Source organism: Oryctolagus cuniculus, chromosome 9, assembly GCF_964237555.1.
Source record: "Oryctolagus cuniculus chromosome 9, mOryCun1.1, whole genome shotgun sequence".
NCBI classification, from domain to species: Eukaryota; Metazoa; Chordata; class Mammalia; order Lagomorpha; family Leporidae; genus Oryctolagus; species Oryctolagus cuniculus.
The window spans coordinates 122,779,007-122,851,095 of NC_091440.1; the positions used below are offsets into that span (position 1 = coordinate 122,779,007).

The 72,089-nt window shown below is 41.1% G+C and overlaps 1 protein-coding gene across 4 annotated transcripts; it reads right to left on the reverse strand.

The window, feature by feature from the left end:
- Positions 1 to 617: 617 nt before the first annotated feature.
- On the reverse strand, positions 618 to 48,567 carry LMNTD1 (lamin tail domain containing 1). Of its 4 annotated transcripts, XM_008259504.4 has the most exons (10): positions 48,308 to 48,565; positions 48,119 to 48,231; positions 44,861 to 45,093; positions 41,233 to 41,428; positions 23,324 to 23,510; positions 22,039 to 22,158; positions 18,304 to 18,521; positions 17,602 to 17,774; positions 7,693 to 7,755; positions 618 to 2,137 (listed from the first exon to the last, which is right to left on the reverse strand). In XM_008259504.4, exons 2-9 carry the CDS (start codon positions 48,199 to 48,201, stop codon positions 7,712 to 7,714), a joined length of 1,254 nt encoding a protein of 417 aa, XP_008257726.2. In that variant the 5' UTR covers positions 48,202 to 48,231; positions 48,308 to 48,565; the 3' UTR covers positions 618 to 2,137; positions 7,693 to 7,711. The 4 variants fall into 4 exon arrangements, with proteins under 4 accessions (XP_008257726.2, XP_051706310.2, XP_051706307.2 ...); XM_051850350.2 differs by lacking the exons at positions 618 to 2,137; positions 7,693 to 7,755 and adding an exon at positions 9,402 to 9,541 and having other exon boundaries at positions 48,308 to 48,566; XM_051850347.2 differs by lacking the exons at positions 618 to 2,137; positions 7,693 to 7,755 and adding an exon at positions 9,882 to 10,234 and having other exon boundaries at positions 48,308 to 48,567.
- Positions 48,568 to 72,089: the final 23,522 nt, after the last annotated feature.

A 72,089-nucleotide genomic window follows, 5' to 3' on the forward strand; every position in this document is an offset into this window, starting at 1 on the left:
CAACTTTTATTCAATAAATGTAAATTGCCAAAGTATAACTTTTGAATTACAGTGGCTTTTCCCCATAACCTCTCTCTCACTCTCAACCATCCCATCCCCCACTCCCTCTCTCATCCCTTCTTCATCAAGATTCATTTTCAATTATTTTTATATACAGAAGATCATTTAGTACATACTAAGTAAAGATTTCAACAGACTGCACCTACAAAGACACACAAAGTAGAGAGTACTGTTTGAAGACTGGTTTTACCATTAATTCGCATTGTACAACACATTAAAGACAGAGATTCTACATGGGGAATAGGTGTACAGTGACTCCCGTTGTTGATTAAGCAATTGGCACTCTTATTTATGATGTCAGTCATCACCCGAGGCTCCTGTCATGAGCTGCCAAGGCTATGGAAGCCTCTTGAGTTCACCAACTCCAATCTTATTTAGACAAGGCCATAGTCAAAGTGGAAGTTCTCTCCTCCCTTCAGAGAAAGGTACTGCCTTCTTTGATGGCCTGTTCTTTCAGCTGGGATCTCATTCACAGAGATCTTTCATTTAGGTCTCTTTTTTTTTTTTTTTTTTTTTTTTTTTTTTTTGCCACAGTGTCTTGGCTTTCCATGCCTGCGAAACTCTCATGGGATTTTTTAGGCAGATCTGAATGCCTTAAGGGCTGACTCTGAGGCCAGAGTGCTATTTAGGGCATTTGCCATTCTATGAGTCTGCTGCAGCATCTCCAATTTCTAGAGTATCTTCATTATCCCAGAGACTTTGTACCCATTAAACAGTAACTTCCCATTCTCTTCTCCTCCCTGAACCTCTGGAATCCTTATGAATTTCCTCTCCATCCTTATGAATTTTCCTATTGATATAAAAGGAATCATTCAGCTTTTTTCATTTTGTGGTTAGCTTATTTTATTCAGAATGTTTTCAAGATTTATCCATGCTACAGCATGGATATTATTATTATTCTTCATTATGCCTGAACAATATTCCATTGTATAATGGGCCAAATTTTAAAAACTCAGTCATCTATTGATGGACACTGGGTTGTTCCCACCTTCTGGCTATTGTAAGTAATATTCTACTGACCACTGGTGTACAAAAAGATATGCTCAAATCCCTTGGCAAATTTTGGAAAAATAAGGTATGATTAGCTCTTGATCTTTGAATGTAATATACCAACAAAATTGAATGGGTTTCCATTTTTTGTTACCACCAATGAATTTTGGCTTATTTTACTCTTCTTTATTTTTTAAAAGTTGATATTCGGTGGAAAATTCTCACTTCCCTCTTCCTTACATCCCCAGAGAGTATATACCTCATCTCCCTGTACTACATAAATACACACAAATCAAATTAAACTGGGCATCAAGATGTGGGCAGGATATTTTCTGATGCTTTGAAGCAATCATACCTTCTAACTACAAACAAGATCCACATGAATAATGGCGTATTTCATTATTTTTCAACTTCTATACCATTGGTAGGTATAGAACAAGACATCTATAGAATAAAGAGGGATAATGGTTAGGGGAAAAGGTAGTCTTATCATATTATTTAAATAAAACATTTTTGTTTCTTTGACATTTCCTACCCATGGGATTTTTTACATAATGTCACTTGGTGAAGGCAAAGACTATTTTGGCTAAATTTCAGGTAAGTGTAAGCTAGTTTAAAAATTCCCAGTGACTTACTCCATAGAAATTTGGTCCATTTTTATAGTAAAGAGGACGCTGAGTTAATTTACATGTCAAGAAGAATGGTTCCAAGTATAGAGAACAGGACAGATCACAAGATTCATAATTCCCAACAGATGAGCCTTTGGGAATGAATTTGTGGAAATGGCACAAGTTGTAGTCCTAATAGTTGGGCAGGGTATAAAAGATTGAAATCACCCCAGGGCACTTCATGTGAACAAAATAAAGACTATGCTGGTTTTGTTTTTGACCACTGTTGTTGTTCTTAACTGCTTAGAAAACAAACACTTTGACTTTTCCACAACTTAAGAAACAACTACAATGAAATCCCGAGGACCTGTTTTCTTTTAGAAAGCATCTTCTTGAGTGCCACTGTCTTCCCATGGTGTTCAAGGTGGACTGTGATATGCTGAGCATCCTTGCTTTCTCTAGACATGGATATTATTGTCCTGAACAAAAAAGTCAAATGGTAATGCAGAGTGAAGTGTAATTCAGAGTGGAAATATGCTGCAAGTATTATAGAAATATGAATTAGCATTGTCTAGAGTCATTCCCGTCAAGCTTAAATTAAGATCTAGAAGCAGCAGGTCTTGAGTATACCCATGGAAGGAGGGAATTAATTCTTTCTGTGATACCTCAACTTTTGCCAAGGTGAATGGATTATTCTTTTTTTTTTTTATCTCCTGCTAACTCAACTTGGTAACATGTATACTTGTTTAGGTTACAATTCTAATGCGGATTTATGATGTTTCTTTGACTTCTAAGCAGCTTTGCTATTTCATTAGCTGGCATGGGTACTGTTTATTATCTTAAATATGAAGACAAAACTAGTTCTGAGGTAACTGATTTACTCATCTACTTCTAATTTTATTATTTTTTTGAAAGGCAGAGAGACAAAAGAGAGAGGGAGGATGGACGGGGAGGGAGGGAGGGAGGGGGGGAGGGAGGGAGAGAGAAAATTATCCACCCACTAGTTCCCTCTCCAAATTCTGACAACAGCCTGGGCTTTACCAGGCTAAAGTCAGGAACTAGGAGCTCAGTCCAAGTCTCCCATGTGGTAGGCAGGGACTCAACTACTTAAGCGATCACTTAATTTATCCCAGGCTGCACATTAGCAGGAAGTCGCAATATGAAGTGGAGCAATGACTTGAACTCAGGCACTCTGATATGGGATGCAGGCATTCCAAGAAGTATCTTAATAGCTGTACTAAATGACTTCCCCGTTTATAAATGTCCACATCCTTCATTTCCTTCTTGGGGTACTTGTTTACTGCCTAATCATCTATTTCTTCAAATAGCTAAGAGATGCCCCAGACTTCGAAAAAACCAAGTAGCACCCTTAGACTGTGATAGATGAAAAAGAAAGCTTTAGTTCCTGTGAGCCACTGGCTTGAATCTCTGGTCAAATGCTGAGCAGATGGTCTCCCGCCCAAGGTGTTGTGCTCTCGACCTCTTTTATGCAAGGAGAACTGCGGACAACAGCTGCTCAGGCCTTTAGTGTTTTTTAAACTATGGGAAGTCTTTTCCCATGTAGTGGGGAGCCCAGTGAAACTGGGACAATGAGAACACACTTTGAAAGAAGGAGGTTGTGGCAAACAAATATTTGTGAAACTTCAACCAACTGGAGGATTCTGGAAATTGGTAGACTACAAGTGCAGGGATTGGAGGAACACACCACAAAGCAGAGACAGAAAACACTGACACTGGAAATGGAACCAGAACGGCTATAGGGAAGTTTCCCTTTTGAGAATAGTTCAGAGTGTTAGTCCCTCTTTCTGGGCTGCTAAATTCTGACTCCTCTCTAACAAAAACTAACACCAGGAGAAATTGCCGTGGAACATTCTCATCGAGGTGACAAGAAAGGGCCCTTGGAGGCCGAGAAGAATATCCTGTTGCTGGACCACCCAGTTTGGACCATCCAGAGCAGGAAGAGACAGGCAGACACAGCCCAGTTCGTGGGAGGACTCCACTGCCGGTGCTCTAAGAGGGGGGTCCGAGACTAGACACAGAAGTGCCTCTCCCTTATAAAACTTTCTGTAGACTTTGAACTTAATATCCTGTGTTTGTGATTTTGGTGCTTTCTAGGGATCCTAATGCAACTGCTTATGTGACAAGACCCAATTCTGGGGGCTGGCCTTTAGGTACGGCAGGTTAAGCCATTACTTGGCAAAACTGGCATCCCATACTGGAGTGTGTTTTTGGGTCTCCAGCTGCTCCACTTGCAATCCAGCTGCCCGTTAACGTGCCTGGGAAAGCAGCAGCGGATGGCCCAAGAGCTCTGTGGGAGGCCAGGATAGAGTTCCTGTCTTCTGGCTATAGCTTGGCCCCTTCCTGGCCATTACTGCCATTTGGGGAGTGAACCAGCAGATGGAAAGGGTTTGTGTGTGTGTGTGTGTGTGTGTCTGTCTGTCTCTCCCTTTCTCTCTCTGTCACTCTGCATTTCAAATAAAATTAACCTTTTAAAAAACCCAGCTATGTCCTTCCCTTTTTATTCTCTAAGAGCCATCTGTGTCTGAAATGCAGTTTTGCATCTGAGACATCACACACACACACACACACACACACAGAGTCCATAATACGCTACAGAACTCCCACATATTCTTGACAAAGCACAAGGGGTCTTCAAAAAGCTCACAGAAAATTTATATTATGAAAAAAACTATGTTGGGCCTCCAAAAACTTTCATAGCAAAATAACCTAATTTTTCATTTAATTGTCACAGATTGTTTTGAATTCCTTTCATGTTGATGAAAAAGAGCTTTTGAGAGTCACAACTCTGAGTGCATTGCGTGTTTTTAGTCAGCTAGTGCAAGCAAGGCACTAGCAAAGACCTCTGAGACTGAACTTGATTTCCCTGTGCTTGCCTTGCACTTGGCATTCTATTAACTAGCAGTTACAGAAGTAGGACCTGAATCTGATTTGCAGTAGAGAAGAAGCCTTAAGGTTCTCCTGGCAGCCAACCCTTTCTTATGTGAATGAATAGTTCTCCTCGTCCTACTTCCAAATAGTGTGGTGTGCTCTCCTACCAGATACGTTGGAGGCGGAGCAAGAAGACAGACACTCCTAAGGCCTAACTGGTAGAGTTATGTGAAGGGCACTGGCATGAGGCTGATTCTCTGGTCTCAACACTGCCACTTACTGTCCCTGTGACTTCAGGTGAATTATTCAATCTCACTGAGCTAAAGTGTCTTCAACCATTCAGTGGAGATAATATCAGCCCAGCCCTGTCTACCACGTGGGCTCAGGCAGGATACCGTGAAAGCCATGAAACAGTACACCAGTGAATGGCACCGCAAGTCGTGAAGGGATGCTCACACACACCAGCAAGTACCTAACACAGGATGGCTTCGTCTCTGGACAATTCTCCATGAACAAATACCATAGATTTCCGAGCCGAAGGCGGCAGACAGGTGATTCACTTACACAGAGGTACAATGAATGAGTAAAATTCTGCCCCCAGGGAGCACTTCAGAAATATTCTGAATATTCTGAAGGCCATGGCTGGCCAGTCCAGCAGGGAGCACCACATGGCCAGGGAGGTATCTCAGGCGGTCGTAAACTATCTTTAGAGGCTGCAAACTTCTCTAGAACAAGTTTGGTTCAAGAAAGGATCAAAGCTACCAAAGAATCTGCCACAGAGAGGTCAGTGAACAGAGTTCTGACCACTATAATTAAATAAAAATAATATCCAAGGGTAAAAAATAAAGGCTAAAGACTTTCACCAAAATCATAGGATTCAGTATCCACTGAGATGATTCAGAACATTTTTTTCCAGCCCAAAAGAACCATTTTTGGTATAATAAAATGTACCCTTTCTAATTCAAATGCAGATTTAATATTTCAGTAGAATTTCCTACTGGCTGTGAAGTTACAGGTAACTGCACTGTAGAAGCACGAGAGGTGCTGAAGCCTGTGCATATCCCAGATCTCATCCTCTGCATTTTGCCTGCATGCCACTAATGCCAGTGGCAACTCCAGTAACTGGATCTCAGTGTACACTGAACCCAGCACCTTTGGGAGCAGGAATTATATCCATGGAACCAAGGCTGGATTCTCCAGCTCTTTGCGATTAAAAACACCTTGGGTTTACTTCTGGCTCCACAGTTAACTACTGGTTAATTTTAGTAATTCACTTCTTTGATTTCAATTTTTTTAAAATTACTTTCACGTTATTTGAAAGGCAGATGAGAGAGAGGGATGGGGGGGGAGGGAGAATTGATTGATTGATTTTCCAACTGCTGGTTCACTTCCCAAATGCCTGCAATAGCCAGCCGGAAGTCAACCCAGGTCTCCGAAGTGGGCGGCCATGACCCTAGTGCTTGAGTCATTGATGCCTTCTAGGGTCTGACTAGCAGGAAGATGGATTAGACGGGGAGGAGCTGGGACTCGAACCAGACACTCTGATATGATATGCAAGCATCCCACGTGATGGCTTAACCACTGCACTAAATGCCTGCCCTGACTTTAGTGTTTTCTCTCTACCATCAAAAGCCTGGAATGAGTGTCTTCACAGACCCCAGGTTCTATCTGCAGTGTCTGAGCAGAGAGTTTCTACCAGCAGCACTGTGGCTATCGCATTTTCACAAAGTTGGGAGTTCAAGGATATGAAGCTACAGTGGAGAATGGACTTGTAGGTGACCTTCAGACAAAGAAGCAGCTGATGATTAGGGAGAATGAAGGCAGAGACACGCTGAAGTGAACTGGACAGCCGTGCCAGCAGGGAAGAGAGGACAGGTCGGAGCACACACTGAGGGAAGCTGGTGGACCACAGGGAGCCACAGGCTGTGTGCAGAATTCAGCCCGTCTGCAGAGTTCAGCATATGAGGGGTTTTCACAGCGTTCATGGAAGATGGAATTAAAAGATGTTTATTTTGGTGCAGAACAACTTTGAAATCTGTTCTCACCAGAAGTGTTGAAAAAGGTCATGAAAAATGTGTGTCATCTTTGAGATGTGATGACTTTGAGCGGCCCTTGTTCTGAATGTTGACGGACCGATTTCTTTATTTTTCCATGCTATCTGTTGAACTCTTCACTTAATGTAGGGTTAGTCCGATGAGTGCAAAAATTAATTGAAAATTGATCTTTGTATAATACAAAAATGGGAATAATAGAGGGAGGAGAAAAAGGTGGGAAGAATCACTATGTTTCTAAATTTGTATAGGTGAAATGTATGAGGGTTTTATACTTTAAATAAAAGGTTTCTAGGTAAAAAAAAGTATCATAAGAAAACAGATTTCAATTTTTTTACACATCAAAGTAAACTTATTTTTAAAATTCTATTCTCCATGAATGTTTGAAGCACCCTCATGTGGAGAAGTTAGAGTTCAGGTAGCTGTAGTTTCCACTTTAAACCAAGGAACGAACTAAAGGCCTAGCCAGAAAAAAAAAAGAGCACGAAAACTTATAAATAGATCAGTCATGGACTTGAACTACAGACAGGGACTGATCCAAAGGAATCCCTGGCCAACACCATCACCTTGTCATCAGCTTTTAGGGGAGCAGCTTAAACTCAGTCACTCAGCACACAGAGAAATGCCTCTGCTGAGATCTTCCTAGGTTATGTGAGACGTCATCATCCTGAAAAGGACGAGGCAGCACAGGGCGTGACTGCTTAGATGACGTCAAGTCATGGGCAACCAGTAGAGGCCAGAGTCCCTCCCCTTGAACCAATACAGCTGCAAGGCTGTTTTCTGAGGATATGGAGACTGGATTTTAAGGACTCATAACTTCTCCGATAAGGATAAAATGAGGATATGGGAGAAAGGGTAAAGACGTGATATTTCCTCCTTCCCCATTCTTAGAAAGTCTATCATTCCACAAGTCAAAAACAGGTTGTTCTAAAAGCAACATATATATTCATCATAGAATTTGTGATTACAGAATCCACGAGTACAGTAACAGTTCACTTTTTAATGGGTTTTAAATACTTGTCTGCAAACTGTTTTAGTCTTTTTTTTTTTTTTGAGGGGGGAAGGGAAAGCAAATTTGTGATTCTGTTACTTACTTTTAGAGTTTGGAATTGACTATCTATTGCTTGGTAACTTCGATTTCCTCTTTTTTCCATTCCCTGAAAATAAAATTTTATAAAAGGAGATGAGCTGAGAAAGGAAGTTCACTTCAATATTCCAAAAACAAACAAACCCTAAAATAAGGTAGTAACAAAAGGATTTTCTTTCATTTGAAGTAGAAGCCTATAGGCTAGGGACTGTCTTTAAAGGAGACTTGAGCCATGTGGCTTAAAAACTACTTGAAAATGACTGTTTGCTAGTAAGGCCAGAGTCATTTGAACAGGGAGTATACAAGACAGAACTTATCTAAATTTTGAGAGAATAGATATCCATCTTGGAAGATACATTTTCACAAACAGGGGTTCAGAAAATGATTTGACTGCCCTCTAAATGTTCTTACAGCCTGTCTATGCTCTCAAGTGCCACAGTGACAAGGCAGCTGGATGAAGTGTGATGCCTGGGGAAGAATATGGACCCAAATTCATGGACACCCGGGGGAGCTGCCAGCCCTGCTGGGTTAGTCAGTCCACATTAATGAGGACTCATTGACAAACTCGGAGGCTTTGTCACCCACAAAGGCAGTTGTCCCACAGTATCCACAGGTGATCAGTTCCAGGATTCTCTGTGGATACCAAAACCCACAGAGGGTCAAGTCTCTTGTAGATGAGACCATCAAAAATGCAATGGAAAATGAAATCAAATGATAAACTGGTTATATAGCCATTTTTTTAAAAATCCAAGAATATAAATATAAAATGGTATAGTATCTGCATATAACTGACACATATATGCTTGTGTGCTTTATATTTTTAAACTTATTTTCTATTTGAAAGGCAGAGAGACAAAGAACTCCCATCTGCTGGTTGCCTGCAACAAACAGGAGTGGACCAGGCTGAAGCCAAAAGATAGGCAGGACCTCAATCGCTGTCTCCCATGTGCCTTCCTTCCAGGGTGTGTATCAGCAGGAAACTGGAATTGGGCACAGAGCAAAGGAGCAGATGCAGGCACTCAGCCATGAAATGAGGTTGTCCCCAGTGGGGTCAACAATGGCATCAAGCACCTGCCTCTCCTATATCCTCTAAGCCATCTCTGGATGCCTTATATACACAATACAATGCAAATGTTATGTGAACATTGTTACATTGTCTTGTTTAGGGAGCATGTTCATGCAGACACAATTTATTATTATTTTCCTGTATATCTTCAACCACAGTAGACTGAATGTGCAGATTCACAGCCCAGTGATAGGAAGGTCTGACTGCTCTTAAGCAGGGATTTTGTTTAAATATAATTTCCATATATGAAACTAGTGTGTCAAACTTAAATAGTGCTAAATCATATGATCCCACGTACAAATTATCAGTAAATCAGACGTGAGCTGCTACTTTAAAAACTCCCTACTCACATCTAACCTGTTTTCTATACAAGCTAAGAAGAATTGTCAAATTAAACTGCTAGTATTTGATCACAAATAAATGATCTCCCAAAGCTGGAGGTGCAAATGTGACCTAGCGGGAAGATGAACAAAAATGCAGCAGTTCTGGTTAGCAGAGTGATGTTCTTAGCCACCTCCAGGTCTCTGCATCTAATCAACTAGGGTGCCTCTTTGCCCACTTCAGTATAAACTTCCTGAAAAGTCAGTGATGAATGTGGGCTAGAATTAAGATCCGAAGAGATTTTCCTCACTACTGCAGTGGCTCGGGTGTAGGAACAGCGTAACTCATTCCTTCTCATCTTTCAGAGAAAATTCGTTGGCCTGAAACAGACCTTGTAAATATTTCATGGGTGTCCTTCCAACCTGACGGCCCGAGGATAAAGGTTTTGATTGCACCCTGGCAGCTTGTTCTGGAAGACACAAAGTCCTGTGGAGTCAAAAGCATTGGTAGAAAATTCCCATCCACTTAACTTCTTGGAATTTAATGCCAGGTTGACAGAAGTGGTGGGGTTTATGTGTTCATCCTGGCCAATTGATAACAGTTTCTTGGGTTATTTGGGCCTGAAACATTTAGCACCAAGTAACTTTAATCTGAATACTCTGATTTCCTGAAATAGTATTTTTTGACTTGTGTGAAGAAATGGATCACTAATGACATTTATTTACAGTGATGAAGTTGTAAGGTTTTATAACTAAATGGCAATTTAAATGCACTGTAAACATGAAATGTTTTGACATAAGATTTGTAGTAATGATGCTACTCAACTAGGACTCTGTTATTGGGACTAATAACTTAAAATTCTCTGTTACACAATCAAGAAATCTTTGTTTCAACCCTAAGAGGAGACATGCAGTAGGACTCACTGGTTTGTTCTTTGCGGGGGCGGGGGGGGAAGTCCTGTAGAAATATGATGATGTTGCAACCAGCTTCCTGTTAAGGCACAAAGTAATGGCTCCAGCGGTTAGGTCCTGGTCACCAGCGTGGGAGACCCGGGTCGAGCTCCATCCTACTGGCTCTGGCCTGGCCCAGTCCCCACGCTTGTGGAAATTTGGGGAGTAAATGAGTGGATGGGAGTTCTTGTTTTCAATCTCTCCCTCTCCATCTTTTAAATAAAATTGAAAATAAATGAACTAAAAATTGTATTTTGATCCATACAATTTCAGGTTATATAGTGGACTAGTGTTGCCACACATCCGTATATATAATATTAACGTTCTGCCTACTCACAGAAATGTGATGTTAGACATTCCAAATTCTTACTGTGATATACTGAACTGTGCAATACAGGCACAGATCAATAAAAATAACAGACATTAATCTGAAGAATACATAAAACATGATCTTAAATCTGTATTGGAAACAATTCCATCTAGGAAAAAAAACACTTTCATCCCAAGACAGATAAGTCCAATCTATTGAACTATGACAAGTAATTGCCCACAATCCAACATTAATAAAATTCCACAAATGTGATCTTACTGTAGAGCTTACAATGGTGAAATTTTAAACGGTCCATTCCTGCATTAGATTTTCTATGTTGTGGTTTTATTTATTTTATTATAGCGGCTTGACTTTGACTATGTGACTTTGCAACACTCGGAAATGAAGAGGCATCGCTTCTCGGCCTTTTGGCTAAGATCAAGTGTGGAAATGAAGAGGCACTATTATCTGTGCTATAAACATATGCACGGAAGACAGAAGCAGCTGAAAAGTCCCCAGTTAAAACAAATCCCACCTCCATACACAATATGGATCACAGATAATAGGAAAAATACATTGCAAAGTGTGCAACCAGGGAGCATTAAACACTGAACATAACCACAATGTTGGCTTCAAACACTGTCTGTAGACACTATGTTCAGATTAGTCTGTGCTATTTAACCTGAGTTTTAGGAGACTACCAACGTTGTCCACAGTCAGCATGCGATTCTTGGCAAGGGGGAAGCACGTGGTCTCTAGGCCCCGGGGACACCTGCCACCCAGTGCACACACAGCTGCTTTGCTGAGGGCCTGCACCTTCCAGCTGCTCTCAGCACCACGCCTCTGGGCCCTCCACAAGTCAGGTGCCTCAACATTATCTCCCAAAACCTGTCTTGTGGGGAGCAACTCGGACTAGACTAAGTTCCTGGAATTAAGACTTATTCTATGCATCTGCTCTCCCACAATATGGTGCTGGGAGAGGAGTAAACAGCTTCTACGCAGCTGCCTCCAGTTCGACCAATAACCTGCAGGAGCTGATCCTGCTCCTGATTGGAGGAGAGCAGCGTACTCGGCGTGTGGGTAGCAGAGTTGGGATTGGTGGAAGAGGACTATAAAGGAGGAGAGAGACGACATGCACCAGGAACATCTAAGGGGAACATCCGGATAACATCTGAGCAGCCCCCGAGAGAGAGCTGGCCAGCGGTGTGCCGCTCCCTCGCGGAAGTGGGGAAAGTGGCAGGGGGAGCCGCCCTTCCACGGAGGTGGAAGGATCGGCAGCCAACCTGGGAAGAACCAGCAGCAAACCTGGGAAGGGCCAAGCAGACGAAAGAACAGCACAGGGTCCTGTGTCGTTCCTCCGCGAATGGGGGAGTGACACTGTCTTGTGCATTTTTCTAAACTTTTAAGGCAAAAAAAATTGGAACATACCAATGAAAGATACAGCCAAACCTGTACACCTATCACTCCATCACCAGTATTTTGCCAAATTTGCACCAAACAGGTCAAAAACCACAGCACAATTGAGAATGACTCAGCGTCTTCCACTCCTTCTGTATTCAGATTTATCTAGCTGTCTTGGAAAAGTCTCTTCTAGTTGTGGTTTTTGTTTTCTTTTTGACCAGTAGCCTATTAAATGAAACTAATCCTGAAGGGGCAGAAATGCTGTGTGGCCATCCGGCTCAGACACAATGATCCAACGTAACAATGGCGTAAATGAGATGCTTTCTCTCCCACTTGGTAGTCTGGAGTTGTGCCAACACGGGGCACCTAGCAGGGCTCTTCCAGACTCCACACATGGCTTAACCCGGGTTGAAAGATGGCAGCCCCAGGCCCTGCTGTCAAGTGGCAGGGATGGCACAGGGTGCACATACTCCAAGGGCATCATCCAGTGGTTGCATGCACAGCTTCTGTTTGCCTTCCATTGTAAAGAATGTGGGCGCATGGTCCCGATGGCGGCAACAGAGGGTGAGGAAAACGGGCCTTATTCTTGGTGGCCATGTGTCTGGGCTTCCCTGCATCTGTTGTTTTTGTGTTTGAAGGAAGAATGACTTGGCAGTTGCATTTGGCCATCTCTGCCATAAGGTATTCCTGGAAATGACTGAACTATGTCACACTATACGACATTAAATTCCCAACTCATTGTAATGTAATGATAGCCTTTTTAAAATAAAAGATTTATTTATTTGAAAGTCAGCATGATGCAGTAGAGGGGAGAGTGAGAGACAGAAGAGAGAGAGAGAGAGGTCTTCCATCTGCTGGTTCACTCCTCAAATGGCTGCCACGGCCAGATCTGGGTCAGGCTGAAGCTGGGAACAAGAAACACTATTCTGGTCTCCCACATGGGTCACAGGGACCCAAGTATGTGGGGGCCGTATTCTGATGCCTTCCCAGGTGCATTAGCAGGGAGTTGGATCAGAAGCAGAACAGCGGGACATAAACCAGGCCTCCAATATGGGACACCAGTCTTGCGAGTGCTGGCTTAACCCACTGTGCTACAACACCAACCCCAATGATGGGATTTTATTCATGGTCAGACTATTTTGCCTCTACACTAAATAAGACTCATGCCATTAATATTCATTTTGAGTTCTTCAACTTTTTTTTTAGGTTTTCTTTTTATTTCTTCTCAGGGTATGAGCTGTCAGGGCTCACTGCTGTAATCATGCTTTCTTTTCTTTATAATTTTTCTTTTTTTGTCATTGGATTTTGAAAATCCACTTGTAAGAATGACACACATGGAGGTAAGTTCGTAAGTCATGATAGCACAGCATGATGAAAACAGTAACACTTCCCCATGAGCACCATTCAGGTCGAGAAGGGGACCCTTGTATTTCAGAGGCACTTTTTGTGTGCCCTCCAAGAGTCAGGACTTCCTTCTAACCTTTGACGCCATGGTTCATTATTGTATTTTTTTTTTTGACAGGCAGAGTGGACAGTGAGAGAGAGAGAGACAGAGAGAAAGGTCTTCCTTTTCCGTTGGTTCACCCCTCAATGGCCATCGCGGCCGGCACATAGCACTGATCCAAAGCCAGGAGTCAGGTGCTTCCTCCTGGTCTCCCATGCGGGTGCAGGGGCCCAAATACTTGCACCATTCTCCACTGCCTTCCTGGGCCACAGCAGAGAGCTGGACTGGAAGAGGAGAGCAACCGGGACCGAATCCGGGGCCCCGACTGGGACTAGAACCTGGGGTGCCAGCGCTGCAGGTGGAGGATTAGCCTATTGAGCCATGGCTCCAGCCAGTTTTGTATGTTTTTGAATTTATATATGTGGAGTCACTGAATATACATTCCTTCTAATGTCACATCTTTCTCAGTATCATGCCTCTCAGATTCATTGATGATACTGTACATAATAGCAGTGCATTCATTATTTATTACTCACAGGATCATATGAATACATCAATTTATTTATCCATTATGTTTTTGGTGAACAATTGGGAGCCTTTTGCTTCCAGCTCACACAAGTACAGTTGCTGTGCCTACTACTGTATGTATCTTTCAGAGCATACATGTATATATTTATTAGGCATATGTAGGTCCTAGAAATGCAAGTTTATAGAGTAACTGGGAATGCATATATTCATTTTTCTTGTCTTATTGTACTTGGATTTCTAGTACATTACCAAATAGAAGTCATCATAAAGAGATTTATTGTCTTTCTCTGGACCACAAGAGAAAAAGTTTAATGATTTCACCATTAAGTAGGATAGCTTGCTTTCGCATTTTTCCTAACTATCATTTTTTAGATTAAGAAAATTCTTTCTAATCCAAGTTTCTCAGGATAATCTCTAATGGAAGGATACTGAATTTTATCAGATAATTTTTCTATTCCTATTGATATTGTTATATAACATTCCTCTTTATTCTGTTAAGGCAATATATTTTATTAATTTTCAAAGCTCAAACCTTGCATTCTTGAAATAAACTCAACTTGTTTGTGATGTATTATTCCCAGATAATCCATGTATAAAAGAAGATATTGCATTGAAAATTATATACTTTGAACTGATTGACTTGAATGTATATCTATCATGTACTAAATATGACGTTCTTATAATATTCTTATAGTTTTTGACCTAGTTTATAACAGTTTGATTTATTAGGTCTAATATAAACTATTTTTGCAACCTCAGAAAAAAAACAGAATTTCAAGTATTTTAACTCCAGTTAGACTCCTTGAAATTTCTGGACTATTGAAGCTATTATGGGTTATAATTTGTCCTCCAAAAATATGGTGAAGTCCTAACCCTGGGAACCTAGGAATATGACATTATTTGGAAATAAGATCTTTGTAGATGTAGTTAAGATGATTCCACATTATATTAGTAAAGGCCCCAATTCAACGACTGGTGTCATTATAAAGAAGAAGAAAAGAACTGAGTACAGGCACATACTAGTCAGGGCCAAGGGAGGACAGAAGCAGAGATCAGCACAATGCATGGGCAGACCAAGGAATGTTAAGGGATGCTGCCAACCAAGAGATGCTAGGAGGGGGCAAGAGAAGGTGACCCTCCAGAGCCTTCAGAGACCACAGCCCAACTGATGCACTTATTTTAGACTTTCATCTCCAGAGCTGTGAGACTATCAAGTCCTGCCTTAGACGCCAAGTGTGCAGTAACTTGTTAGCCCTACCTGGGAACCTGATACAACTGTCTTGCACTTAAGTTCTACATAAATGTTAAACCCTGAATTAAAATATGAGCATTCTTCTATATGATAAGTAGTCATGTGCTCACTGTGTTCCGTTTTCACTTTCCATCACTTCACCCTCATATTCCTGCATCCATCTGGAATAACTGCCTTGCTACTCGAGGTATTTGCAGCAGTATTTCCCAAGTGTGGGTTGGCTGTGGATGAATCCCCTCCATTTTCATTTGCCAATAAATGTTTGAATTAAACCTTCACCTTTTGCTAGATATAGAACTCTGAAATAGTAGTGCATTTAGTATATGGAAGATACAGTAACTTTCATTATTCAGGTCTTTGAAGGTTTATTATGATGCACCTACGTGTGATTTTCTTTGTGTTTATACTGTCGGATATTTCTTGTTCTTGATGCTGTGGTTTGATGTCTTTCATCAGTTTTTGAGAATTTCCCCCATTATTTCCTTAAATGTTGTTATGCTCCAATCTCTTCATTCTCTCCTTCTGCGACTGAAATTGCAACTCTGCTCAACCCACTTGTCCTTAGTTTTGTTTTAACCTCCTTTGTTCTTCCTTTATCTTGTCCTTCTTCCCGGCTTTCCTTCCTAGGCTTTGGAATAATTGGTACTCCACTTCATTTCTCCATGTGCATCCAAAATTCTCATTAAAACACCAATCTAATTTCATGAGACACCCGTCTTCTTTCCTGTCTGTCCTCCACCCAGCATATCCTAAAAAACTAGTATGTGTCATACCTCGGGCATGGGGCAGGTATTGAAACAGTGTGCAAGATGAAGCTATTCCCATCCTTTTAGCACTCACTCATCTAGTGATAAAGAGAATGTACAATAAAGTACAATAGATGCACTGATTGATAGGGGAACTCTAAGAAGTTACTAGGAAAACACACAAGGAGCACAAAACTCGTATGGAATGTGGCCAAGGATGGATCCTTTAGAAATAGTTACACATCAGTGGAGGCTTTAAAAATAAATTGTTAATGTGAAGAGGAGAGAGTGAGAGAACATATGAAGGCCTAAAGGGAGTTGGGGAATGTTTGAGGAACTGAAAGAACTTCAGATGGTTCAGGTCCAGAATGTAAGAAGATAAATGCATGAGAGAAAAGCTGGCCCAGTCTACAAAGATGCCTGATTTCACTGGTTTGGACTTCATCCTGAGGACAATGGGAGAGAAACACAGATTTTTAAATAAAGAAGAGATGGTGATGATATATAAAATAGTGTGATTGGTTAGATGTGGGAGCTGAGAAGGGCAAAGGAATAAAGAAAGATTTTCAGACTCAGCCCTTAAGGCATTTGGATCTGGCGGAAAAACCCATGAGAGTATTTCAGGCATGGAAAGCCAAGACACTCTGGCAAAAAAATTGAAATGACCTAAATGAAAGATCTCCGCGAGTGAGATCCCAGTGGAAAGAACAGGTCATCAAAGAAGGAGGTACCTTTCTCTGAAGGGAGGAGAGAACTTCCACTTTGACTATGACCTTGTCTAAATAAGATCACAGTTGGCGAACTCAAAAGGCTTCCATAGCCTTGGCAACTCATGACAAGAGCCTAGGGTAACTACTGACGCCATAAACAAGAGTGTCAGTTTGTTAAGTCAACAACAGGAGTCACTGTGCACTTACTCCTCATGTAGGATCTCTGTCCTTAATGTGCTGTACATTGTGATTTAATGCTATAACGAGTACTCAAACAGTATTTTTCACTTTGTGTTACTGTGTGGGTGCAAACTGTTGAAAGCTTTACTTAATATATGCTAAATTGATCTTCTGTATATAAAGAGAATTGAAAATGAATCTTGATGTGAATGGAAGGTGAGAGGGAGTGGGAGAGGGTAGGGTAGCGGGTGGGAAGGAAGTTATGGGGGGGAAAAGCCATTGTAATCTATAAGCTGTACTTTGGAAATTTATATTCATTAAATAAAAGTTAATAAAAAGAGATTTTCAGGTTATCTTGGGTTCTGAATGACATTCAGTTAGCTATGAGAAAACATAAAGTAACACAATTTCAGGGAACAATTTTGAACATTTTGAGGAAGAGACACTTGTAGGGCATCCATGGAGAGATTATAAGTAATCAGCCTCATCAATCGATAATTCAGAACAGAGGGTAGGGCTGGACATACAGATGTTGGACTCTTTCCTACTCCATTTCTTTTTTCTCATTGCTTTCAGAGTTCTCTTTCAAATACAAATCTAACATGAGATACTTGCTTAAAAATCACTGGTGTCTCCTCATTACCTGGATGATACAGCTGAAACACTAACATGGTGGTGTGAAAATACCTCTAAAATCTAGTTCCTATCCAACTTTCCAGGCTAACCCTCAACATCTATCCATACATTTCAACTGGGAATAATTGATCACTATTCCCTAACACAAAGTTTACCCTCATGTTCTCATGCTTTTAACCCGGGCTCTTTCTTCGACACAGAATGACTTGCCCATCCTCCTTTCAACCTCTTCATCCTTCAGGATCTTAATTCAAATGCTATCTCCCTCTGCATTAGTCTGTAACACATAAATCCCAGGTATGTTCACATGTGTGCATGTGTACACACACGTACTCCCGATTCTTCCCTGGAGTAAGTATCATTTTGACTTACTTGAGGCTAGATCAGGCCTAGTTGACCGAGACGTGGGCAGTCCACTCAAGCTTCTTCCAGGAGTGAACGTGTCATATGGTTCAATCAGAGGAGAGTAGGGATGCGCAGAGACAGAGGGACTGTGGCACCAAGGGCTGTGGTTGGGGAAGAGGGTTGGTGGGATTTCCTTTTCTCTGTTAAAAAGAAAAAAGCCCAACTTGAAATCAAGAGCCATTCTCTGCAGTGACAACAGTGCTAAAGGCACAGTCAAATCCAAAGCACGTTTCAAGACCAAGAGAAGGCGGTTTTGCCAGCCCTGTGGGCAGAGCTCTTGCTATACCAGAGAAACATTCACCTACAAAGGAGTAACGTATTCTGGACCTCGATCGAGATGGAATCCTTATGTGCCCGCCCTGCACCAGGACCTGGGTCACTTCTGGACCTCTCCGTAGCCACCTTGCTCTGACAGTAATGCCAAGGGAAAGGAAGTGGCTCGGTGATCTCAGGATGTGCCACCAATATCGCCAGCCTGTGCTGTCCCTCCAGTATGTGCCTGCCCACTCTGTTTCCATGCTTTTCACATGAGTCCTATTCTGGATCAATTTTTTAAACCACAGTTGACTTATTTATCCTATATCTGTCACCCAATCATTTCCACAAGCTCAGTTACTGTGGGAAGGATTCAATAAAAACCACCAAAAAAAAAAAAACCCAGATACTTACCTCTTGAGAAAATGTTGATCTTGCTCCACCTCATACGTTGAGGTAGCTTTCTTAGGCTGGTCTTGTTTATCTTTAGCTACTGAAGTTGTAGACATTGTCCATCGAAACATGTGCCTTCGGAATGTCGGAGTGACTACTGCACATCTGTCAAATTCTATGTCAGTTTCTAATTTTTCCCATGCTTGCTTCCAGTGGATAGGGGTATACCAGGCAATGGCCTAATGAAAATGATTTTGTAATAAAATTTGATTTTTAAACTTATATTTACTTATTCAAAAGGCAGAAAAACAGAGAGATGGAGAGAGAGAGAGAATTCCCATTCTCTGGTTTATTCCCCAAATGCCTACAACAGCTGGGCCTAGATTAGGCCAAAGCCAAGAGCCAGAAACTCAATCCAGGTCTTTCATATGGGTGGCATGAATTCAACTACTGTTTCCTCCCAGAGAGGCAAGAATCTGAACTCAGAAACTGAGCTGGGAGTTGGACCCTCGCATTCTGATGTGGCATGTCATCAACCTAAGTGGCATCCTAACTGCTGATCCAAATATTTGCCCCTTCTTGTTTTTTTTATTTTTAATTTATACAGGGTCAGCACTGTGGCATAGTAGGCTAAGCCTTTGCCTGAGGCACTGCCATTCCATACAGGAGCCAGTTCATACCCTGGCCGCTCCTCTTGTGATCCATCTCTCTGCTTATGGCCTGGGAAAGCAGTAGGGGATGGAGAAATTTGGAGAAATGTCTGTTCAAGCCCTTTGCCCAGGTTTTTTTTTTTTTTTGACAGGCAGAGTGGACAGTGAGAGAGAGACAGAGAGAAAGGTCTTCCTTTTGCCGTTGGTTCACCCTCCAATGGCCACTGCAGCCAGCGCGCTGCAGCCAGTTCACCGCACTGATCCGAAGGCAGGAGCCAGGTGCTTCTCCTGGTCTCCCATGGGGTGCAGGGCCCAAGCCGTTGGACCATCCTCCACTGCACTCCTGGGCCACAGCAGAGAGCTGGACTGGAAGAGGGGCAACCGGGACAGAATATGGCACTTTGCCCAGTTTTAAATTGGGTTATTTGTTTTTCTGCTATTGAGTTACAAAGGTTCTTTATAAAGTTTCGATTTTGATCCCTTATCAGATATGTGGCTTGCAAACATTTTTTTCCTGAACTGTAGGATGCTGTTTCCATTTTTTGACTATTTTCTTGTCTGCACAGAGGCTTTTCAGTTTGAAGTAGTACCATTTACTTAGTTTTCCTTTTGCAGCCTTGGGTTTTGGTGTGATATATTTTTAAAAAACCTACTGTCAAGGCTAACATCAAGGGACAATCTCCTTATGTTTCCTTCTAAGAGTTTTACATTTCTGGGTCTTTTGTTCATTTTGCTTTTTTTGTTTGTTTTATATATTTATTTATTTGAAAGAGCTACAGAGAGAGAGAGAGAGAGGCTCACACAGAGAGATCTCCATCTAGATCTCGGTCTTCTATCTGGACACTCCCCAGATGGCCACCACCACAGGGGCTGGGCCAGACAGGAGCAGTGGGGACAATGCCCACATGGGATACTGCCATCACAGGTGACAGATTTACCCACCACGCCACAGCTCCAGCCCCCTTCTACTCATTCTGAATTGCTGTTTGTGTACAGTGTTAGATAGGGTGCAACATACTTTAAAAAAAAACACCCTGTAATTATCATTTAACTACCATTTGGATTAGTGAACCACAGGCTGAGGATGCAGCAAGACAAGCTGGCCTTAGTTTCTACTTTTAAAAATGACAAGCTGTACCATCTCTGGCAGGCCAGCCATCTGCTGCGTGTATAAGATGGAAGGGAGTGATGGGGAACTGCTTGTAAAAGTACTAAAAAACTTGGGTCAGCCACTGAATCGCATCGCTGTAAAGATCTGTACAATAGTCATTGTACAATTAACGCGTTCACATGGTAAACACTGAAACAAATACACCGTGTGCGTGTGTGTGTGTGTGTGTGTGCGCGCGTGTCCTCACATGTTGATGTCTTATTTGAGATGGAGAAATGAGCAGAAGTAGAGACATGAAAAAGAAGGCATGTTCTCAGGCTCTCGCCCTGGGCAGGAGTATTAAGTACACTCACAAGCACTAATGCTGGTGTTTGCTTTGTGGCATATGCACAACATATATGTGCAAAAATTATTCAGCCAAGTCCTGCATAGGAATCACACATCTCTCCAGCAGGGGAAAATTAAGCACCAAAGTATGCCTGAACATTCTAATTATTCTTCTGGTCTTTCGTTGATAAAATTAAGGGTTTGAACTTTGTGCTCTAAACTTGGAAAAAAATGCCCTGGGTGCCTTGACAAACTAAATAGACATAAAGACTACACACAACAAGCTCAGCTACAGTAGGCCCACTGTAGGAAAGAGAAACACAAAGTCTTTTTTAAAAGAACAGTAAAAAAAAGTCCTGCTTTGGTGCAGATCATTCGTTAGCGATTCTCTTCTTTAGTAGCTGAAACAGTACCATTTACATTGAAAATATGTTGACCTTTGTAGTGAGATTTCTTACATTGTATGCCTGTCCTAGACAAGATTACTTTTTGTCCCTGTGATGTTGGCACATAAAAGCATTTGATGACAATGACAAAAATGTAATAAAATTTAACCTCACCTCCACAATGTCGGCCACATGGACCCTGTAGACTATTCTTAGCGCAATAGGAAAATTCTTGCATGGTTTTATTTTAGCTCTGTAATTTTCCTAATTGTGTGACCTGGAGCAAGCCATTTAACTTTCCAAGTCCCATTTTCCTCCTTTGTAAAATTCCTAAACAGGACTGGGAGTCCAATAAAAGAATGCAAATATAAATAACCTATCAGTGAGCTCCTAGCACATAGGAACGGACTGTGGTCCAAGCCCAGATCTCTCATGGCAGACAAGGCATTGAGGGGGAGCCAGACACTGAATAAATAAAGGCTAACCATTAACTTTCTGGCATGTAATGAGGAGGCTACAAATCTGATAGCAGGGACCACAGTGTGACTGGTGGAAAAAATCTAGTCCTGTTTTAAGAACCCATAGACTCCTAGAATCCTGATGCCATCAGGAACTCCAACGTGTTCCTGGAAGATGGAATTAAATGGTGCAAAATATTTTGACGTCCATGTATTTGAGGAATATTCAGAGTTCATGAGAAATGCATGTTATGAGCAAACTATACATGGATTTCAAATTTGCAGAAAAATAAACTTATTCTTTCACCCACTTTTCTGCAAAATTTTGGCAGTGCCTTTGTACTTAATTTCACAGTAAATAAAGTACAGTCCCTTCATAAAAAGACTGTAAACTCATTCAGATTATTAGACTCTTGGGAGTAAATATGATGTCTCAATCCATGCTCTAGTCCCAGTACTTAGCACCACTCTCTGAATAGAGAAGAATCTCAATAACTATTTGAGAAGTGAATAGATGACTATTAACAGGCCTTTATGTAGTACTTTCCTTATCCAGCTCATCAAGCTAAATACTACACACAGAAAATTTATCTGTGACAGTGGCTTCTCAGAATTGCAGACCATCAACAACACTTTTGGCCAGTGTGCTAGCTCTTTGGCACTTTGACATCGGGAAGAGGGTGCTGATGTGTAACAGTATTTAGTGCTGATTCTATCCAAGCTTTTAAGGCTGGAAAAGTAACTGGGTGAACTAAGAAGCTAAGAGGAGCACAGAGAGGAGTATCCACTGCATGAAGAATCACTGCCAAGCGCCCGACACTGACTTCACCATTAGGCTTGCATAGGATTGTTGTGCAGTCCGGGCTCGTTCTGAATCTGTCTTGTTCCTTCCAGAGAAAATCTGGTGGTGGTTGATGCTTCGCTTCTGACGCTGCTGCCCATACCTGTAGGAAGATGCTTTCTTAGTGACAAATGCCAGTGGAGTTCCGTGTAGGTTTTGTAAATGTCATTGGGTGATGGCAACAAAATCTTCCTGAACAGATGAGTTGTTCAAATATAATGACTGCAGATCCGGCCAGTGGCATAGCAAGTACAGTCACTGACTGCAGTGGGGGCATCCCATATGGGCGCCGGTTCTAGTCCCACCTGTTCCACTTCCAATCCAGCTCTCTGCCATGGCCTGGGAAAACAGTGGAGGATGGCCCAAGTGCTTGGACCCCTGCACCCACAAGGGAGACCTGGAGGAAGCTCCCAGCTCCGGTCATTGCGGCTGTTTGGGAAGTGAACCGCTGGATGGAAGACCTCTCTCTCTCTTTGCCTCTGCTTCTCTGTAACTCTGCCTTTCAAATAAAATAAATAAATCTTAAAAAATATAATGACTGCATGATATATGATATCAGACAATGTAACACCCAATAGTTACTATACATGGCATAAAGATATGCATAAGAACAATGGAGGGATCTTCTAGTATCAACCAATTATCTTCCCCTATCATTTTAGAATTATATTAGCTTGGTTTTGGGATAACAGAATTTCATTTTTAAAGACCTATTTATTTGAAAGGCAGATGCATACACACACATACACACTGAGATAGAGAGCAAGAGAGAGAAAGATCCCATCTGCTGGTTCACTTCCCCAAATGCCTACAAAAATCAAGGCCGGGCCACTCTGAAGCCAGAAGTCTAGAACTATTCCAGGTCTCCTCTATGCGTGGCAGAGATCCAAGTTCTTGAGCCATCATCTGCTGTCTCTTAGGGTACACTCTAGCAGGAAGCTGGGACTGGAAGAGGTAATGGGACTTGAACCCAGAAACTCTGGCATAGGATGGGAGTGTCCCAAGTAGTGACTTACTGGCACCAAATACCCTTCCTGGGAACAAAAGGATTCTATACAAACTAAAATAAAACTGAGGAAATTTAATTATGGCTATTAATTCACCTCCAGAGGATGGAGAAAGTGGTATGATTAACAACAACAGACGGAAGTCACATCTTCTGTAGCAATGTGTGATGATGAGACTACAGGGCTGAGCCACAGGCTGCCAGAGTGAGCTGAGTTTCTCCTTGACACCCCTCGTTCATAGTGTTTCTGTCACATACTCACTGTCACTGTGGAATTGGCCTGCATTACAATGTTCGGGAGGAATCGGTACAAGGAGAGCGCTTGTCCATTCACGTTTTGCTGCAGAATATGATTTCCAATGTCTAGTTCTTTGTCACGTGAAGCATTGATGAGCCTTACGAATAAACCCTGCACATTGACTTCTGCTATTTTGATATCACCAAGAGAACTAGAAAATAAAATGCAAAGATCATGAAAAGATTATCTTAGGCTCATTTCCAGAACTGACTTATAAATATGCTTTGAAAGGTGTCTCCATGTTGTACTACCTAGAAATATTCTATTTCATAGCAACCTAAAACAAATGGCTTGATCTCCTGGTTCCGTTTATTGCTGCAATAAAATGACTTATTTCATGTAAAACAATGAAGGAAAACCTCAAAGTGCCTCAGGTGTCAAGGAATGAATACCATGAGAAGGTGTGATTTTAACTATTTAAATTTCCTATTGTTGAAGATAAAACTACTCAGTTGTGAAAAATCTTAAAGGAGGATCAGGTGACAAGCCATTGGGTTGACATGAGAGAAAGTGACTGTGGACACGAGAAACATGAAAACATCATTCAAAGTAAGATGGCATTTTTTACCTTCTAACTTGTGTCAAGAGTTTCGAGTCTAGAGTTCCAAGGACCAGGTTCATCACTTATATAATGGCATTTTTTTAAGAGTATGGGCCACAACCTTTAGCAGATCATGAAATCCCTTTGGTGGGTTAGATCAGCATTTTAAGGATAAAATATACTTTCACCAATGATATTCACCTAAATGACTATGTACCAGGCACTTAAAAAATACATATGAAAGACACTTATCAGGTTCATAGAAAGCGAGTATCATGAAAAAACTGCAGGCAGGTGGATTTCAAAGTTTTTTGCACCAAAATAAAATCTTTTCATTCCATTTCCGCCACAAACTTTGGGGAACAGTCTCATGCGTCCATGTCTGTGCCTCCCTCATCTGTCTCCATCCACACCAATATTTGCACAATTTCTTATCTACAGTTCCAACATTCAAATGAGAAAACAAAGAAAAAGTTTCAAGTATTTGAAGCAAAAGCTGACCCAAAATTGAAGTGAGGTTATTTATATTCTTCATTCAAGGTTTGTGTGAATACACTTATATTTTACTGTGGAAGATTAATGTTTGATCTTTTTTTTATTCTCTAAGCTCTGAGGGATGTTATACAACATGTTTCGTGGGCATCACATTATTTTCCTAAAATTATTCAAAGCCTTCATTTGGAAATGAATTAGTCTTCAAATACTTTGATGAAGGCATTGTGGACTCACTTTATTCTCACAATACCATGCATAATTTTCATTAAAATATGTCTACATATTTCTTATTGAAGGTCACAATCAAAAACCAATGTGAAGAACACTGCGCTTTCTTGTTTATTTCTCCTAACAACCCTGTGAAAAAATGTTATTTTTAGTCTCATTTCATAGATACACTTAAATTTAGAAAGATGCATTTTTCCCAAGTCATTCAACCTGTTGGCCAAGTCTGAACAGGTCTCTCTCTCTCTAATCCTTCACAGTTGATCTGTGACTCAGTTCTGTTGATTCTACCTCTTTAGTGACTTCTCCATCACAATGGCTGCAATCATTGTTAGACTCCCACCATCTCTGTGTGGCATGGTATCAACACTCCCATGGGTTTCTTGAGCCCTGCCCCCTCCTAATCATCCTCCACCCTCCTTTTTGTTTCCAGAGCAATCTTTGTACAATCCAGATCTGACACTGCACTTCCCCGCTGGAAATCCTTCAGGGTTTGAACATTTCCTGCCAGAGAAAACAAGGCCCAGGTAATCTGCAAGTTTCTAGTCTCTCTCTCCCTGCTTCCTACCCCGTGCTCCAAGTCTCAGAAAGAGCACAATTTTCATGCCACTGTGTGCTTCACTCACTGCCTATGCGAGTGCCGCTCCTTCTTCTTCTTCACAGTCTTGCTTTCACTTCAAATTTTCAGACTTCCAAACTTTTTTCAGTATCATGGGTAGAACATGGTAACTCACTGCTATTTTCTTTTTCCCCAATTATAGGGAAAAACCATCCATGCATACTTTTAATAATATACATTTTTCTAAGAGCTTTTCGAAGACCCCTTGTGTGCAAGGATTTTGAATTTTTTGTATCAAAATAAACTTATCTTTTACTTCCATTTTCCTTGAAAATATATTTTAGGCTGATTTCTAACCACTGGTTCTCTGTGATTAGGTTTGCATATTGTCTTTTGAGAATATTCCAGTTCAATAATTATTCTGCTTTATCACATGCACTTTTAGACCCATATACTGAAATAGCAATTTCCTTAATTGAAATTTTTTTAATTCCCAGAACTTGCTTCTGATTATTTTTAGTTTCCAACTCTGTGCTAAGATTTTTATATTGTTATTTAACTCATTGTTATTTTACAGTTCCTGTCAGATGATCACAATTTCTGGACATCCTATGGCTATTTCTAGTATCCATTTTCAGTCTTGGTTTTTACTCAACTTTTCTATTACATTCATCTTTTTATTTAGTGACTAGTATTATAGGTTTAAAAAGTCCAGAGAAAATTTGAGGTTCTGTGTTATGTTTAATCACTCTAGACAATGTTTCCTTTGTCTCTGACAGGCATGCAAATTGAGGGAAAAAATCACTTTAATTGAATCAAGGTGTGAAATGATTTGCACTAGGCTGGTCTATTTTGGATATGTTTAGGTATATAGCCTTACTATTGGATATGCCCTTCTAAGTTCCAAATGAAGGCACAGGACAGTTTTCAATGATTTTCTTTCTTAACAAGCCCTGAATGCCAACCTTTATTCACATCATTCTATGATCCTTCCAAATTCCCCAACTTCTAAGCTTCTTAACTGCTGCTTTCAAATTAGCAAATGTGGTGGAGAAGGTGGCTCCAAACGTCCAGCTGTCACTTTGGGTTCCCATTCCTTGAGGAGACATTATGAGAAGAAAGAATATTTATGTCTATGACATTCCTCCAGACATGCAACAAAACTCCCCTGCACCCCTCCCTTTTTTTTTTTTTTTTTTTTTTTTTTTTTTTTTTTTTTTTTGACAGGCAGAGTTAGACAGTGAGGGAGAGAGAGAGAAAGGTCTTCCTTCCATTGGTTCATCCCCCAAATGGCTGCTACGGCTGGCGGGCGCACTGCGCTGATCCGAATCCAGGAGCCAGGTGCTTCTCCTGGTCTCCATGCGGGTGCAGGGCCCAAGGACTTGGGCCATCCTCTACTGCACTCCCAGGCCACAGCGGAGAGCTAGACTGGAAGAGGAGCAACCGGGACAGAATCCAGCACCCCAACCGGGACTAGAACCTGGGGTGCTGGCGCTGCAGGTGGAGGATTAGCCTAGTGAGCCACGGCGCCGGCCCAAACTCCCTTTCAAATAGTGGTCTCACTTCCTGATCCCACTGAATTGTATGAGAAAACCTGTTTTAGAGCTGTTTACTTTTTTTTTTAAATATTTATTTATTTATTTGAAAGTCAGAGTTACACAGAGAGAGGAGAGGCAGAGAGAAAGAGACAGGTCTTCCATCCACTAGTTCACTCCCAAATTGGCCAGAGCTGTGCTGATCCGAAGCCAGGAGCCAGGAGCTTCTTCTGGGTCTCCCATGTGGGTGCAGGGGCCCAAGCAAGGACTTGGGCATCTTCTACTGCTATCCCAGGCCACAGCAGAGAGCTGGATCAGAAGTAGAGCAGCTGGGACTTGAACCAGCGCCCATATGGGATGCCGGTGTTGCAGGTGGCAGCTTTATCCACTACGCCACAGCACTGGCCCCCCAGCTGTTTACTTTCAAAAAACTGATATAACAATTTCATTTTTTGCATTATTGTCACGATTTTTACTAGGTTGTCAGTGTAATATTTCACTCATCTTCAGCATCCCTGGAACACCTCGATGTCATCCTTATCTTAGTGAATTCTTTATGGAATGCTTTTGTTTTTTACAGAATAGGTTTTTGATTTTTAGACTTATTTTCTCTACCAAGGAGAATTATCACGATTTGTTTTTAAATAGATATGACCCCTGGGCTAGCTCAGTTATCCTTTTGTTATCATCCATACAATTGAATATTTACAGTTGCTTTTCAACCATCTCTCAATATTTAAGCATTTTTTATTCACTAATACTACATTTTTATTTACGCAAATAAGTGGAATAAATTAGCTTGTTTGAAAGAAAAAAAAAAACTTGTCCTTATCAGGGCACCTTTTTTTTCCTTCCTTTTGATAGAAGACCTAACAGTACAGGAAAACATCTACACAATACACGGAAACTGAGAGGCAGTTGCTAATCTGCCATCACACAGCCTTAGGAGTTATCTCTTCCCCTGCCTCCAAGCCTTGCCATCCATCTTCAGTGGGAAAGGATCTGAGACCTCTCTTACAATTGGATAGGCAGAGAGTGGAGACTGATGTCCTAATCTTCCTGTCAGGGCATTTATGCGTGGTTGACATGTAGAGAGACTGAAAAGACACATGGCCATGTCACTTTAAAAAAAAATCACTTTCCATTATTTAAACACTGATGTATTTAGCTGTTGGGCTCTGCTTTTAGGTTCATGCCGCTCTACACTTTGTTGAAATTATTGTTCTAGTGTTTCCATCCTTCCCAGCTGTACCTAAAACTCTCTACTACAGGTTGGCGTCTGTTTGTAGTGGTGGGGAGGGGGTCACAGCTGGTGAGAAGCTGTGGCACTGAGGATCCGACTCGGGGAACATGGTTCAGTCCTTCGGTTCTGCAAGAGCAGTGCCTCCTACCCTGAGTTTTGGTGATAGCTCTTTGATGTGATGAAGAGGCAGGTTTTTACCCACTAACACAGGGTTCCGAATGACCTGGGGAAGGAAAAAGATGGAGCTGAATCTGAATCAGAGCCCTTTGGGAGCAGGAGTAGATCTGCAGCTTCAGAAACGCCTTTGCGTCAGAGCTCTTGGTGTGGTTATTTATCCGGGAGGTCCTCTCAGTCCACAACTTACTACCCTTGCGACGCCACACTTGGAGAATTAGAATTGCTTGGGGCAGAGATGAAGGACGGATGAGCAACTAGCCTTCTTAATATTGTTTCATCACTCCGAGGCATGTAGAGCTGTGTGAGATAATGCATAATCAGCCAGACTTTTAATACTATTTCTACCTTGCTTCCTATTTGCCTACAAGGTCCTTTGTCCTTCTGTTGGTAGAAAAGAAACACGGCATGGCTTGAAAACAAACTGAGAATCAGTTCCTGCTTCTAGTCAAGGTAGAATAACAGAAAATAGATTTATCATCCCATTTGACTCAACTGAAAAGTCGGAAAATCAGAAATAGTAGTTTTGAAGATACTGGACACTGGTCAATGAAGAATAGTGACAGACCGGGAACAAATGCAGTAAGCCTTACCGTTTCCCCAGGCTCTATCTAGAGATGATTTCTAGGTTGTCTGACAGAGCCAGGAGCCAGGCAGGACCTGCAGGGTGCAGCTGAGGGCCTGGGGAGAGCAGGGTGGCAGGAGGTGACTGGAGGTGACAGGCAGAGAAGCAGATAGGCCATTGCTGCACAAGACAGCTCTGAAGACTTTCACAGCAAGGAGCTGGTCAGCATAGGCATTTAAACAAGCTCTACAAAACTGGAGAGACAAGGTCACTGGAAGAGATTAGAAGGAACACTCCCTGGAACTCCCTCGCAGGACCAGGAAGAGAGCTCATTCCCACCAGCCAGACTAAACACCGTCCCAGGTCACAGGCACTCGGGGTACTGAGAAGAACCTTGTCTCTGTTCTTGCTCTGCTCCCAAGTCAAATAGGTCTACAACCTTCCAGGTCTCAACCCAGGTACAATTCAAAACTCCTAGGATCTAATTACAGATCACCAGGCATCCAAATAAATCATAAAACACAACCCATATAATCAGAAAAAGCACCAAATTAAAACTGACCCAGAATTGACACAGGTGTTAGAAAGAACAAAACAGGGAAAGATCTTTGTAACTACACTTGGATGTTCAAGATGCTGGAGCAAGGACTGACCGGTGCATACTGAGCCATGGAGGGGCGACGGTTATCCTGGAAAGATGAACAGAAGATCAGGCATTGCAGAGGGAAAGTCTAGTGCACTAGAAGACATAGTAGCAGATTCCCGAAAGAAACATCACCAGAAAAAACATCCCAATATAAAGCGTACCAGCATTAGAGAATCCCGGTGTAATTTTAGTGCTCAAATGTGTGTATAACTGGAGTCCTTAGAAAGGAGAGGAAGGGGCTGGTGGGGGTGCGGGTACAGAAAACTATGGGAAGGTGCTGGCATTGCGGTTCACGGGGTGAAGCTGCCTCTTGCAGGGCTGCCATCCCATATCAGAGCACTGATTCCAGTCCCAGCTGCTGCACTTCTGTTCCAGCTCTCTGCCACTGTGCCTGGGAAGGCAGCGGCAGAAGGCCCAAGTGCTTCCACCTAAATTGAATTCCCGTCTCCTGCCTTCAGCCTGGTCCAGTCTTTGCCACTGTGGCCTTCTGGGGAGTGAACCAGCAGATGGAAGATTCTCTCTCTCTCTTTCTCTCTGCTTCTCCCTCTCTCTTTGTAACTCTGCCTTTCAAATAAATAAATATTTAAAAAACAATTAACAAGTGAAAAATGTGTGAAGAAATAAAGGCCATTTTCCCCGTTTTTTTCAACTCAAATTCTATAAATCTGATTCACATCAAAGAAGTTAAACAACCATTAGTATAGGAAACCTGAAGAAAGCCACAGAAAAGCACATCATAATCAAATCTCCCAAACTGAATGAGGGGGAAAGTGAGAGACGTGTTTATACAGAGGAATAAGAGGATGACAGCAAAGGTATCAGACACCAGGCAGACAGGATGATACGGGAGTGGCATCTTCAGGGTACTCAAGAAAACCTGTGAAACGCCATACTCGTTGAAAAGTATCTTCTTAAAACAAAACTTTTCAGAAAAAAGATCGAGGAAGGAATTAATCACAAGAAATATTAAATCCTACAAGAAGCATTACATTAATTTAGCTTAATAAACTAATTATTCGATTGAATTAAAAATTACAAGAAATATTGTGATCTTACAAGAGATATTAAAGGAAATTCTTTTTAAGAATTTTCCTTGGGTGGAAATATGATCGTAAACAGAAAAATAAGGGCTGGTGCTGTGGCGCAGTGGGTTAATGCCCTGGCCTGAAGCGCCGGCATCCCATATGGGCGCCGGTTCAAGACCCGGCTGCTTCACTTCCTGTCCAGCTCTCTGCTATGGCCCGGGAAAGCAGTGGAAGATGGCCCAAGTCCTTGGACTCCTGCACCCATGTGGGAGACCCAGAAGAAGCTCCTGGCTCCTGGCTTCGGATCGGCGCAGCTCAGGCTGTTGCAGCCATTTGGGGAGTGAACCATCGGATGAAGACCTCTCTCTCTCTCTGTCTCTCCTCTCTCTCTGTAACTCTTTCAAATAAAATAAATAAATCTTAAAAAAAAAAAACAGAAAAATAAAGAGTTCTGAAAATCTATCAGGGTAAATATATTGTGAAAGATATTTTGCTCATTATTTGTATCTTTCAAAATTGACCAAATAAAATTTAATACAGTATAAAGATTACCATATAGATAAAAGACAAAAGCCAGGAGGGAAGAAATGACAATATTATATTTTAAGATTCTTATACTATTTGGGTATTGGAATAATATCACTTGAAGATTGTCCATCATAAGTTTAATATGTATATTACATATATGTATATATAATATATACACATATATTATATATATGCATCCAAGTTTGTAATATATTTATATATATATCAATATATATATATTACAAACTTGGATACAACTACTGAAACAACAGAACTATACCTTATAAAACCAACAAAGGAAATAAAGTAGAATTATTAATAATACTCAATTCAAAAAGGGTATAAAACATTGGAAATGGAACATAGAACAATTGGGACAAATAAAAAATAGCTAAGATGGTAGACTTTAACCATATTATTGATCACTTTAAATGTTAATGGTTTAAATATTCCAATTAAGACAGAGATGTCAGACTGGCTAAAAGAGCAAGTCTCAACTTTATGCTTTCCATAAAATATGGAATATAGGGGGCGGAGCCAAGATGGCGGAATAGTGAGGGCGCGCACCGATAGTCCGGGAAAATTTAGTTTAATAAAAGGGGAGTTACGGTAGCCTCAGAAAAAAGAACCAGGAAAATATTGCAGAGGAAACTCTTCTGGATTGAGTGGCCGTGAATCGGAGGACCTACTGGGAGAACAAGGTCGCCCACCGGACGGAAGCTGAGCCGCGGGACCGAGCCGCGGAAGCCGAGCCACGGGATCGAGCTGCGCAAGCCGCAGGCTCTGCGCACCATGCTCGAAGGGGAGTGCGTGCCACACAGACAACAGCGGGAAGACTTGGGATGTCCAGGGCTCCGAGTCCACACATCGGCGCTGGAAGGGGAGCGGACCTGCGTGGAGAGCGTGGGAGCCCACAGTTCGGGAAACCAGTGGCAGACTCAACACACCAGCGCTGGAACACGAGGTGAGCCGAACCTCAATAGCCCGAGACACCGGCAGGCAAGTGGAGAGAGGAGACTAGAGGGAACGACCCCCGGTGGGGGGGAAACTTCACCAGACTAACTGGAAGAGAGAGAGAGGAAAAAAAAAAAAGGGTGACTGGTATGGACACGGGTTTCTCTCTCTCCGCTCACCTCTCAAGGGCGAGCAAGACAAAGAGCAGGCGCCATCTTGGACATACGTCATAAGCAGAGCGACCTCAGGTCTGCACCGGCCCTGAGCCTAGCAGAAAAACCTGACTCTGGGCGGGGCAAATTAACAGGAGATTAGGACCTAGAAAATTTGTGGTGCTACTGAACTGAGACTGTGAAAAAAGAGACGGTGGGGGAGAGAACTCACGGAATTCACGTGAGCACTCTCCAGAGATGCTACAATTCCGTAACTTTGGCAACCCAGTGGGAGACTGAAGGAGAATTTGAGCCCACTCTGAGGGCAGAACAGATTCCCTGTGTGGTCCTTGGGAAAGAGCTTCTGATCTCTGGCTCCTGTGGGTATATCATTTGCCTGCTAACTACCTCCAACTTCGTTCAGCTGTGCAGAATAACTTCCCTTTTGAATCAAAAAAGAGAGAGAGAGAGAGAGAGAGAGAGGTTTACCACGCCTAACCTGGGAGTGTCACCTTTGGCACACCAAACAGAGCTCTCAGGCCACACCCATCTCAAGCCCTAAGGCTCCATCAAAAACAGATAGTCCACTTAATCTAGAGTCATAGTATAACAAGAAAAAGCACCACAGTGAAGAAACCAAATATCTCCAATATGCCAAATAACAAACGCAAAAACCGAGGTAATAAAAACAAGGAAGTCACCATGAAGCCCTCAAATGAAAAAGACACCCCAATTCAAGATTATGAAGATGATGAGTTAGAAGAAATGCAAGAAGCAGATCTCAAAAAATTGATAGGAACATTAAGAAGTTCTCAAAAACAAATTCTTGAACTACAGAAATCCTTAATGGACAAGATAGAAAATCTCTCTCGTGAAAATGAAATATTAAGGAGGAATCAAAATGAAACGAAACAACTAGTACAACAGGAAACTCTGATAGTGACTGAAGTGAAGAATTCAATAGATCAAATGAAAAACACAATAGAGAGCCTTACAAACAGAATGGGTGAAGCAGAAGAGAGAATATCGGACTTAGAAGACAGAGAACAGGAAAGGATACAGTCAGACCAAAGAAAAGAAGAGGAAATCAGAAATCTAAAACATATTGTCGGGAATCTTCAGGATACTATTAAAAAACCCAACATTCGGGTTCTAGGAGTTCCTGAAGGCATGGAGAGGGAGAAAGGATTGGAAGGCCTTTTTAGTGAGATATTAGCAGAAAATTTCCCAGGTTTGGAGAAGGACAGAGAAATCCTAGTACAGGAAGCTCACAGAACCCCTAATAAACACGACCAAAAGAGATCCTCACCACGACACGTTGTAATTAAACTCTCCACAGTGAAACATAAAGAAAAGATCCTAAAATGTGCAAGAGAGAAACGTCAGATTACTCTCAGAGGATCTCCAATCAGACTCACAGCTGACTTCTCATCAGAAACTCTACAAGCTAGGAGGGAATGGCGAGATATAGCCCAGGTACTAAGAGAGAAAAACTGCCAGCCCAGAATATTATATCCTGCAAAGCTATCATTTGTGAATGAAGGTGAAATAAAGACTTTTCATAGCAAACAGAAATTGAAAGAATTTGTTGCCACTCGTCCAGCCCTGCAAAAGATGCTTAAAGATGTGTTACACACAGAAACAAAGAAACACGGTCATCAATATGAAAGAAGGTAAAGGAAGGAAACCAAGGAAGGAAACCTCACAGCAAAAGATCACAGGGAATTCAAAGCATATATTAGAACTTATCTTTGGCAAATGGCAGGGCAAAGTTACCACTTATCATTAGTCACATTGAACGTGAATGGCCTGAACTGTCCAGTTAAAAGACACCGATTGGCTGATTGGGTTAAGGAACAAAACCCATCTATTTGCTGCTTACAAGAAACACATCTTTCCAACAAAGATCCATACAGACTGAAAGTGAAAGGCTGGAAAAAGATATACCATGCCAACAGAAATGAAAAAAGAGCGGGCGTAGCCATCTTAATATCAGACACCATAAACTTTACCACAAAAACTATCCCTCTTTGCAGATGACATGATTCTTTATTTAGGGGACCCAAAGAACTCTACTAAGAGACTATTGGAACTCATAGAAGATTTTGGCAAAGTAGCAGGGTATAAAATCAATGCACAAAAATCAACAGCCTTTGTATACACAGACAATGCCATGGCTGAGGAAGAACTTCTAAGATCAATCCCATTCACAATAGCTACAAAAACAATCAAATACCTTGGAATAAACTTAACCAAGGATGTTAAAGATCTCTACGATGAAAATTACAAAACCTTAAAGAAAGAAATAGAAGAGGATACCAAGAAATGGAAAAATCTTCCATGCTCATGGATTGGAAGAATCAACATCATCAAAATGTCCATTCTCCCAAAAGCAATTTATAAATTCAATGCAATACCAATCAAGATACCGAAGACCTTCTTCTCAGATCTGGAAAAAATGGTGCTGAAATTTATATGGAGGCACAAGAGACCTCGAATAGCTAAAGCAATCTTGTACAACAAAAACAAAGCCGGAGGCATCACAATACCAGATTTCAGGACATACTACAGGGCAGTTGTAATCAAAACAGCATGGTACTGGTACAGAAACAGATGGATAGACCAATGGAACAGAATTGAAACACCAGAAATCAATCCAAACATCTACAGCCAACTTATATTTGATCAAGGATCTAAAACTAATTCCTGGAGCAAGGACAGTCTATTCAATAAATGGTGCTGGGAAAATTGGATTTCCACGTGCAGAAGCATGAAGCAAGACCCCTACCTTACACCTTACACAAAAATCCACTCAACATGGATTAAAGACCTAAATCTACGACCTGACACCATCAAGTTACTAGAGAACATTGGAGAAACCCTTCAAGATATTGGCACAGGCAAAGAGTTTCTGGAAAAGACCCGGGAGGCACAGGCAGTCAAAGCCAAAATTAACTATTGGGATTGCATCAAATTGAGAAGTTTATGTACTGCAAAAGAAACAGGAGAGTGAAGAGACAACCGACAGAATGGGAAAAAATATTTGCAAACTATGCAACAGATAAAGGGTTAATAACCAGAATCTACAAAGAGATCAAGAAACTCCACAAAAACAAAACCAACAACCCACTTAAGAGATGGGCCAAGGACCTCAATAGATATTTTTCAAAAGAGGAAATCCAAATGGCCAACAGGCACATGAAAAAATGTTCAAGGTCATTAGCAATCAGGGAAATGCAAATCAAAACCACAATGAGGTTTCACCTCACCCCGGTTAGAATGGCTCACATTCAGAAATCTACCAACAACAGATGCTGGCGAGGATGTGGGGAAAAAGGGACACTAACCCACTGTTGGTGGGAATGCAAACTGGTCAAGCCACTATGGAAGTCAGTCTGGAGATTCCTCAGAAACCTGAAGATAACCCTACCGTTCGACCCAGCCATCCCACTCCTTGGAATTTACCCAAAGGAATTTAAATTGGCAAACAAAAAAGCGGTCTGCAGCCTAATGTTTATTGCAGCTCAATTCACAATAGCTAAGACCTGGAACCGACCTAAATGCCCATCAACGGTAGACTGGATAAAGAAATTATGGGATATGTACTCTTTAGAATACTATACCGCAGTAAGAAACAACAAAATCCAGTCATTTGCAACAAAATGGAGGAATCTGGAACACATCATGCTGAGTGAAATAAGCCAGTCCCAAAGGGACAAATACCATATGTTCTCCCTGATCGGTGACAACTGACTGAACACCAAAAAGGAAACCTCCTGAAGTGAAATGGACACTATGGGAAACGGTGACTTGATCAGCATAGCCCTGACTGTTAATGAACAACTTAATACATTATCCTCTTAGTAGTTTTTTTGTCTGTTCTACTTAATATGACTGGTTTAATTCTGTAATTAATACACAGTTATTCTTAAGTGTTAAAAATTAACTGAAATGTGATCCCTGTTAAACATAAGAGTGGGAATAAGAGGGGGAAGAGATGTATAATTTGGGATATGCTCAAGCTGACTTGCCCCAAATGGTAGAGTTAGAAACATAGCAGGGGATTCCAATTCAATCCCATCAAGGTGGCATGTACCAATGCCATCTCACTATTCCAAGTGATCAATTTCAGTTCACAATTGATGATAATGAAAGGACTAAGAGTCAAAGGGAGCACATAACCAAGTCTAGTACCTGCTAACACTAACCGATGGAATAAATAAAGGGGAGAGTGATCCAACATGGGAAGTGAGATACTCAGCAGACTCATAGAATGGCAGATGTCCTAAATAGCACTCTGGCCTCAGAATCAGCCCTAAAGGCATTCGGATCTGGCTGAAAAGCCCATGAGAGTATTTCAGGCATGGAAAGCCAAGACACTCTGGCAAAAAGATCTCTGCAAGTGAGATCCCAGTGGAAAGAACAGGTCTTCAAAGAAGGAGGTACCTTTCTCTGAAGGGAGGAGAGAACCTCCACTTTGACTATGACCTTGTCTTAACAAGATAAGAATCGGAGAACTCAGAGGGCTTCCATAGCCTTGGAAACTCATGACTGGAGCATAGGGAGACTACTGATGCCATAGACAGGAGTGTCAATTGGTAAAGTCAACAACAGGAGTCACTGTGCACTTACTCCTCATGTAGGATCTCTGTCCTTAATGTGCTGTGTATTGAGATTTAATGCTATAACGAGTACTCAAACAATATATTTCACTTTGTGTTTCTATGGGGGTGCAAACTGTTGAAATCTTTACTTAATGTATACTAAACTGATCCTCTGTAAAAAAAAAAAAAAAGAAATTATCAACTCCCAACTTGACGCTCACTGGGATTAAACATGACAATAGGTCTGATCTGATTTCATCATCATTTAAAAAAAATCATCTATTATTTTTCACTTTATGTTCCTGTGTGGGAGCAAACTGTTGAAATCCTTACTTAATGTATACTAAGCTGATCTTCTGTATATTAAGATAATCGAAAATGAATCTTGATGTGAATGGAAGGGGAGAGGGAGTGGGAAAGGGGAGGGTAGTGGGTGGGAGGGACAGTATGTGGGGGAAGCCATTGTAATCCATAAATCGTACTTTGGAAATTTATATTCATTAAATAAAAGTTAAAAAAATATGGAATATAGACACAAACAGTTTGTTTATTTATTTTTTTGACAGGCAGAGTTAGACAGTGAGAGAGAGAGACAGACAGAAAGGTCTTCCTTCCATTGGTTCACCCCCAAATGGCCACTATGGCCAGTGCACTGCGCTGATCCAAATCCAGGAGCCAGGTGCTTCTCCGGGTCTCCCAAGCAGGTGCAGGGCCCAAGCATTTGGACCATCCTCCACTGCACTCCCGGGCCACAGCAAAGTGCTGGACTGGAAGAGAAGCAACCGGGACAGAATCCGGCGAATTCTTCACTCAGAAGAATGCATGTTCTTTTGAAGTGTACCAGAACAATTACCAGGATAGTAAATGTCTTGCCTATAACACAAATATCAATAAATGTCGTTCCCCGTCTTCGTGGAGGAACGACACTAAACCCTGCGCTGTTCTTTGTCTGCTTGGCCCTCCCCGGGTTTGCTGCTGGTTCTTCCCGGGTTGGCTACTGTCCCTTCCACCTCCGTGGAAGGGCGGTTCCCCCTGGCCACTTTCCCCACTTCCGCAGGGGAGCAGCACACTGCCGGCCGGCTCTCTCGGGGCTGCACAGGTGTTCCCCTTAGATGTTCCCCTTAGATGTTCCTCTTAGATGTTCCTCTTAGATGTTCCTGGTGCATGCCGTCTCTCTCCTCCTTTATAGTCCTCCTCTACCAATCCCAACTCAGCTGCCCACACGCCGAGTATGCTGCTCTCCTCCAATCAGGAGCAAGTCCTGCTGTTTATTGGTTGAACTGGAGGCAGCTGGGTAGAAGCTGTTTACTCCTCTCCCAGTGCCATATTGTGGGAGAGCAGATGCATAGAATAAGTCTTAATTCCAGTAACTTAGTCTAGTCCGGGTTGCTCCCCACAAATAAATTCTTTTTTTTTTTTTGACAGGTAGAGTGGACAATGAGAGAGAGAGAGAGACAGAGAGAAAGGTCTTCCTTTTCTGTGGGTTCACCCCCAGTGGCTGCTGCGGCCAGCATGCTGCGGCCGGCACAACACACTGATCCGAAGCCAGAAGCCAGGTGCTTCCTCCTGGTCTCCCATGTGGGTACAGGGGCCCAAGCACTTGCACCATTCTCCACTGCCTTCCCAGGCCACAGCAGAGAGCTGGACTGGAAGAGGGGCAACCGGGACAGAATCTGGTGCCCCGACAGGGACTAGAACCCGGTGTGCCGGCGCTGCAGGCAGAGGATTAGCCTATTGAGCCGCAGTGCAGGCCAATATCAGTAAATTTAAAAGCATTCAAGTCACACCATTTATATTCTGTGATTACAATGTAATTTAAGTAGAAATTAATAGGAAGATGTGTGAAAAATCACTGGAACTGGAAAAATATATACAGTATTTGGGAACTGAAAAGTATGCTTTCCAATTACCCAAGGATCAAAAATTAAATGAGAAATTAATATGAGCTGGATAAAAATGAAAATACAGCATAGCAGAATTTGTGGGATTCCAGTAAGTTATATTTTGGGGAAAATTCATAACATTAAACAGCTATATTAGAAGAGAAAAAATATCAAATCAATGGTCTAAGAAATTAGAAGTATGAAAACAAATGAAACCTGAATTAGACAGAAGAAAGGGAATGTATGTAAGGTCGGAAATAAATAAATTAGAAAGCAAGCGAGTAGGAATCCATAAAATCTGGTTTTTTGAGAAGCTCAATGAAGCTTCTAAATTCATAGTAAGGCTGATCAAGAGGAGACACAGGAAGGAGTAAGGTGACATCAGTTCAGATCCTACAGATAACACAAAATACTAAGGGACTACTGTAAACAACTACATGTCAATAAATCTAACAATTTGGGTGAACTGAACAAATTCCTTGAAGGACACAAACTACTCAACTTCACTAAAGGAGAAACAGGTAGCAGAATGGCTTGGTATCTATCTTAAAATAGCATTTTATTCAAAAATCTTTCCCATAAAGAACCTACTGGCCTAGGCGATTTCACCAATCAATTTTCTAAAACATTTAAGGGAAAAATAACATCAGTTTTACATGAGCTAAAAAAAAAAAGAGAAGGAACTATACCCCTATTCAGTTCATGAGGTGGGCATTACTCTATGCCACAGCAGACAAAAATACCACAGGAAAAGCAAAACACAGACCAACAGGCTTTCTCAGCATAGATGTGGAAGTCGGAGACAAAATTCTAGCAAGTTCAATTCAATAATACATTCAATGGAAAACCGGTGTTATCACATGAGGCTTATTCTAAAAGTATTCAGATTTCTTTAACATCATTGAGATAAATCATACAATCATCTCAGCAAATGAATAGAAAGCATTTGACAGAATTCAGTATCCATGCAGAATATGCATTTTGCCAGAGATGAGATGTTCTGGATGCCACTTCTGTCACCCCATGGTCCCTGGTGAAATCCAATTCCTTCCACCTGGGGTCCCAGGCTCACCGGGATGTGTCCTTGAGCCTGCACTTACTACTCTTTCGTATGTCTCTGTGCACTGCTCAGCGTAGCTAAACTGTACAATTCTTTTAAACTGACCTTAGCTTTTTTGTCATCTTCACTTGGTTTATGGGGCTCCTGTGCCCTAGACTAATTGTTTTGAATCTTGGTTGTGCATTGGAATCACCACATTATTAAGGAAGAAACTATAGATACCCAAGTCTGCCATTGGACACTGAGTCTCAAGTAGTGTGAGACGGTATCAGGACATGCAAAGCTCCCCAGGTGAAGTAACTGGGTACGCAGGGTTAAAACCAGGGGTCTAAGATATTCTCACAAGCTCCACACTTGCATATCACAAACCCACTTATTCTTCAAAGCTAAGTATGATGACAACTCCTTCACAAAACTGTCCCAGATCAGACGCTGCTGGAAGCTAGGTCTCTCTCCTCTGAATATCTTGGGATGTTACACGCCTTTCTCTGCGTTCTCACGGGCAGGTCTTTCCTGACATGAATGCAAGTTCTTAAACCACATTCTTAAGCTTTTTAAAGAACCATTTGCCCCAAGTATCTCATTTTTTATAATGGTAGGTATTGAATGAATGATTAGAGAAAGTGTTGGACAGTTGGGCTAACAATCCGGCATTCTCCACAGTTAAATAGTAATGGGGCACAAGTGACAGATTTTAAAAAGCATAGCACAGGGGAAAAATTTCCTTCAGATTTGACCATCAATTCTTGCTGACAACTTTCTTTAGTGCTCTCACAAGCCATATAAGCATGCCTTTATTACTCACAGTTTGCAATTTAACCTATTATTCTTATAATAAGTAAAGGATGGCTAAGGCAATGAATAGATGATTCAGTTTTTCTTCAATCCTAATATCAACTTTATTCCTGAATTTTTTTTGCCATAGATACAAACAGCCATAAAATGGATCAGTAAGATAAGATTTTCGTTTCTCTGGGGCCAGCACTCTGGTGTAGAAGGCTAAGCTGCCACCTGCGGAGCCAGCATCCCATATGAGCACTGATTTGAGTGCCGACTGCTCCACTTCTGAACCAGCTCTCGGCTAATGCACCTGGGAGAGCATTAGAAGATGAGCAAAGTGCTTGGGAGCCCTGCATCCACGTTGCAGACCTAGAAGAAGAACTTGGTTCTTGGCTTCAGATTGGCTCAACTCCAGTTGTTGTGGCCATTAGGGGAGTGAACCAGAAGATGAAAGATCTTTCTCTGTCTCTCCCCCTCTCTCTCTGTAACTCTTTCTTTGAAATAAGTAAATAAATAAGTCTTCTCAAAAATGATTTTCATCTATCTACTTTGTCAATAACTTAACGACCTACCCTACTGAAGAAAAAATCTATTAAATTCCTCTAAATGATTCATCGGCAATAAAAAGGAGGTCCTTGAGTAACTGAGTTGATTGTATTTGTAGGGATGATACAGCACAGTTTTATCTGTCATACTTGGAGAATTAATATTCCATGTTCATTGTCCTAGAAAACTACAGCAATTGCTTTTAATCACTGAGAACATGAAACAGTTATATTTCAATGTATTGATTAGGATTTTAGATGAAATCATAGATCTATCCACAGACTAGAATTCTATTTTCTATTGATTGTTTGGTTATACCCAAACAGAAGATATTAGGAAACTCAAATAGAAGGTGTACCTGGATGTAGATTGGCCAACTTCTTCAAGAATCATAGAAAAGTGTTTGTAAATTTTCTCAGTGTGTCCTGACTGTGAAACAAGCTTCTCTGGATCACCAAACAAAGACAGGAAATAATCGTCTCCTTCCCCAATCATAGACGGCTCAGGGTTGAGGCTCAGTATCTGTTTCTTTGGACCTAAGAAGCAGCTGATTCCTTTCAAAAAATTGAGGGAAGCAAACAAGAATATAATAAATAAAAAGACATTAAAGAACCCAAAGCCTTAATCTTTGTTTCCTGCTTCTACAAAACTATGTTCTTTATATGCTTCACTCTCACTGTCAAACTCAGAACAGTTAGAAGTTGTTTAACCCAAAGTCTATAAAAAAACAGTACGTGAATATTTTTAATGACATTCTCAATTTTGAGAGATTACTTCAGCTATTTTAAACTACCAATTATATTAACAGCAGAATGAGAGATTATCTAGTTGTACTAGAAGCATCATTCATTTTTGAATAGGTAACTTGGCTTTGTTATGAATAAAAACACTTTATTCATTTACATATTTACCATACTCTCCAAATTGTTACTTATTTATTTAAACTTCAAATAAGTCCTTTCTACTAATGGTTAATGCCTTTCCAGTTTATGACTTAAACTTCCTCTATCAACTAATATAGATATTTTATTAGAAAGGTAAAAAAAAACATGCTTAATCACTTTTTCTAGGATCTGCTCAGGAAGTTGTCCTTTAAAAATTCTCTCTATAAGATTCAAATACAAAACAAATGCCATGACTGTGCACAGAATTCAGAACAATGCCAGATGAATCTAACGTATTTATAAAGAGCTACACTACAAAGATGGCTCAAGGTGAAGTGGAAACATGTCTAGGATTTAGAAAGACCAACAAAGTTGTCTTTCTAAGCCAAGTGGTTTAAAATCTTTGAGTGTGATGGTTTAGTTATCTCCAAAGACTCATGTGTTGAAGATTTTGTCACCAAGGTGGCATTAGAATGTCATGGAACCCTTAGGAGGTGGGGCTTAGTGGGAGGTCCATAGCTGATGGGGGAGTGCCCTTGAAAGGCAGTTCTCACAAGAAGGTTATTGTGAAAGTCTGACTTTGAGCCTAGTCTCTTTTTACATTCCCGGCTCAAGATGTGATCATGTGTTCTTGCCATTGTCTTCTGAGACCAACACTCGAGGCCAAACCCATGGGGTTGCTTGATCTCAGACTTGAGCCTCCAAAATTGTGAGCTAAGCAAATCTCTATTTCATTCACCACTAGCTTGTCTCTGGCATTTCATTGCAGTATGAGAAGATGGCTAATACACCACATTTAAGAAAATTGGAAATAATGAATATAGTGTACTGAGCACAGGGTTTAATATTTAGCCAGTACTCAATCAATGATAGTTATTTCAGTACAAAAGTTTTGGTTAATGTGACTTTGGGTATAAAATCCTCAAAAGATTAAGATAATCTAGAGTGTGCTTTACATTCTTATGAGAATACTTCAAAAAGCTCATGGAAAATAGGATTAAAAGATAAGTTTATTTTGATGCTGTAATTTCTGAAATCCAAATATAGTTTTTTCATAATGCAGATTTTTTTTCTGTAAATTTTGGAGACTCCTTGGCCCCATATCTTTTTAAAGAAACAAACCAAGCTGAAAGATACAAAGAACAAAATCATAGTTCTTGGGGCAAGCACTTGACTTGGTGGTTAAGTTAAAAAAATTCCTACCTCCTATGGTGGAATACCTGGGCTTCATTCTTGGCACCAGCTGCAGATTTTAGCTTTGGTGGTAGTGGCTTAAGTTGCTGAGCCTCTGCCCCCCAAGTTGGAGACATAGATTGAGTTCCTGGCTCCCAGCATCAGTGCAGACCATCCACAGGCATTGTGGGCATTTGGGGAATGAACCAGTGGATGGAAGCTGTCTCTCTTTGCCTCCCCCAACCTTCTCTCTCTTTCTGTCTGACTCTGAAATAATAAATCATTTTTTTTAACCATAGTTTTTAAAGCGTATTGCTCAAACTATTTGTTGAGAGGAAAAAAAAAACAGTAAAGTAGTTCATTCCCAGACAAGTATTTACTTAATCCTTAAACTCTTTTGTAGGAGGGGAATAGATAGCATGTTTCTTAACAGCTTGACCTGAGGAATGAACACCTTCCAAAGCAAAGCAGTTCAGTCCCCACTGCTTTTCCATCTAAAACAACCAATGGCAGTGAGGTAAGCACAAGATTCAGTGGACCCCGACATGTGTCTCCAGAAGTAGGATTTACAGTAGCTGAAGGAGAAGAATGTACCCTAGGTCAATTCTCATTTTGCAAGGTGGAGCCACTAAATTTTGTTTTCCCTCCATGATTATGAGCTTTTGAAGTTTAACCCAATTACAGAAAGTATGCCATGGTGAGATAGTGCCAATGATGGAAAATCTTCCCTCATGGATATAAAATTTATATTTACATTTTAATCATGTAGGTTTGAGTGATTGCTAAAGGGCAGGGTAAATACAGGGATGAATTTTTGGAAAGCTTCTCTTGGTTATACAATGAAACAAGGATCATGAATATAGAACCAGTAGGACAAAGGTTTATAGAACAGTGTGTCAAAGGTTTAGGAAACTACTAGAAGCAACATGAAATATGGATGAAACCCATCAACTTGTAAATGCCCACAAGATGGACATGGAAAATGGGGGTGAGAGATGGTCACCGAAGAGTTTGTGCTGCCAGTTAGGAAACTTGTTGACTGACAATCCAAATACAGACCCCGAAGCCTAGTCTTTTCTAGAAGATGGTGTTTACACATATGGTGGGATTGACAACAATTTTTTTTAATGAGCGCATACTGTGTGCTAGCCTTTGTGTTGACTGATTTGCATACACATGTTATTTAATCATTAGGCTAGCCCTGTAAAGTTGAGATTTTAATCTTCATTTTATACATGTGCAAACTGAGATCTGGAGCTGTACTCTGATGCCTCACACTGTAGAAGGCAAAATAACTGTACAGTCTGTGTTTCCAGGGGCAATGGTGTTTTACATAAACCATGAAAAAATCACTCTCAAAGTTTCCTAAACATGACAAGGGACAATCACACTATGGTGTGGGCATTGCCAAGTGCATTACTGACTGCATTTGCATACTGTACTACTGCTTTCGTTTTCTTCTCTTGTCAGTTCTCCTTACTGCTTCTGCCTTTTCTCTCTGTCATTTTTTAATCCTACTTTAAGTTTCTTCTTTCTCTTATCTGTCTAGGCCTTACTTGAGCCATAAATCCCCTAAAGACACAGAACACACAGGATGATGGTAGCATTCAGAGGACGGGTAGCTAGTACTGAACACTGACATTTTTAATTCTCTGCAATCCCAGAGCACATTAGCAGTCAATCCATGAACCGTCTTGACAGCTCAAGATACCTCAGTCTTGAGGATGAGATATCTGGGCACCTGAATGCATGTGCATAAAGATCAGTGGTGACCTCAGTCAAGTTCATCGACATAGGACATTTGAAAACTGCCATCATTCTAGAGGATAAGCAAACATCATTCTGGCTTTGAGGCACATAGAGCATCTGTTGAAATATTCATATATGTTTTAAAGATAATCTTAAAATATTGACATATATTTTGCTTACCAAAGCTGGTGTCTGCTGGGAAACAGCTCATGGTAGATTTAGAAGCCAGTGGTCCTATCGTTGATATAGTCACTCCACTGATCTGAGAACTGGGCAGATAGTGACTGAGAGGTATTTCACGGGACAAGGACAGTGACAGCGGTGGTGTTATTTCGTCTGAACATGTTGTCTTTGGGAAAAAATGTACCGAAGACTGCTGTTTTGTTGGGGGAGCTTTAAGTTTGTCGTCTCCTCTGTGTAAAAAAATTGTAACAAACACAGTGAGGAAATCAAAATGACTATTAGAAGAAGCATGGACCATCATTATTGTCCAGAATTCTGCTTTACCAAGATCTTATGTGTTTAATACAAACACAACAACATATAACATTTCTAGTTCTAGTAATTGAAATAAAATGCTTTAGCATCATTTCATTGCATGTTTTCATGTTTTCCTATCTGAAAGTAAGAAAAATTCCTACTGTAGATGTTTTTCAAAATGTTTGAAGACAGAAAGAGAAAATCTAAAAATCACTTTAACATCATAACTAGAGACTTCACCATTTCCTTCCAGGCTCTATGTATGCATTTTTAACTCAAAGCTGAGACTCTATAAACTATTTATACCTCAATTCTATTATTTATTAAATCATAATTGCCCTTTCCATTAACATTAAAAAGACTAGAATTTCTGTTTAACATACCATTGTTTGTTATACTTTTTCTTTCAATTCTCGTTCATTGTTGCTTAACTAATTTTCCTAACAATTCTATAGTGAATGATTCCTTTCACATGAACTCAGTGTGTGTATGTGTGTGTGTGTGTGTGTGTGTGTGTGTGTTACAGAGAAGAAAGACAATTTTCAAGGACTATTATCATAAATGAATTTTATAGTATAAATGAAAATTTTCCTTCTTATTAAGATAAAGGCATGTGCTACCTAGACCACAGTCATTTGAACAAGACCCTGAAACTACAGGACAATCATTTTCCAATGTAAGCGACCTTCTCTTGATCTGGCTTGTAGAAAGCATAGGATGATGCACTTAATGAACTACACTGAGAGTCTTCCCAGTGACCTTGACCCAATTCGTGTGTGTGTGTGTGTGTGTTTGTGTGTGTATGTATGTGTGTGTGTGTGTGTGTATTTTTGTTTAACAACTGAATTGGGAACATGGTCCTGGAGTCTAAAACCCTTTAGCCTCAACCCATCCCTTTCTGGGTGCCATGTTAGCTAGTGAGGAGCTACCCACACTGGATAATCCGTGGATCATCACTGTTCTGGTCTGCTTCTCAGAGCAGAGCAGAGCTCAGAGCTATCTGAGCCAGTCCCTAGCTGTGTGCTGTGTTTTTGGTTTAACATTTCCATGGGGGAGTGAGGACATGGAGCTTACTCATCTGCAGTCCCACTCTTTGTTTACCAAGAGGTATTCCCTGTCATTTTGTTCTGCAACTTGGAAGCTCCTTCATCAGAAATCTTCTATCCAGAGAGCTTTGTATTCAAAACCAACCTGCTCTAAGTGAACTTCTCAGAAGGCATAGACATGACAGGCCTGGTTTATTAAAAACATTAAATGGCATTGGCTTTGCATGTCACATGATTATGAGCCTAGTAAGCCGGAGCACTCACCATGCAGCTGTCGCCCCAAGCACTATGTTAGTCAGGAAGGCTCTAGCTCATGCTCTACACTCTCCACTATCACACTAAGGTGGTGGGAGGGAGACTACAGAGCCAGATTATCAAATTTCAAACATTTCACCTCTGTCCAACCTGAGGCATGACTCTGACACTGGCTGGAACAAGGAGGGGAAGTGCTCTCTTTTCAACATTCCTCACATCTGGGTTTCATTACACCCCGGCTATATCTTTTCAGCATGTTCACTTTATAACCTCCTGTTTTTTTTTTTTTCTCCAGTAAAACGATAGCATATTCCAAATAAATCGACTCTCACCAAAGATTCCCAGCAAGCCTTCATAAATGATGTGATTAGAGAAATCTGGCCCAGCGACACAGGGTGTTCTTGTTTTCCTGGCTGAATCAGACTTTTCTAATGGCTGTGCACGTCTGCTGGGCTGAAATACCGCACGGGCAGACGGGAGATGCAGCCATCACCCGGATCCTCACCTCACCTGCCTATTGTCGGAGGGTGAGAGGCTGTGCTCAATGCTTAGTTAGCTCTCCCTTCAGCATTAGGGATTTTCTCGTGATTTTTGTGTCTTCTATAATAGATGAGCACTAAACCAGGGACAATTACAAATGCTCAATGCCAGCATTCTCGTGTTACTTTGGAAGCCACTGCATTGGTAACACTGACAACGATCATTTCTCAGAAGATCTCTAAAAACAAATAGAAGAAAATGGACTAGAATTGAACAGCAAACACAGGAAAGCTAGGTCCAAAGTAGCAATAGCATTACATGGTGTACACAGAACACTAAAGTTCATTTTTTTGGGAAAACCAATGTTATTGCTTTAGTTGATACAATGATTTTCATTAGTAGTCAAAGTAGGCAGTTGCAACTTTTACCTAACATTCTCACAGACATTTCCAAAACCAAAAATGTTAGTAATTGTTTGTTTTGGTGCACAGGTTGATAAAGTTGCTCTCAAGAAGTTTTCTGTTCCACAGGAGCATAGACAAGGGCTAAAAGCAGTAAGCAAATCATCAGATGTCAGTTTCATCTTTACACATTGGCAGTTTTTTTTTTTTTTGTATTCTATATTGTCCATACTCCTATGGAACAAGGGTGTTTTTATTTTTTACTTGTTGATCATTATAGTCAGTGGTGCATTCAGCCTGGGATTATAAATGGAAGCTATGTTATTATAAAAATTAAAGGAAAAAGATAAGAAAGGATGGAAGGAGGGGAGATGGATGGACACAGAGTAGCACACTTTCTTATGTTCTTAGAAATTGTCCATGAAATACATGAAATCTGTCCTCTTTAAATTAATAAAACATTTTAAAAAACAATATCAAAAAAGTTTTCTAACAACTGCCTTAGCACGTGAATGGGAACTTTGGAATCTCAACCAGGTCTCATCTGTCAGGGAGAATTTTCATATTGCTCAAGGACTGGAAACGTATCCAACAATAGGTGGGGGAAATAGTTGTATGTTCTTGTTCATGGTTTCCTAAAAATACACTTGGGTCTCTTCTATACACTTGGGGTCTCATTCTAACTGCTTCGTGAGCTGTCTCAGCACAAGATGCAGACTCCAGCTTCCTCCCTCTAAAACCAGACCCTCATCTCCTCCCCTGTGTGCCCTTCTTACTGCTCTGGTTTCTTCATTTCTTGCTTGCTGGCATCGCTCTGCGGGGCCGTCGAAGCTTCCTGAATGTTTTGTGTGTCACTCATCTTGGTGAGAAGGGAAGTCTCATTTCCTTCCTAGGAAAATAGATGACATCAAACAATGACATACAGCTGACGTTCAAGGCAGAGTTTTCTTTGACAGTGACCTCACCTGTTAATCCTACTATCTTCAAGCACCTAGCAGATTGAATGATTTCTTCCCCAAGCTGGTGACAGAACTGAAGTTCTCGTGTGAATGTGTAGGTGGTGACATAGCCAATACTGCAACTGGCTAAGGATATCAGACAAACTGTGGAGAAGGTGTGTAACATTCACCGGAAGTGGCTCAAGACACAGGACAGTAACCCAGCCAAGTGAGCTTTATGACAGCAACGTTCATAGCTGGCCCATGCTGCCTCTTAGAACACCATGAGAGAGGTCTCCATGGTTACCAAGTTCCAGTCTCTAAACAATTACTATGTTGATGCTGCACCTGCTTCGTGGTTCCCAGACGTTGAATAATGGCACTTGCTTTGGGGAGAGCTCTATCTCTCAACAGACAGACTTGACATCAAAATGTGTGCTATTTGATTTTTGGATTGGGGATGGTCAATGCCAGTTTGTGAATATTGAGGGGATGAGTCCCAGCTGTTTTTTCTCTCTCTTTCCTCTTCTTTCGTTCAACAAATGCTTTGAACACATGGCAACAGCTTGGCAGAATGAGTAGAAAATACAGGATTTTAAGGCAAAAAGAAGCTTAGTGGTAGAAATAATACAACGACAGAAAACCTAAACTCTTCTCCTAGCTATATCAGAGACATGATTTCAAAGACATCACTTAACTCAGCTTCTCCTCTGAATAAAAGATTCACACGTATTTCATGAAAATGATGGTAGGAGAATAAAATTAATATATAAAGGCACACAACTCTACATAGTAATATCATCTGTTAGTGAGGATTACTGAGGAAGGAAGTTCATTCAGCAAATGTTGAATGAACATCTACTATATACCAGGAATTGAGTAGGTACTATGAATAAACACTTCCTGCTTGAGGAACATTGTTGAAATATCCTCTAATTTAGACTCAAATATGGCTCCCCTCTTGGGATGATGAGCCGTATTTAAATACAGAGGACAATTAATAAAGTAAATGTTTTAATAACTCAGAAAAAGAAGAATTATATAACTAATAATGCAAGTACAGAAAATTTTAGATATTTTTTCCATCTCAGGCATAAAATATAGTTCTTATCAGCATGATAAGCCAATCCTGAAAAGTAGCATTGGGAGATTCATACATTAATACTTATATTTACAAAGGAATTCATCATTCCTCACCACTATCCAAATTTCTGTACCTATACAAGTACGGAAGGTTTCCTAAGTGTTAACCGTTGTTTTCTAATTGATTTACTATAGTAGAATCAAGTTATTATCATAACAATTATTTTATCAGAGAACCCATTCATATTTTCCAACATGGTTTGGAGAAATAAAATTTTTGTCAACTGAAAAAAAAAACCCTTCAAAACCTTTAAATCTGTCCTTGTTCCAATATTCATTCTCCCCACAGGATATTTTCCTTATCTCCATTTTCCAAACTGGAGGTATATATACAACAAAAACCGATTTCCTGTTTCAAAGCTGCTCAAACCAACCCAGTGTTTTTCTCACAGGGGATAAAGTGAACTGCTAGCAGTCAGGGACTTGGGTGGAGCCCTAGTTGCATTTAGTGGACAGGAGCCAGAGGTGCTAGACTTTCCATAATACAGCAGATAATCCTACTTGGCAAAGAATTTTCTCTTATACTGCATAACTTGCCAGACAGTCACACAGGTGGAAAATAGATTACCATTATCTTAGTCTACAGCCTCGCTCCATACACCATACAATACAAAACAGCAAGGTTCTCAGAAAGTAAGTATTTACTGTATAAACTGAGAGATGCTTACACATTGATTTGTTCAGACCTTTTCCAAGAATTGCTGATCAGTTTGGGAAAATCACATCAAAGGCAGTACCACTCGGTGGTACACAGGTGCTGATCTGATTTACAGGACCTAAGTAGTAACAGTGACAACAGCAACAAAATCAATCTGAATCTGATGAATCCCCTAACTTACATATAACACAGAGAACAGAGGAGCACACCAACTCGTAGATGAAGAGAGTCTGTCATTTATAGGCATAACACCCTAATCCAAGCAAGCCGTACAAAATGCAGAAGACACTGGAAATTTAAGGGTACTGAGTATTTAATGATATTAGGGGATTGTTTTAGTCATGATAGAGTACTATGTGTTTTTAAAAAGGATTCCTTATATTTTAGAGATACACACTGAGAAATTTATAGATAAAGTGGTATGATGTCTGGATTTGCTTCAAATTAACATAGGGGGGTAGGCATTTGGCATGGTAGTTAAGATGCTTGACTGAGACACTCTCACCCCACACTGAAGTGCCTAAGTTTGAGTCCCGACTCTGACTCCTGTTTCCAGCTTCCTGTCAGTGTACACACTGGTTGGAAGTGGGGACAGTGCAAATACTTGGGAGACCTGGATGGAGTCTCTGGCTCCCAGCTTTGGCCTGGACCTGCCTCAACCTTTGTGGCCATCTGAGGAGTTAATCAGCAGATAAGAGCTCTCTCTCTCTCTCTCTCTCTCTCTCTCTCTCTCTGGTTCTATACCTCTCAAGTAAAATGAGAATTGGAAAGAAAGTAGAGAGCAGATGATGAAAAGGCTGGGCCATGACTTGTCATTGTCTCCAGTGGATACTACAAGGAGATTCACTGTGCATCATGTCTAGTTCCCGTTTGCAGGCAATGTTGGAATTCTCCAGAGTGAGCAGGCTAAAAGAGGGAGGACCACTTGGGCCGTGGAGACTGTGGATGCCGACAGGTACATTACCTCGCTGTCTCCAGCTCAGGATGGCCGGCATCAAGCGGCAGCTCATGGGGAAAGCAGACACACAGCTCTGCTGGGCAACACTTCACACAGACACTCTGACCTCGGCTCCCAAGGGTGGGGATTTCCCCATGTCCCCAGCGACAATGCAGAAATTCAAGGGATGGGAGCTCCTCCAAGACTACATTGCCGGAAAATGGCAGAGCCAGGACTTGGGGCCATGCATTTGTTAGGAAGACCCCTGCACTCTACCCACTGTTTTTGTTTCAATCCCTGTCTGAGGTCTTCCTTACTCTTTCTGGGCAATCGTCTGAACGTGCATCCAGCACCGCGCCAGCTTTCTCCCATCCTCTCTCCCTGTTCCTGTCTCCCATCGCTCTGTCCTCCATCGGAGCTTCCTTGTCCTGTGTCAGTTCTCTCTGGCCCAAACCCTATGGAAAAAATATCCAGGTTCTGCACAGGGAATTGAAGCTCCACAGAGTAGATACAGGGGAAAATAGGGCCATGAAAACTGAATCAGAATCTCATGCTGTGAACTTTTTACCCTGGTTACAAAAAAAATTACAAGTGGCAAAATTCCATGTTCTGCAATCTAAAAACCAGGCAAAATTTTAAATATACACAATTTTGAAAGAGTTGAAAAACACAAAGAACTGGCCTTATACACTCTCGTTCTTGTCTCCACATATGGAGAACATTTGCACAGCAGGGGATTTTATTAAATTGCTAATATAAATAATATGTCTTGCGTGAATGAAGGCTGTATATATAAAGAGAATTTTAGTCCCCCCTCAGGCCATGAGTAATGTGCCGTTGAGGAGTACAATGTAAAACATTATGACATGTTGCATTATCTAAGACTCAAAGAGGCTGAAGTGCGATGCAGCAATATGATTTCATAGCTCCATCTACCCAAAGATAGCAGGAATTCTCACTATAAAGCATCGTGGGAGCCTAAAAACATCCTGGGTCAATTCATTTCTTTCATGCAAATCAAAATGCAAATAACGCAACCTCAACCTTAGGGACTACTATTTTCCCTTGAACACAGGGTCACGTTAAGGTCCTACTGGAGGTGTCTAAGGAGAGGAGAAAGGATCATTTGTAGGGAGGCTCAAGTCTCAGACAGTTTGTACAAATAATCTCTACGGGTGTTACCAGATGTTACAAAATTGCATTGCAAACCACCACTGGGAACTTAGATGAGCATTTGTTGCATGTCCAACACCGGTTTGAATCCTCTGACACTCATATCCTGCCCAGCAGTGGTTCATACATCTCTGTAACCACACAGTTACTGAACTCATAGCTTGTGTGTATTTTAGGTGTAGCCCTTTTTCGTGAATTTTCTCTGTTTGTGAGTTTTAGAAGAATATAATACTTACTTTCCTAAGAGAGGGAGCCTCAAATTTATTCGGGGGATAGAGAGAACATTTGCTTTTATTTGTGGACCACTATGCCCTTTGTAGATTTTAAAAAGCATAAACCAATATATTTTCATTTCATCTAGGCAATATTTTTATATACTTTACTAACAAAAATAAATCTACCTTTGTTATTAGCACACCATATAAATTCATAACCACCAGCCTGCAGATCTTAAAATAAAGGAAAACCCCCAAAGATCTGTTGAACCAAGAGCAAATGATTGGTTTTGTGTTTTCCTATGTTTATGAATTTGCAGTTTCATTGTCTGCTGTCATCTGCTGGCAACTTTTAGAAGAAAAGTTGTATCTGGACCAAAGACTTATAAAAAATGACTGGAGAAAAACTGGAATTGAGAAAACTCCATCCATTAACTTCTTCTCTGCTAACTGAATAATGCAGTCATTATTTAGTATCACAGCCGAATGCTGACTCTGGAGAGCATGGCACTCCAGCATCCCACAGGGACACCGGCTAAACTACATACAAAATTGAAATCTATGTGAGAAACACCAGATTAAAGGATAAGAAAGTCATTAGTAGCCTGAACTTGAGCACTGACAATGGCTTCCAGTACAAAAGTAGGACTACGCAGAACCCAACCAAGACAAGTGGGGAACCCCACTAAGGCAAGGAGCAGCCTCGATCCCATCTCCTCTTCCTTCCTGGTCACCACACGTATGACAAATTCCATCAATTGTAGCTACCATCAGCTTTCTTCATTACTGGCGAGAGCAGTAGGCACCGAAGATGGGTACAGTTCACTAAAGGTAGATTCCTCATCCTTGAGAAATCCCATGATATTCTCTACTAAATGAAGCTGTCTTAATGATAGTAGCAATTTTTTAAAATTTTATTTTATATATTTTTTGAAAGGCAGAGTTAGACAGTGAGAGAAAGAGAGAGAAAGGTCTTCCTTTTCCATTGGTTCACCCACCAAATGGCCACTACGGCCAGCGTGCTGCGCCGATCTGAAGCCAGGAGCAATTTGAAGCACAAACAACGTGGAGTTGGTAAACAGAAAGCTTTCCCCCTAAGTGCATGTGATGAAACAGAAGAAATGGGGAGGCTTTGAGGCTACACAGGACCTTGAGCTGTGAGCCATTGTCTTTAAGTGAAGGGTATCTCTAACCTTCCCAGGAAAGAGACCACCAGGGCCAACAACACAGCGTCTGAAATTACGTGGGGTTGCTTATTTGAGACTATGAGTGTGAGAAACAGGAAGGAAATCAGACATCTGAGATGCAACAAGAAAATCCAGGCAAGTTTAGGATTCTGGGCTCTCCCAAAGACCTCAGGCTGGGCACGGATTAGTCAGAAGAAGAAAGACGCGCTAGACAGCTCCATTTGCTTCAAGCTCTCTCTACCCTTAGCCTTGATTTTGTTCTGTATTCATTTCTCCATTTGTCTTCTGAGAAAGTGATTTTCTAATTCCAAGTCAGCCGTACTCGATGGTGGATGGATTTTACTATGACTGCCATTATTAGCTATCATTGATCAGATTTCCTATTTGTGTTCAGTGTTCTATGTGTATTATCTCATTTTATGGAGTGCTGTGTTCCATGCAATCCCAATTGAGGAAAACTAAGGGTACAGAGGTCAGGTCATTGCCTAGAGCTTCAGAGCCATGAAGTGGAGACCCAGGGTGGGGTTCAGTTCTGACTGTAGACACTGCAACCTCAGCCATCCTGTTCCATCATTCCCTGCAACACGAGGAGCACCACCATGGACAAGGCCATGGATAACACCAGCAATGCACACACACGTGTCAGCCATGCTCCTTGCTCTGCTGTCCTTTAGATGGGACATCACTATCAGTGAATCTAAAATACAGACATGATATATGACAGAATGTGATATAATCACAGGAGTGGCTGTGTCAAGTCCTAGATGAATTCAGGGAAGCAATTGCTTGTGTTACTGTGGTCAGGAGAGACTTCCAAGGAGGTGACACCAGGGTGGGCCTCAGTGCTCAAAAGGCAGGGCACAGAATTTTAAGCCAATTGTTAATGAAGGTCTTCACACACGCATTCACTCAATAAATACACTTAGGAAGTGTGTGACGTGGCTTACCAGTGCTCTCTGTGCTTTTCTGGTATGCATCTAAATGCATAGGCATAAAGCACAAGTGATATGGCACAGGCACACTGATTGGCTGGGACAGAGAGACCATGTGGACAGGCAGTGCCAAGCAGAGCCTGGGAGAAAGGGAAGACCAGATTGTGGAGAGCCAAGGAGTGGGATGGATCATCAGTATGCATTATGTGGCCATCTGTGTGTTCCTAATGAGTCGATAGTAAGATACATTACAGGATACTGAAAGAAACTCCGGCTAGCCTACTCCATTTTCTTGGTTGGTAGCTCTACAAGTCATCTCTTTCAAAGTATCTCCTGGACATTAAAAGTGAGAGCACTGATTTGTATATTATAAGGAAAGTCTTTATTAGCTCAATTGAAGTAAAATTCCTTGTGAAATTGTTATTATGTTGGGATAAGATGAGTTAAATGCTGAGCAAAATTAACAAATCATGTGTTAAAAGTATATTCAGGGTGGCCAGCGCCACAGCTCAATAGGCTAATCCTCTGCCTTGCTGTGCCGGCACACTGGGTTCTAGTCCCTGTCAGGGCGCCGGATTCTGTCCTGGTTGCCCCTCTTTCAGTCCAGCTCTCTGCTATGGCCCAGGAGTGCAGTGGAGGATGGCCCAAGTGCTTGGGCCCTGCACCCCATGGGAGACCAGGAGAAGTACCTGGCTCCTGCCATCGGATCAGCGCGGTGTGCCAGCTGCGGCAGCCATTGGAGGGTGAACCAACGACAAAAGGAAGACCTTTCTCTCTGTCTCTCTCTCTCTCACTGTCCACTCTGCCTGTTTAAAAAAAAAAAAGTAAGTATATCCAGGGCCAACATTACGGGTGTGTGACCTGTTTGATTATATAGCCCCTATTCTTTTTTTTAAAGCTTTTATTTAATGAATGCAATTTTCATAGGTATAACTTTAGGAATATAGTGTTTTTTCCCCCATCCCCACCCCCCATCCCCATTCCTGTCCTACCTCCTACTGACTCTCCCATCCCATTCTTCATTGAGATTCATTTTTTAATTAACTTTACATACAGAAGACCAACTCTATAATAAATAAAGATTTCAACAGTTTGGACACACATACACACAACACAAAAAGTACTGCTTGAGAACAAGTTTTGCAGTTAATTCTCATAGTACAACTCATTAAGGACAGAGGCCCCGCATGGGGAGTGAGTGCACAGAGACTTCTGTTGTTAATTTAACAATTAACACTCTAATGTATGACGTCAGCGATCACCCCAGGCTCTTGCCATGAGCTGCCAGGGGTATGGAAGCCTTTTGTGACCACAAACTCTGCCAGTATTTAGACAAGGACATCAGCAAAGTGGGAGTTCTCTCCTCTCTTCAGAGAAAAGAACATCCTCCTTCATGGCTCCTTCTTTTCACTGGGTCTCACTCACAGAGCTCCTTCACAATGTAAGATATTTTTTGCCACAGTGTCTTCACTTTCCATGCCTGAACTGCTCTCATGTGCTTTTCAGCCACATCCAAATGCCTTAAGGGCTGATTCTGAGGTCAGAGTGTTATTTAAACAGGCCCCATTTTTGATGTAATGGTCGGCTCTCATTGCCTTAAAATTGTTAGTTCATTAACAAGGAACTTCACAAATTATGTAACTAATCCTGGTAGGCAGATTTTAAATTTGGCTCTTAGATAAGAGACAAATGATCATGGCAGGCACTGTGGCACAGTAGGTTAAGCCACTGCTTCTGATGCCCCCAGCCCATATTAGAGTTCAGGTTTGAGTCCTAGCTACTCTACTTCTGATCCAGTTTGCTGCTCACACATGTGGGAAGGGAGTGGATGCTGACCCAAGTACTTGGGCCCCTGCCACCCACATGGGAGACCCAGATGGAAATCCAGGATCCTGGCTTCGGCCTGGCCCTGCCTAGCTGTTGCAGTCATTTAGGGGAGTAGACCAGTAGATGGGAGATATTCTCTTTCTCTCTCTCTCTCTCTCTCTCTCTCTCTGCCTCTCCATCTCATTCTCTTACTCTCTTTCAAATAAAGAAAGAAATAATTTTAAAAAATTATCTCAGCAAATGGAAATGAAAAATTACTTATTTAGGAAATACTAAGGTGACACTTCTGAAAAATAAGACTTGAAAGATTTGTGACCTTGCATTTATGTGATATGATTTTTAGCTCAGTCACTGAGGGAATTTCTACAATGTTAGGAAACATAGTGGTAGCCTGAATGGAGGCAGAGCGCCCCTGGGCTTGTGAGCTGGCCCAAGTGCAAACCTGGAGAGCAGATCATGCTTCTCCACTGAATTTTTTTGGGGGAGAATTTACATAAAATAACTTCCCCAGACCTCAACATCCTCTGCTGCCACATGGGGACAGCAAGAGCATTGGTGCTGTAGTATGAAAGAAACCAGATAACCAGGTAACCAGCTACCCCCAAAGTCCACTTATTATTCAAATCATCCATTTCATTCACCTTTATGCTTAAAAAAGTTTCCCTTTCTATTACATTTAGAATGCTGTGACTTAATTTTATTAAGTGAAAAACTTAGAATGGTATCTCTTTATCACTTGTCTTTAAATGAGATAGTACACAAGGATTTTTTAAATGTCACTCCCAGAGTCTAAGTATAAATTAAAACCCTGTTGGACCAAGTTTTTGTACACAAAAATCCCCTCCTTTGCGGGTATCACTAATTGCATGAAGCCCACACAATGATTATATCAATCAACAAACAATTCACCTTGTTCCCTTATCTTCAACTATTACCTCTTCATAACGCTGAAATCCCTAGTTGATACTTTCTGCCAAGCATTAGTCCAGCTATTACAATTGCCTCTTGCAGGGCTCAGATTTTTTTTTTCCAACCCTGCTCAGCAGTCTCTAATTATTAGGGACCTCTCTAAAGAAAACAGAGCCCAGACCAGTCCTGGAAGCCATGAGAATGCAGGCTGGCACGAGATATCTGCTACCACTCCTGTGATCCAATACAGGTGAGCAATGATGTTCTGTCATTTTTCGCCCTCTCCAGGCTGGAGGTCTGAGTGCTGTGGACTGAACAGAGCCCTAGGTTTGCTGGCAGCCAAACAGCTCACTGAACGACTAGCAAGAGAGATACCCGGATGCTGTGGGGCCCAGGTCTGTGGTGCCTGCTTTCCTGCTGGTTTCCTAGGGGTAGAACTGGGGAGAATCCCTGTTAAAGGGCAGGGCTGTTCTCCAAGAAATGATCAACCAGTGGGCAAAGAGCTAGCACCACCAGCATCATTGCTTGAATCAGTCATGTGCCTCCTCCCTTCCATTTGCTTTCAGCTTCTCTCTTGGGGCCATGAAAGGTGTTCCTTAGTGACAGTTCATCTTCACTCTCACCTGAGTTGCCATAGTCTCCGATATTGGAATCACCTTTGGTGCGTCATGGTACCTGCCTAAACTAGGCTTCACTTTGCCCTACCCTGGTCTCTGTAGACCCAGACTATTTATCCCTCCAAGGAGGATGTATCCGTGATGTTCAGAACAGTTAGAAAACCTCATACTTTTGATGACACCTTGGATCCTTCTGCCATACCCTCTCTCTCCTAGTACAGCAATTGTTGGGACATTTATCACGAAGCGCCTTAGAGCAGAACCCCTTTGTTGATTTCTTCTCCTGCGTCCTCACTTTCTCCCAGATACCCAACCCCCAAATCACTTTCTCTGTCAAATTTTTCTCCTTTCTTATGTAAAATAAACTCTTTGCCATTTTACTTTATTCTATCCCCACAACTGCCTCTCAATTTCCTAGCTCAAATAAAAGATTTCATTGTAGCTTTCTGGCTATGTGCCTTGACCCATGGCGAGCTCTAAACAAATTAATTCAGGTCATAACTCTGTACCCTTCCTATCCCAGTTCTTGTTTTGTTCTGGCTGTTCCCCTGGAGAGGGACACCTTTCCCCATCGTGTTTCTGCCTCTAACAATCTATTCATCCCTCAAGTTTTCGCCTCTGCAAGATGGAGTGAATGCCTATTTTACAGACGATGAGATAACCATGCGAGTAAAGCCTTTAAAATGGCTGCTGCTATTTTTATTATTAATAGCATGACCACCCATTTCTTCCAAAGAGTGTTTTCTGAGTCTCTCCAAACTAGACAGGACTCCTTCCTTTCCTGTGTATCCCTACGCTCCATTGCACTGGCTCCCATCATCATCTCCTTCTTTCATCATGGTCATTCCTTAGCATGCCTTTTCTAATTCTCTAGATGCTAAGCTCCCTGAGGTCAGGAACCATTTTTTTCCCTGTACCATTGTTCTTTCTCCAGTGGCTACAATAAACACTATTTACAGAAATTTGCAAAAGGAAGGAACAAAAGCACCACAGTGCTAATTACAGCTCTGTTTCAATCTCTACTCACACGTTTCATCTTGATGGAATTACAAATTACCAAATCCCATTAAACCTACAAATTACATAGCGAATGATTCCTTGGGAGGGTGATTACCTGCTCCTTCTGAGAGGAGGGGACAGGTGGTGCTGGCGAACTCTTTCAATTGTCCTGCTGAATTTCAACCATCCTTTCCGTTATAATGTGTGTCATTATATTATCAACTACCAAGAACACTACACACACCATCCGAGCAACAAAGCAACCTCAGGAGGAGAACTGAACTAAAAGTGGGCTCAGGGTGGTAGTGGCCCTGAGTAGCTTAGAAACAAATGTTCCAAATACGAAATTAAATCCAGAACATCAACACCGTAAGATGGTACAATGCACCCCGATTTCAGAAGTCTTAAAACATGAAAAAAAGTCTTCTTGGAATCAATGCAGCAAGTTGTTTCCATTAAGGTCAGAGATAATCTGCAAATAATGCAATGGGGAAGATGCAAATAAATACAAACCTCTGTTTCTTTGATGCTTTGCCCAGCACCAATTGCCTCTCTTCTAGCAATCATTTAGGAAGGAACCCCTGAGATCAGAAAATAGATGCTGGATGGATGGGGCACCTCAGGGCTCTGTGCTGGTCCCACTGCCCTGTCCTGTTAAGCTTACAGTAGGAGAGTATGTAGGCTTTGGAGGACACAATGAAAATCAGTTTCTTGATTCCCAGTGCACTGACTCCTTCTGCCAACCTGCACCTTGACTTCACCCCCAGAGAGTCTTGCTTCCTTGGTCACCTGCCTTCTTGTCCACCTGCTTGGTTATCTTCCTTCCCCGAAAATCACTAAGTATGGCAAGAAGCAGCTATTCAGACAATCAGACATTCCACATGATGTGCTCACGTGATCATGGACACATGAAAACATACACACACACACACACACACACACACACCCTACCTGGGAAGATGGGCCAATGAATTGTACATTAATGTGAATAAACCTCATTCACTAAGTGTGGTGTTCCTCTTGATGGGGGTTGAAGTAAAGGCCAACAGGAGGAGGAGGAGAGGCGTTCCAAGTGCATGCAAAGGCCAGGTGTGGGCACAGTCCTGCAGTGATGGATCCGGGCCAGAAGATTTAGTTTGAGGGCTTTGGGTTCTTTAAGGCAAGGAAAACAGGCACCTGGAGGTGAGAAGGGGACCAGAAACAAATGACTCAACTCTAGTTTTTTTTCCTCCTGGGATCCTGGTGGACCAGGCAATTGAATAAAAATAGAATGTGTTTTTAGTGTGAATGAGATGCTGGTCACACGTGTCACAAGGCATGTGAATCTGTTCAATGCAAAAGCATCTAAGTGAGGGAGTTCTGCTGTTCATTAATCTGAAGACTGACTGCCACTAGTGTAGACCAGTGGGAATCCTCCTTCACACTATGAACCAGTACTTGGCAATGGCGATTTCCCCCAGGTGCCACTGGCCACGTCAGCTCTAGAGCTTTCTGTGACTGTTGCTATCTCATAGCGTGACTCTTAGAATCCACTAAAGTAAAATAATACAAACAGTCTTCAAAGACCTTAGAGATATTTGTAAATCAAAAGGCAACCTTGGGCTAACCTTAGCCTTATCAGTACAATGAAATCCAAATAAACTGAATTGAGTTTCTGAAGACATTTTGGTATTTATAAACTATGATAAATGATCTACAGGTTGTCTCAAATCATAACACTAAATCCAACTGAGACAATGCAGGAAGATCTGGTTGGCATCCCCGTTCTGTTATTTGGATAAATGAAAACACAGTGAGGAAAGATAGCATCAAGCTCACAGTGCTAACCTAATAAATGTTATTTTTGAACTAACATCCTGAAGGAAGAATAATTATACATTTTAGTTTCTAAGTGTTTCCTCCTTTGGCTGTGAGTTGTCTATCTATCTATCTAGCATCAGATGATCTAATTTAACCGAGGGGAGACTATGAGTCACCTGCACTTTGTCCACCAGCTGGTTCGACTTCTCCCTCTGGGTGTTCTGCATGACACACTGTTCTCAAAACCAAGCTCATTTTCTTACTCACTTTCTAAGCACACTGGAGATATTATCTCAATATGCCAGTACTAACAATCAACCAGCTTGCCCAAGCCAAGGGTTCCTCCCCCGCCTCTCAGTCCACCCAGCCATATACAAAATACCAAATGGCAAAATGTCTCTAGCATCCACCCTCTTGTGTTTGTGACAATATCAGCACAGGCCCCCGTCACATCTCTCCTGACAATCAGAAGAGCCTGACTGGTTTTCCCTCACACTGCATTCTCTGAAGTAATAACAATATTATCTAGCATAATTGAAATCCTCGGGGCCCTTTGATGCTTTAGAAAAGCAAGCAAAACTCCTTAGCTTAACAGGGACTCGGTACGATCTGGTCTGTGTGAGTTTTCTTGATTTCCAGCCATTTCTCTAAGGGCGTTTTATAATCTAACCACACCAGGCAAATAGACATTTCCCAGTGCTATTCCACCTTTGTTAAATTTATTCTTGCCTCTGCCTCAAATGCTGGTCCTCTTCCGTCCAGTGGGAAACCCCCGGCCACCCATCAAGGTTGCCATCGTTCGCCATTTCCATTGTGCAGCTTTTCATGTTCACTTCTGTCCTCCCCTCTGGCCCCTCAGCTTGGTGTCCCTCGGTATCTCTCCCTAGGCCTGACTACATTATCACCTCAAGCAGCTTGCACTTCAGCCATACGAGTTGGGCAAGGGTACTTCAAAGGTTTATATAAATTTGGAATTAGAAGATAAATTTATTTTAGTGCAAAAATTGAAAACCATGTTTTTCAGAATATGCATTTCTGTGAAATTTTTTAGAGACTACACATACGCACAATTATAAAATTTCTGCACCGAAGTAAACTTAGATTCCTTGTCTCCACAAAGACAAAGGTTTACCGTTCTTTACAGCCATTACCTCCACTGATTGGTGCTTTTTCAGAACAGTTATTAAACACATTGAAGAGTGTTCCTGGTTATAGGCATGATTTCAGGACTGTCTCCACCACTTTGCTGTGAGCTCAAGGGCAAGATCTGTGTGTCTTATTCTTCCTCCTACCTTAGGGACCAGCATTCTGTCTATGTATAGGTGTGCCCCTTATATGTTTGATGAAATGAAGATATAAGTCTGTATGATAGTTCTTTACAACAGCATTACTTCCATGTACCTAAGTATTTTTACAAAATTTGCCTGATCTGTACCAAAATTATCATCAATCTATTTGATGTTCAAAACTACATTATGGGTTTGATAAGTTCAGGGGCCAGACATAACAGGTGATTAGGGCAATCTCATGACTTTTCCTTCTCTGAAACTGGGTGAACAAACTCTGTGCTTAGGAATCAGATGAACTTGAAACTAAATTGGGAGATAAGGAAATTATGGTATATATAGACTATGGAATAATACTCAGCTGTAAAATAGAATGAAATCTTGTTGTTTGCAACAAAATGGATGCCACTGGAAACCATTATACTTAGTGAAATAAGCCAGTCCCCAAAAGAGAAATACCATATGTTTTCCCTGATGTGTAGTAACTAATAAGTACCAAAAACATAATGTAGAAGAGTTGAATTGACATTTTGAGCTTTGATGATTGTTTACAGCCCTTCTGTTTACTGTTGAGGAATAGTGTGTTTTTCTTCTTATCATATGTTGAACTCTTTCCTTAGTGTAGAGTTAATCTTAAGAGTATAAAGTAAACTAAAAGTAGATTATTGTAAAAATTAAGAGTGGGAATATAAGAGGGAGGAGGTAGAAGGGTGGGAGTGGGGGTGGAGGAAGGGTAGGGAGGGAACCATCACTATGTTCCTAAATCTGTATACACGAAATACATGGAATTTGTATACCTTAAACCAAATTTTTAAAAAAATTAAAAAGAAATCAAATTGGGAGCATTCTCTTAAAATTATGTGACTCTGGATAAGCGACTTAACTTCTCTGAGATGGAGTTCTCCTTCTTCCAAAAGGGGAAATAGACACCCCCCTCCCCTTCCAGGGCGGGATGAGATGTAGTGAGAGCATCAGTCTACAGGTCAGGAATACAGTGCTGCGTCCACGAATGGTAAGCATCAGCCGACCCAGAAATAAGTTAGGTTGTAAATATGCCTTCTATTTGGAACAGCCACCTCTTCAATCAGACAGAGACTAGGACAAGGCAGAGGAGGTGCATATCCACTGGCAGCATCCTGTAGAAGCTCACGGAAGCCATCGCTATGGGTTACAGGCTTATTAACTCTGAGTCAGCTCTGACCGTGCTGCGGAGAGAGGAGTGCATGTGCTGTGTTATGCACCAGGGATGAATGAAAGGCCCCAGGCAGCGTTTTCTTTGTCAAAACAGGAACTACTGTTGCTTTATGTCTGTAGCAACTGATTTTAAAACATCTGGATCCATTTTCAACCGAGGCATCTCTTTTGCTGATGAAATATGAAGAAAAACGAGGTAATGCAGGTGGCAGGTCAGCTGTCAAGACTGCTAACATTATCCACATTGTGTTATTTCTCTGATCTCCTGAACCTATGAGGACTTGGAAAAGTGATTCTGAGACAAACAGGAGTTGAGTACCTCTAACTAATACGATTTACTAACAAAGCCAAGAAGACAAAAAATGTTTTCTAAAACATTTATTATAACATTTATTATATTATAATATGTATTTATAATAACATTTATTATAAAAATGCAAATATATTACTCATTTGATTAAACTCCAGGCATCCCATTCTAATGTGGGTAATTGGTAGCTGGGAATAATTAATATTATAAAGGATTAAATCTAAGTTAGAAAATAAATTTGCATTTATTTATGTTTGGGTCCCTGTATTCCCGCAATTGTACTTCACCCTTATTCAGGAGAGGAGATAATAGCCTGGTACTATGAGTCCCACAGCCAACAAGTATGGAAAGTCTCCTTTCTGTAGAAGAGGAAGATTATATGGAAACTTCTTACGGATTTTCAAGATCTAATGAGGATGCTAGAGTGTCTAAAAGGATAATTCCTTGTACAGCTTGGTGTAGCTTCTTCAGTTCACTTTCAAGTTCCATCTTCTTCACGCTTCCCATGGCCCTGAATGGCCCACTCTGTATACCTGGGTCAGAACAGGGGGTTCAACATGACCTGTGCAGTTTACTGCCAATCTTACCATTCCATGATTGAACAATTCAATCACCTGTCACGTACATACCTGTTCACCACTAAACTGTACACAAAGATAGAACTTACCTTGGACAAGTGTGTCTCCAAACAGTGATTGTTCTGAGTCCAACCAAATACTTAGATGCTGTAACTAAGAATAATCTTATTGTCAGTTTCAGGAAACAGTAGGAACCAAAGGCACCTGTTTCAGTAGGAAACAGAGATGAACCAAAGGAAAATCAATAGAGCTGATAGAGTTCTGCAAGATTTCTTGAGATCACTGTGCCTACCTCCTGCCCCATTCTGGGTCCTGTAAATCAGAATTTTCAGACAATGGAATCAGAGACAGAAAAGGAAATGTGGCAACAGATACCACATAAATAAAAAGAATCATCAGAGCTGTACACCAACAAATCAGGAAACCTAGAAGAAATGGATACATTCATGGACACACGCAACCTACAAAATTTCAGTCACGAAGACACAGAAAATCTAAATACACCAATAACCAAGACGGAGATTAAATCAACAATAAGGACCCACCAGACAAAGAAAAGCCCAGGACCGGATGGCTTCACTGCTGAATTCTACCAGACATTTAAAGAAGAACTAATTCCAATTCTTCTCAAGCTATTCAAAACAATTTAAAAGCATAGAATCCTCCCAAACTCCTCCACGAGGCCAGCATAACCTTAATTCTAAAACCAATAAGCATACAACAAAAAAGAGAAAAACAGGCCAATATCTCTGATGAAAACAGATGCAAAAGCCCTCAACAAAATACTATCAAATAGAATCAATAACACATCAAAAAGATCACCCACCCTGAGCAAGTGAGATTTACCCCAGGAATATAGGGATGGATCAACATATGCAAGTCAATGAAGGATATACATCACACCAATGGAATGATGGGTAAAAACAACACGATGATCTCAACAGATATAGAGAAAGTATTTGATAAAGTATGGTATGCTTTCATTATTAAAAAAAAAAAAACCTTAAATAAAGTAGGTATGGAAGAAATATATCAGGGGCCGGCACTGTGGTACAGCGGATTAAGCCACTGCCTGCAGTGCCAGCATCCCATATGGGCACCAGTTTGTGTCCTGGTTGCTCCACTTCTGATCCATCTCTCTGCTAATGCACCTGAGAAAGCAGTGGAAGATGGCACAAGTGCTTGGGCCCCTGCACCCATGTGAGAGACATGGAAGAAGTCCCTGGCTCCTGATGTCAGCCTGGCCCAGCCTAGCCATTGTGGCCATTTGAGAAGTGAACCAGTGGATGGAAGATTTCTCTCTCTGTCTCTCCTTCTGTCTCTATCGGTAACTCTGCCTTTCAAATAAATAAATAAGTCTTTTATTAAAAAATAGAAGGAACAAATCTCAATACAATATAGATTATATATATGACAAGCCCAAAACAAACGTTGCATTAAATGGGGAAAACTTGGAAGCATGAGCCAGACAAAGATATCTACTCTCACCACTCATTAAATATAATTCTGCAAGTTTTAGCCAGAGGCACAAAGCAAGAGAAAGAAATAGAGTACACAAATGATAAGGAAGGAATGATCCATGTCTGCAGATGACAGGGTTATATATATATTAAGGACCAAGAGACTGTTAGAACTAATGGGAGAATCCAGCAAAGTTAAAGGATACAAAATAAATACACAACAATCAGTAGAATTTTTATAAACTAAAAATGGTCTTGCTGAAAAAAGAATTATGAGAAGAATCCTATTCATATTAGCTATAAAAATGTTAAACAAATTAGGATAAATGTAACAGAGGTTATAAAAGACTTCTATAATGAGAATTGCAAGGCACTAATCAAAGAAATAAAAAAATACCAAAAAATGGAATACTCTCCCATGTTGATAGACCAGAATAAACCATACAGACACATACACACAGAAATTTACTTAGCTATCAAGAAAAATTAAATCCTGACATTTGCAACAAAGGGAATAGAATTGGAGATCATTATACTAAGTGAAATAAGCCAGGTACAGAAAGATAAAACCTACATGTTTTCTTTTATATATAAAAGTTAATAAATGGAGAATATTGGAAATATGTTGATGTCATGTTATTTGATATACAAATAGTTATAAATGTTGTCTTCACCAAATTATACCTTCCGTATAATAATATACCCTTCTATCCTCACTTTATAATGTTATCATGAATCCCACATTATGTGATATTATTAAAATATTATTTATACATGAAGTGAATATGACAAAATGTTAAAATTGTTAAATCTAAATAAATAAATAAATATAAAAAACACATTTCCACTTAAAAATACTTAATGTGTGTAACAAAAGAACAAAACACACTCTGGAAACTACAAAGCACTATTTTAAGCAACTAAATAAAATCTAACTAAACAGAAAGACATATTCACAGATGAGAGGATTTAAAGTGTTATGATGGCAATTTTCCCCAAACTAATCTATGAATTCAACAAAATCCACGTCATAATCCCAGTTGGGTCATTGGTAGAAATTCATTAAGTGGCCCTAAAACTCATATGGAAAAGCATATTAAAACTCATATGGAAAAGTCTCTTAAAAAAAAAAAAGGAAGAATTAATTGACGAATTCACACTTCTTGATTTCAAAACTTATTAAGAAGCAGTAGTAATCAAATCAATATGGTACTGGCATAAAGGTAAGCAGATAGGTTAGTAAAATAGATTTGAAAAACCAGAAATATATCCTTACAGTTTTAAAAAAATATTTATTTATTTATTTGAAGGCAGAGTCACAAAGAGAGAGAGAGAGAGAGAGAGAGAGATTCCATCTGCTGGTTCACTCCCTGAATGGCTGCAATGGCCAGGGCTGGGCCAGGTTACAGTCAGCAGCCAGAAGGTTCTTCTGAGTCTCCTATGTGGGTGGCAGGAGCCCAAGCACTTCAGCTGTCTTCTGCTGCTTTCCCATGCACATTATCAGGGAGCTGGATTGGAAGTGGAGCAGCCAGGACTAGAACAGGCGCCCATATGGTGGTGCAGGTGGTAGTTTTGCCAGCTATGCCACAGTGCCTGCCCCTACACCCTTATATTTAAAGTCATTTGACTTTTGGCAGGATGCTAAAATCATCCAATGGGGGCAAGAATAATCTTTTCAAGAAATGAAGGTAGGATAATCGAACACCCACATGCAGGGGGAAAAATTGGACTTCTCTCTCACATCATATACAAAAATTCCTTCAAAATAAGTCACATAAAATTATAGAACAAGATGAAAATAGGAGAATAAATGCTCAAGACCTCACCTTGTCAATGGATTCTTAGATATGATATCAAAAGCATGTAAATCAAAGAAAAAAATAGATGAATTAGAATTAATCAGAATTAGAACTTCCATACTTGAAACAACACTTTCCTTTTCTTTTTTTTTTTTTATTTAATGAGCATAAATTTCCAAAGTACAGCTTATGGATTCCAATAGCTTCCTCCTCCCCCCATAACTTCCCTCCCACCCACATCGCTCCCCTCTCCCACTCCCTCTCCCTCTCCCCTTCCCCTTCACATCACGATTAATTTTCAATTATCTTTATATACAGAAGATCAATTTAGCGTATATTAGGTAAAGATTTCCACATTTTGCTCCCACACAGAAACACAAAGTGTAAAATACTATTTGAGTACTAGTTATAGCATTAATTAAACACCTAAGAGTAATTGTGTATTAATTACAGAGTTCAACCAATAGTTTTAAGTAGAATATAAAATGCATCTTTTGTATTGTTGTGGCTTCCCCCCCGACCTCCCTCCCTCCCGTGGCCCTCCCCTCACCCACTCCCTCTCCCATCCCGCCCTTCATCACGTTTCATTTTCAATTACCTTCATATACTGAAGATCAACTTAGTATATACTAAGCAGGGATTTCAACAGGTTGCACTCACGCAACCGAACCAGGTATAGGGCATTGTTCAACTAGTAGTGTTGTTTTGAGTGAAACAACACTTTCACAAAAGTGAATAGGCAAGTCACAGAATGGGATAAATTATGACCAAATCCTATGTCTTATAAAGAATTTATTTCTATAATATACAAAGAACACTCACAACTCAATAATAAAAAGACAACCCAGTGAAAAAGAAGCAAAAGTTGTGAACAGGCAATTTTCTAAAAAAGATAAGCAAATGGTCAATACACATGTGAATATATTCTTGGCTTCATTAGACATGACAGAATTACACTTGACACTCAATCCGGTGATTAATTTTTTAAAAACAGACACATAATAACCAATCCTGCAGAGGACATGGAGAAATCAGAATCCTAAGACACTGATGATGGGAATGTGAAATGGTTGGTGCAGTCACTGTGAAAAACATTTTGGTAGTTGCTCAAAAGTATAAACAAAGAGTTACAGTTTGATCCAGCAATTCCACTGTCTATATAAACCCAAGAGAAATGAAAACCTGTGTCTATACAAATACTTGCATAGAAATGTTCACAGCAGCTATCAGTACTAGTCAAGAAAGAGAAGTGACTCAGATGTCTGTCACATGAAGAGATACAAAGTGGTATATTCATACACAGGGATATTATTCAGCAGTGTAACAAGTATGAGGAGTATTCAAAAAGTTCTTGTTTGTGTGTATTATCGAAAAAAATTTTGCATGGTACTTTAGTCACTAAAATTAATTCCATTTTCTATGAACTTTTTGAAGTACGCACCAAGTATTAATGTTTGCTACAACTTTGAAACATGATGCTAAGTGAAAGGAGCCAGACACAAAAAACACATATGTGATCCCCTATGTATGAAATGTCCAGAACAGATAACTCTATAAAGACAGAAACTAGAGTAATGTTTGCCTTGGTTGAGGGGGCAGGTAGGCCAATGACAGCTCACAGGTATAGAATTTCCTTTGAGAAGGAGGAAAATATTTTAAAATTAAATGGGAGTTTTTCCACTCTGTGAATATGTTAAAAACCTCAGAAGAGCATATTTTAAGTGGGAAATTATATGATATACAGGGGCCGGAGCTGTGGTGTGGTTGGCTAAGCCTCTACCTGTGGCTCCAGCATCCCATATGTGTGCCGGTTTGTCCCCTACCTGCTCCACTTCTGATCCAGCTCCCTGCTTATGTTCTGGGAAAGAAGTAGAGGATGGCCCAAGTGCTTGGACAACTGCACCCATATGGGAGATCAGGAAGAAGCTCCTGGCTCCTAGTTTCAGATCAGCCCATCTCTAGCCGAGGCAGCCATTTAGGGAGTGAACCAGTGGATGGAAGATCTTTCTCTCTGTCTCTCCTGCTCTCTGTTTATAACTCTACCTCTCAATAAATAAATAACATCTTTAAAAATTATATGATGTATAAATCATGTCTTAATGTAGCTGTCACCTAATAGCAATGCCAATATTAATGTCAGTGCTATGCTCCTAGTGCCCATAAGTGCATCACACAAAACACGTGCCTGTTGAGGGAACTGACCTAGAATCTATAAGGAATGCTTACAAGGCACTTATTTTTGTGCTGAATGTGAAATATGCTTTCTTTGCATTAATCTTCAGGCTTTAACATACATAAGTCCGATGTTCATTGCAGCACAGGTGACAATATCCAGGACAGAGACTCAATGTTAGTGCCCGTTAATGGAGGAATGGAGAAACGCAATGTGGTTCATACTCACAGAGGGATGCTATTCAGCCCTACAAAGGAAAGGCAGCCTGCTCGTTTGTGACAATACAGATGGACCTGAAAGATACACAGTAAGTGACATAAAGCAGGCACAGAGGGACAAACACTGCAGGAGCTGACTCGCCACGGGACGCTGACAGAGCTGCACTCACAGCAGAAGAGAGTGGAATGCGGTCCGGGGTTTGGAGAGGCGACAAAGAGTACAAAACACCAGTCAGGCAGGACATGTTTGCGAGAGCTGTACAGGGGCGACTAGTGGTAACTACAATGCACTGTGTTTTACAACTTGCTAGGTTAAACCACCGGCATCCCCTGAGTACAGTTTGATTCCCAGCTGCTCCACTTCCAATCTAGCTCCCTGCTAATGCACCTGGGAAAGCAGCAGAGGAGGGCCCACGTGCATGGGCCCCAGCACCCAGGTAGGGGACCCTAATGAAGATCCAGGCTCCTGGCTGCAACGAGGTCCAGCTCCAGTCCATTTAGGGATGAAAGATATCACAGGTGAGAGATACCGCTCTCCTCCACCCCCAGCTCTGACTTCCAAACAAGCAAACAAAAAATGAATCTTTTTTTTTTTTTTAAAGAAAATTGGTAGGAGGGATTTTAGGGTTATTACCACAGAAGATGGTAAGTGGGTGAGGCATTGCCCGCGTTAGTTAACTCAATTAAGCCATTCCACAATGTATCTGTATTTCAAAACACCGTGATTACAATAAATGTGTAGACTTTTTATTTGTCCACTTTAAAAGTACGTGTGTGAGTCTAGCCAGCGCCGCGGCTCACTAGGCTAATCTTCCCCCTTGCGGCGCCGGCACACCGGGTTCTAGTCCCGGTCAGGGTGCTGGATTCTGTCCCGGTTGCCCCTCTTCCAGGCCAGCTCTCTGCTGTGGCCTGGGAGTGCGGTGGAGGATGGCCCAAGTGCTTGGGCCCTGCACCCCATGGGAGACCAGGAGAAGTACCTGGCTCCTGCCATCGGATGAGCGCGGTGCGCCAGCCACGGTGGCCATTGGAGGGTGAACCAACAAAAGGTAAAAGGAAGACCTTTCTCTCTCTCTCTCTCTCTCTCTCTCTCACTGTCCACTCTGCCTGTCAAAAAAAACAAAACAAAAACAAACAAACAAACAAACAAAAAAACACGTGCATGTGTGAGTCAATGCAGGGAGGGTTTAAATGCACATTCCCAGGCCCCAGCACTAGAGACCCAGTTTAGAAAGTCTGGGACGAGATGAGACCCAGGCATCTATTTTGAGTCCTCTTAAAAGGCCTGCAAATGCTACTTCTAAAACAGTCTGCCACAGACCCAGGAGCCGAAGGACTGCTCTCTCCAAGCTGTTAGGAAGTGAGGACTCGTTAAAGATCTTGTTTCTTGGCTTCAGGCACGGGGGAGCAGCAGAGAGAATAATTCCACACCTGATCCCCCACGTTGGGGACCTAGTTCTACTTTTTCGGCTGAATGCCTTTTTTGGATGAATTAATGATTTCATTAGGAAGCAAAAGGAGCATATTCCGAATGAGATCTTAAATATGCAGAAACTTAAAACTTCACTAGTTCTCCATAAATTTCTGGACGCAGCACAAGGCTTCCCAATAAAGCCACAGAGTTGAGATTAAAAAATAAAATACAGCATCTCCCCTCACTCTGGTATTTAAATAACCCTCTGCATCGAGATTCTTCAAGCACAGTTACATGAGAAAGCATTTGTATTTGATTTACATAATTATTTTTATAGTTCCAGCTACTTACAGAATTTCAGAGTTGGCGTCTAGTTTGAAATGCTGACTTTGAAATGAATACTAATTGTCCCAAACTGGAAAACCTTATGCTGCATAGAGTATAACAAGTTATTTAGATAATACAGCAGAGTATTTAAAATGTCTGCAGTTAGCTATTTAACATAGTTCTGGAAGTTTTAGCCAGAGCCATCAGACAAGAAAAAGAAATCAAAGGAATACAAATCAAGAAGGAAGAAGTCAAACTATCCCTCTTTGCAGACGATATGATTCTGTACTTAGAGGATCCAAAGAACTCTACTAAGAGACTATTGGAACTCATAGAGGAGTTTGGCAAAGTGGCAGGATATAAAATCAATGCACAAAAATCAACAGCCTTTGTATACACAAGCAATGCCATGACTGAGAAAGAGCTGCTAAGGTCAATCCCATTCACAATAGCTACAAAAACAATCAAATACCTTGGAATAAACTTAACCAAGGACGTTAAAGATCTCTACGATGAAAATTACAAAACCTTAAAGAAAGAAATAGAAGAGGATACCAAAAAATGGAAAAATCTTCCATGCTCATGGATTGGAAGAATCAACATCATCAAAATGTCCATTCTCCCAAAAGCAATTCATACATTCAATGCAATCCCAA

Excerpts from the sequence above, each read along its gene's own strand:
- LMNTD1 (XM_051850347.2), bottom strand. The coding sequence starts at position 48,201 with ATGAGTGACACACAAAACATTCAGGAAGCTTCGACGGCCCCGCAGAGC. Across the intron at positions 23,511-41,232 it reads GTTGGCCAATCTACATCCAG|TTCTCTTGGTGATATCAAAA; the intron begins GTACACCTTCTA and ends TTTATTTTCTAG. Across the intron at positions 18,522-22,038 it reads TATGCAAGCCTAATGGTGAA|GCCATTGCCTGGTATACCCC; the intron begins GTCAGTGTCGGG and ends CATTTTCATTAG.